At 53.0% G+C, this 61,832-nt stretch overlaps 2 protein-coding genes across 6 annotated transcripts; one reads left to right on the top strand and one right to left on the bottom strand.

The window, feature by feature from the left end:
- Positions 1-1,840: 1,840 nt before the first annotated feature.
- Positions 1,841-4,127, bottom strand: LOC130148228 (homeobox protein not2-like; the record flags this gene model as incomplete). Its single annotated transcript, XM_056336630.1, has 3 exons — positions 1,841-2,077; positions 2,561-2,745; positions 3,929-4,127. Coding segments are annotated over 3 exons (621 nt in total), but the record flags the coding sequence as incomplete, so codon positions are not given.
- A 10,218-nt stretch (positions 4,128-14,345) lies between these two features.
- RAB11FIP5 (RAB11 family interacting protein 5) lies at positions 14,346-57,439 on the top strand. 5 transcript variants are annotated; one of them, XM_056344691.1, is made up of 6 exons: positions 14,346-14,893; positions 30,717-31,156; positions 32,528-33,266; positions 43,190-45,784; positions 51,503-51,692; positions 52,979-57,439. In XM_056344691.1, the coding sequence occupies exons 1-6, from the start codon at positions 14,508-14,510 to the stop codon at positions 53,186-53,188; spliced, it is 4,560 nt and encodes a 1,519-aa protein (XP_056200666.1). In that variant the 5' UTR covers positions 14,346-14,507; the 3' UTR covers positions 53,189-57,439. The 5 variants fall into 5 exon arrangements, with proteins under 5 accessions (XP_056200666.1, XP_056200682.1, XP_056200695.1 ...); XM_056344707.1 differs by having other exon boundaries at positions 14,347-14,893; positions 43,190-45,040; XM_056344702.1 differs by lacking the exon at positions 14,346-14,893 and adding an exon at positions 26,591-26,819.
- The last annotated feature ends 4,393 nt before the right edge of the window (positions 57,440-61,832 follow it).

Raw genomic sequence — 61,832 nt, forward strand, 5'->3', positions numbered from 1 at the left:
CAAACAGGTTAATCACTGGATGAGAGGAAGACAGGGGGTGGCCTTCCCCAGCACCCGGTTCTCCCATGGCAGGTAGGAGAGGGAACACAGGTGCCCTGAGCTCTGTGCACCCCAGGGGACCAGCCACCCCCTCAAGAATTACCACCCACCATAAGAAAAGCCTCCTGGGCAAAGCCCAAGGTGCCAGAGCAATGGACATGGTTTAATTAATCTCATATAAAAATCACTTTTGAAAAACCTCGGTCAAACACAGCAGTTTTAATTAAAGTCACGTCCCTGGTGGGACACTGCCTGGAGAGGGGTGTGAGCTGGGCAGACCCTGCAGGAGCATTCTTTGGAGCAGGGACAGGTCCCCTGCTCCTGCCCTGGAGGAGCCTGGCACCTCGAAAGGTCCAATCCTGCCTGAGGCTGAGTGCTGCCAGCTCCCAGGGGATTAAAGGTGTCCTGAGAACAACTTAACTCTCACAATCAGCTCGGCCCCCAGCTGGGTGATATTAAAACATCTCCCGTAAACCCTGTTGTCTCGGGGATGATGGCGATAAAACCCACCGGCATGCGAGATTAGCAGGTTAAACCCACTGGCACAGCCTGGGCTCTCAGCAGACATGTGAAGACATTAGCACAGTTTGGGCTCTTTGAGACCCGCCAGCTAATCCTGGCTCTGAAAACGGCTGGAACAAAGGGCAGCTTCTGTCACATCGTCCCCTTCTCCTGGCACCATCCCCTTGCACTGTCCCCTTCTTGCATTGTCCCTTTTTCCTTGCATTGTCCCCCTCTCCTGGCATCACCCCCTTCTTATATTTTTCCTTTCTTGCACCGTCCCCCTCTCCCGGCATCATCCCCTTCTCCATGCACGATCGTCTTCTCCCAGCAATGCCCCCTCTCCTTGCCATCATTTCATTCTCCTTGCACTGTCTCCTTTCCTTGCATCATCCCCTTCTCTTTGCCTCATTCCCTCTCCTTGCATCAGGTTTCACAGCTGCTCAAATAAACCCTCCACCTGGGTCCCTTCTTCCCACAACCCCAAGCCCCGAGCAGACATGGAGACAATCTGGTTAGCAGGAGCTAGTGCTGCCCAGGCAAGCGCCCCAATGTCCCCATTGCAGCTCTTTTCCAGGAGGTCCAGGGCTGCTGGTACTCATGTGCTTTGCATCCTTGCAGGGAGCTCCCCACGGAGCTGCCCTTGGCTCATCCCCAGGCAGTGTCCAGCCCAAACCTGCTGGATTTGAAACCTCAACATCTGCCTAAGCCACGCCAAGCAATTAAAATAAAAGCCTTGCTAATCTTTGCCCAGCTGAGATGGCACCCCAGGTGCCCATCTCACAAAGTTACCATCAGCTCCGTTCTCCAGGTGAGTTTTCTCTGCTTTCCCAGCTCCAAAAGCTCCTGAGAGCAGGATGCCATTGCTGGGTCGGGACGCGAGAGCCGTGGGCAGAGCAGGGTGTTGTTATGGTGAAGGTGCTGCTGGCAGGAAGGGAGATGGATGAACTGGGAGATGGAGGTCTTCTACAAGGACCTGGGCTCTGTGAAGGTCCTGAGCTATTTTAGAGCACGAGGAGGCATCTGAGCACCCAGTGCCGCTGGGATGAGCCTGGCTATGGGGCCAATTGTGGGTGGGCTGTGCAGGTGGCCCCCACTCCCCCAGTTCTCCAGGGCTTGCTCCCATGAGCAAACATGTTGTTGTTCCTCCTCCTGCTGCAAAGATTAGCCCAAGAGTTGCATAAATAATTTATTTTCGCACTGCAAAAATAATTGGTGCCCTGTATATATTAGATACACTCATTGCCAGCTATGATACACTCATATAATACACACAGAAAAGCGGCCCAAAAGGGGCAATTCAGCAGCGCTTTGACACAGTCTGTGCAGGTGCTGTCCCTGAGCCTGGGGACAAGGACATGTCCTCCTGGCCATCCTCCGGCTCTGCTGGGAAGTCCTTGTCTTCCTCAGTGTGGTGGCTCTGTGAGTCAGGGCTCCGCTGCGGTGTGGCCAAACCCATTTTGGCCAGTTTGGCTTGTTGCTGTTCCAGGCTTTGTTTCCTCCACTTGATCCTCCGGTTTTGGAACCAGACTTTCACCTTAGGAAGAAGTAAAGCTTGGCTCTCAAACCTGCTTTCTTAAAGGACCAGAGGGTCACGGATCTGCTAAACCTCTGTGCAACGCCCAGATGCTCCACAAACCCTTGGGTGCCCATGGCCTCAGACATCCCCTGGCTGGCCAGGACAGAGGTCCCCTGCCATGCTCTGTCCCTAGCAAGACGGAAAACTGTCCCCTGCAACCCAGCTGAGCCTGCACTGGTGAGCTGGGACCTGCCAGTGGTGGAGAAGGTCCAGCCTGAAGACAGACACAAGTTCAACCTCTCCACGTGGCCCTAGGACAGCCAATTTGTGACTCAGTTTCCCCATTCGTGATCCTCCACCCTTTTAATGTAAGCTATTTGCAACTGCTACCCCACATGGCTCCTTGCCCCAGGCTGAGGGACGTGGCCCAGGGCCCACCCTTTGGGACCCTCCCTGGACTGGCTGCTGGGGCAGATGGAGATGGAGCACGGTGGGGCTTACCTGTTCTTCAGTGAGGTGCAGGGAGGAGGCAAGCAGGCACCTCTCCATGCCCACTAGGTACTGCTGCCGTGCAAACTCCTTCTCCAGCCGGGCCAGCTGGTCGTTGGTGAAGATGGTCCGGACCCGCTTGGCTTTGCCAGTCTTGGCTTTGAAGATGGGGAAGCAGCACTTGGAGATCAGGAAGCCTGGAGGTGAGGGAGAGAGGGGTGGTTAGGGTGAAGAGCCTTTGGAGGGGTCCCCTTTAGAGTGGGGTCCCCCTTGGAAGGTCCTTTCCTGGAGAGGCAGAAGGGATCTTCCCAAGAGGTAAAAGGGGTCTCTTTGAAGGGCGTCCCCCATTTGCAGACGGTCTTCTTGAAGAGGTGGATCCAAGTGCCTCTTGGAGACAATCCCTTTGGAGAGAGTCCCCATGAAGAGGTGGAAGGAGCTTCCCGACCCCCCCCCCCCCCGCCCCGAGGCCTGAGGGTCTCATTTGGAGGGGCAGAAGGTCCTTGTTGGAGAGATCCCCTTGGGAGGAGGCAGAGCAGGTCCTCCCATATGGAGACATCTAAATGTTCGAGAGGTGCCCCCCTCCAGAAAAAGGCCCCTGCGGGAGACAGGTCCCTCATTTGGAGAGGCGGCCAATGGTCTCCCCTTGCAGAGATGGAAAGAGGTCCCCCATTTCGGGGTATCCTGAGAGAGGTGGGCATGAGTCCCACTGGAAGAGATGCCCTTTGGAGGGGTCCCCCCTTGGAGAAGTGAAAGGAGATCCCAATTTGGAGGTGGGGAGAGGTGGATCCAGGTCCTCCTTGGAGGCATCCCCTTTGAAGGGGGTCCCCTTGAGGAGGTGGAAGGAGATCACCCTTTAGAAATGTCCCCATGGAAGAGATGGATTCAGGTCCCCATTTGGAAACGTCCCCATGGGACAAGTAGAGAGGGCCCTCCGTGGAAGAGGTCCCCTTGAGAGGGGTCCCCCGGGAGAAGTATCCAAGGCCCCCCCTCAAAGAGATGGAAAGAGGTCCCCATTTGGAGGTGCCCCCCTGGGAGAGGCGGCCAAAGGTCCTTCTCGGAGGCATGGCAGGAGGGCCCCGTTTGGTTACGTCTCCATGGAAGAGGTGGCGGTGGGTCCCCCTGGGAGAGGTAGCCAAGGGTCCTCCTCAGAGCTGGGAAGAGGTCCCCGTTTGGAGGTGCCCCCTGGGAGAGGTGGCCGAGGGTCCCTCCCCCTGGGAGAGAGATGCCAGGAGCCCCCGTTTGGAGGTGTCTCCACAGGGGAGATGGATGTGGGTCCCCCTGGCAGAGACGGGAAGAGGTCCCCACCTGGAGCTGTCCCCACAGGAGAGGTGCCCGAGGGTCCCCCCATGCGGGGGTGCCCCCGGGGGGGCGCGGCGGTACCTGTGGCCCCGAGGCGGGCGGCCCAGGCGGGGGGCGGCCCCCCGCAGCAGGCGGCGCAGAGCGGCGAGCGGCGGGCGGCGGGCGGGGGCGATCCCCAGAGCGGCGGCGGGGGCGGCGGGGGCGGCGGGGGGCCCGGCGAGGCGCGCCCCAGCAGCGCGGCGATGGTGAAGGCCTGGCCGGGCCGGGCGGCGGGCGGCGGGGCCGGGGCCGGGGCCGGCATGGCGGGCTGTGGCGGGGCCGCGCCGCCCGCCTTTATCCGGCCGCACCGAGGGGACGGGGCGGGATGGGGCGGGCGGGGCCCGCGGGCATCGCCCTCTGCCCTGCCGGGGGGTCCCGCCGCGGCCCCCTGCCCTCCCTGCGCGGGTGTCCCCGCCGTGTCCCCCTGCCGTCGATGGGGAGGCATGTCCCGTCGTGTCCCCCTGCCCTCCATAGGGATGACGCCCCCTGTGTCCCCCTGCCTTCGATGAGGAGGTGTGTCCCCCCGTGTCCCCCCGCCCTCCTTGGGGATGTGTGTCCCCACCATGTCCTCCTGCCCTCAGCTGGGGTGGCCCCCTGCCATCAATGGCGATGTGCCCCACCACCACCACCCCCCCCGTGTCCCTCTGTCCCCTCGACGGGGATGTGTCCCTACCATGTCCCCCTGCCCTTGATAGAGATGTCCCCTCCCGTGTCCCCCTGCCCACCATGGGGATGTGTGCCCCCCCTATGTCCCCCTGCTCTCGGTGGGGATGTCTCCTCTGCCATGTTCCCCTGCCCCTGACAGGGATGTGTCCCCCTACCCTTGCCTGGGGTGGTCCCACCATGTCCCCCTGTCGTTGATGGGGATGTGTCCCCACACCCTGTGTCCCCCTACCCCTGGGGTGGAGACAGCCATGTGTCCTACCCCAGGGTGGACGCCCCCATGTCCCCCTCCCAGGGTAGCTTTGGCCCTGAAATACTTAGGCTGGAGGATCCAGGGGACACCACGGGACAAGCCAGTGTCACACCAAAGCTACCAAAGCCTCTGGGGGAGCTCAGTGTCCCCCTTAGCACTCTGACTTCATCGCACCAGCATGCACCCCGCTGCTCAGCTGCTTTTTGGAGGGGGCGTGATATACTCCAGGCCAGCAAGGCAAAGGGACAGGACCAGGGATGCTCTGCGAGGCAGTGGCAGAGGCGGGGGGCTGTCCTTGAATCCCTCCAGCTCGCCCCTCTCGACTGATGGGATTCAGATGGTCATTAGGGTCTGAGATTCTTAAAATCGTGCAGCTTTTCCTAATGAGCTGGGAAAAGTCACACCTCGAGCCCAGCGCAGCAGGGGAGCGAGCCCCGGTCAAAGGACTCCACCAGGGCTCAGAGGTTTATTGGGGAGGAAATGGGGCGTGGGGGAGTCGGGGGGCTGGGCCCCCACATCTGCACCACAGCAGCCCCCCTCACTCGGGTTTCACCAGGTCCCTAGGACCCGGCAAATGTGTGTGCAGCCCCCCAAGCTGGGGAAAAAAGTACAACCAAGGACTGCTCCGGTGCTGAGAAAGTCATTATGGGGCTCTGCCCTGGTGGGGAGCATCCTCTGCTCTGCAGCTGGGTGGCCACCTCGGGGACGGCGATAGGGGACGGGGATAGGGGACAGGGATGGGGACCCCCCCTCCCAGCTCCACACTACTGGGGCACAACCAAGCCCAATAGCAGCAAGTGAAAGCTCCCTGGGGGTGTCTCTACAGAAAAAAAAAGCCATAAAAACCTCGTGGTGGGTACTGTGCTAGTGGTGATGCCACGTTTCCCAGCTCATCACAGGGCTGTCACCCCACTGCCACGGTGGTGGGGGCAAATAAAGGCCCTGGTGGGGGCAGAGATGAAAGGGTGGCAGATTTGGTGTTATTAGGTTTTAATTACAGTCTTGAAAAAGCCAAGATAAAAAGGCAGGAGGCCCCTTCCCCGGGCTCTGTGGGCTCAGAGTGTTTGCTTAGGAGGTGCTTTCCCTTTTTTTATTCCCTTTTTCCTCTCCCTCTGTTTGATGGAGCTCAGCAAACACACACCCTACAACCCTCCACAGCGGGGTGACCCCAGGACCGGGGGTGCTCAGCACTCCTGTGCTGGATGGGATGCTAATGGCATCCATGGGGTTGGGAGCCAGGTGATATGGGGCCAAAATGGGGATACTGGTACCCAGTGGTTCCTTGGGACAGCCAGGTGGGAAAATTCTGTCCTGGAGAAATGGGGGGATGAGTGTTAGTAGTTGCGGGGGTAATGTCATGCAAGCAAGGAGCACAGGAGGGTTGGAATTGGGGTTTGCTGCCCACAAACCACGCATTTCTTTTCACCGGGTCTGGATCCAGAAGGGGAATGTGAACCCAGGGATGGCTCCTGCCTAACTTTGAGGCAAAATTGCACCAAGGCTCCTGAGCTAATTAATAACAATGCTGCTCATTAGCCCACGGCCAGGCTATCTGGGCAGGGTGTGGATTGTCGGTCTGCAAGAGGAGTGAGGCCTTCAGGGTCACCCCCATGTCCCCAGAAAGCCTCAAGGGTGACCTCCAGAACCCCAGGGGCCCCCCTTGGTCTTGTTCCTGTAGCACCCTTCTGTCTGGCCATTGTCTGTCCATCCATCCTGGCCCTCAGAGCTTTGCCCACAACACTCCTTTGCATCCGACAGCTAATAACACCGTGCTGGTCCTGTACTGGGGCTGGGGGGCTATAGATACCCATAATTTGCAGGGCAAAGAGGTGTTTTCTAGCAATACAGCTGAAATTCTTGGAAAAAAAGTGTTTGGATACCGGCTGCCATCAAGTGGCTGAGGAGGATCCAAGCCTGACCACAGATCATTTGAATCCCAGATCTTGCCCCTCCCTAATTAAATACACTCTTCTTTTCTTGTTATTAAAGGTCTCACCACCTGGATTTGGGACCCAGAGCCAAGCCCTCCCTTAAGCATCGTAAGATATGCAGCTCTGCTGCCTGCTGCCTCTCTCGATAGACTTGACCCAGCTCTAGGGAGGTTTTCTCCAGCAGGACTCATACATGCACAGGTCACCGCCACCGCTGGGGGGCTGTTTGTGGATGCAAAGACAGAAAAAAAAAAAAAAAGCCTTTTTTTTTTTTAAAAAAACCCTGCATGTGGTTGAACTGGGGAACCCCTTGCCCAGGAGCTCCTGGAAGTAGAGAGCTTCACTAGAGGAGTTTCTGCAAATATCAATATCTGAGGCTGTATGATACAGGCTAAAATACACCGTGGCCCAAACTGGGGGAGTCCCATGGCACAGCTGAGTGGCTTGGTGCTGGGATGGGTCTCCCCGGGGCTGGGACAAGCCCCCCCCAGCAGACAATTGGAATACAGAAATGCCTTCAAGATTAAAGCAGGAGGGATATGTCTTCCTTAAATGTTATGCACTGTTCCATGCACCTGAAGGAAAACTGGTGGAGTTTCCCACCCCCACCCCCAGTCTTTCTGTTTCATGGCTTTTTAGAGCTTTGGCTCATGGGGTTCGTGGCTAAGGACAGATCCTGCCCTGCCCTGTTCACACTGCTTTGGTCCCGATCCGTACCACAGCTCTTTTGGAGGCTGGTAGTGGCAAAGTAGCCACTTCCAGCAAAAGATCTGCTGCTCAGAGTATCTGAAACCAATTCCCAAAGGCACCCGCAGTGCCGAGCATCTCTGACCCACACAGACACAAAAGCACCCCAGTTAGCAAGCATCCCAGTTAGCTGACACCCCATTTACTGGGCTTTCCAGTTACCAAGTATCCCAATTAGCAGGATCTACAATTAGTGAGCATCCCCACCTTCAGGCATCCCAGCTAGTGAGCATCGCAGGTAGCGGGGCTCCCAGTTATCAAGCATGCTAGTTAGTGGGGCTCCCAGTTTAGCAGGGATCCCAGCTAACAGGCACCCCAGTCAGCCCAGTTCGAGTCAGCTGGCTGCCTGTTAAATAGGGTCCCTGTTACCAAACGTCCCAATTAGTGTAGTTAATTAGTGGGGATGCCGGTTAGTGTAGATCCTACTGATCGTATCGCTACTCATCTCTACTTGCTCACAGATTCCAGTAGTAAGCAAGCATCTCAGTTACCGGGCTCCCGGCTGGGGGGTACCCAGCGCGCAGGGTCCCTCCGGGGCCGTTCCCCCTCTGACCGCCAGAGGGCGCTGCCCGACCGCGCTGCGTCCCGGACACCCAGCCGGGGGGGGGCGGGACACTGCGGGGGGGACAGGGCTGAGGGGCGGGGGGGCCGGGCTGTGGGGGGACACACATTGGGCTGGGACACTGGGCTGGGGGGGACAGGGCTGGGGGGGGGGGGACACCGGGCTGGGGGGGGGACGTGGACGGGACAGGGCTGGGACAGCGGGCTGGAGGGCACAGGGCGGGATGGGGGGAGCGGCTTGGGACAGCAGGCCGGGGGCAGCCGAGCTGGGGGACACTGGGCTGGGACCATGGGAGAGGACAGCGGGGTGCGGGGTGGGGGACACTGGGCTGAGGGACACCGGGCAGGGACCGCAGGGTAGGGGACACCGAGGTGGGCCAGTGGGCTGGGATCCCTACAGCTGGGACAGCAGGGTGCAGGGCACTGGGCTGGGACACACCAAGGTGGGACATACCAGGGTGTGACAGTGGGATGAGGGACACCAGGCTGGGATAGGACAGTGGTACGGGACACACTGGGATAGGACACACCGGGGTGGGAGACACTGGGAAGTGACACTGGGGTAGGGGCACTGGGGTGGGACATTAGTATGGGACACACCAGGATAGCACAGTGGGCTTGGGACAGACCAGGGCTGGGACATATTGGGATGGGACACACCAGGGTGGGACACACCAGGATAGCACAGTGGGCTTGGGACAGACCAGGGCTGGGACATATTGGGATGGGACACACCAGGGTGGGAGACACTGGGAAGGGACACTGGGGTTGGGACACACCAGGGTGGGACATCAGGATGTGACACACAAGGGTGGTAGACACCAGAAAAGGACACAGGGATTGGGACACACTGGGGGGGCACATCAGCATGGGACACACCGGGCTGAGGCATCAGGCTGGGACACACCAGAGTGGGAGACACCAGGAAGGGACACTCCGGTTGGGACACACTGGAATGGGACACGTGGGTGGGACAAAGCAGGCTGGGACACACTAGGGCCGTCACATCCCAGGGCCAGGAGGTTTCTCCCAAGACACTGTGTGGATAAAGGGTGTCCCGGTTGAGGGTGACAACCTGTCTTCTCTCCACACACGGGTGCCACCAGTGGCCACGCAGCTCTGGCTGAGCTTTTGGGTGGTGACAAGGACCATCTCTGAGCCAAGCACAGTCCTGCCACGCGTGCAAGTGAGCCAAGGGCAGACCAAGGACAGCATCACTGCCCTGCTGTGCCCCACAGCACCGGTGTTCCTGGGGGCTCGGATCCACCCTGGAGCTCGATCCAAGCCACGTGACCTCAGCCAGGTGATGGTAACTCTGTGGGGGTGGCTCCATCCGCTGCATCCCCCTTGTTGGCCGATCCCGAGGCAAACCGGCCAAAATTCAGCCCACTGCTAACCAGAACACGTGGGCTGCAACTGGCCCCAAGACCCTATAAATCAACCCTAAAGGGGCACATCCCTGGGGCACCATGAGGCTGTGCCTGTCCCCACCATCCCAAGGGACGGCATCGAGTGGCAGCGACAGGGACGTCGAAGTTTGTCCTTCTCCACACGCTGGATTTGGGGCGGTGGGGCCAAGCATCTCTTCTCCAGGATGGAACCTGGCGCAGGGGGGGTTGCAGCATCCCCAGTGTCACCAGCACCTCTGCAGATCCCCCCCTTTTTACACCACCATCTGCCCCCAAAATCTGGGAGTGAGCCATGACCCCCCCGCATCCATCTGCCCAGCCGGGAAAGTCAAAAGCAGTGTCATTGCCAAATCCAGAGGCACCCGCGGAATTGATGGCGACGGATTTCCACCTTTATTTGTCAACAAGGCGCGCTGGCCTCCCCCCCAGCCCTGCAAAGCCCTGCTAATCTCCCATACAATTGCAGTTTGCTGTGCAAACAGCTTGGGGGGGGGCAGCCGGGGGTCTGCATGAGAAATGTGTCATTTGGGGGCGGCTGGCAGCCTTGTGGGTAAGCCAGCGAGTGAATCGCGGCATCGCTAACGCCGGATTGAAACGATTTTGAAGCAATTGCCCTTCAATAACCCTAATCCTTGGCCGTGAATGGGGGGGTTTAACTCCTGGCCTTTATTCCCACCTTATTATCTATTGATTGACTTTTCAAAAGGGTAATAACATAAAGAGATTGATGCTCTGAATCCTGCCTGGAGATCAAATGGAGCCGGCAGTTGATTTTCTGTGCCGGATCTGATGGATAAAGCCCCGAGCTTTGATTTTTGCCCCCCGAAGCGGAGATGGGGGCAAAGGGGGCAAGGAGAAGGGGAAAGGGGAGGAGGGGACCCGTGGGGAGCAGCAGCCTCCATCCCTCCGTGCTCCACCAAACAATCAGAATAAAAGCAAATTATTTCTCCTATTTTCCTTCCTGAGATGAATGATAAACTGTCCATCGCCGAAAAGAAACTGATAACGCCTCTAATTTTACTGGAAGGCCTAAAAATGCCATTTCTACGCAAAACAGGGCGCCGCTCTGCTCCCCGGCCAGCTTTTGATAAATGTGGGGAGCTTTTTTTCTTCTTTTTTGCCTGTTTTTTTTTTTTTTTTTTTTCCGATTTCCCTTTCAGTTTGCAAGGGGAAATGCCCCCGGAGCTACAAACAACGCACAATAAAGCAAAATAATATTTAGTCAAAATAGGCAGACGGCGCTTGCAGCCAACTTTCAAATTAGCATTTTGAGGGCAAATATGCAGACAATTTGAGATAATGAGGCCTGATTATTCAATCCAATGAATGTTAAATAGGCAGCAAGGGCGCCCGCGTCTTATCTCCCCCGCTTTCGATTTATTTTAGTTTAGTTTAGTTTTAATCGTTTCCCATTTGAACTCTTTATTTGTCTTGGCTCCAGCCCCCCCCCCCCGCCTCCCCGCCCCCCCCCCCCCCCCCCCCCCCCCCCCCCCCCGCCTCTCCCTCCCTCCATTCCCGGGCATCCCTGCGCTGCCAGCCAGGATTTTGCAGTGGGAAATTGCCGGCCTGGACCCGACATCCCTTTTGCAATCTGTTTTCAGGGAGCATTTTGCAGCTTGTCCCCCCAAAAAATCAGAGTGTGCAGACTTTTGGGGGCTGCTGTCAGACCTGGTTCCCCAAAGCGGGGGATGTTTGGGTGACATTTTGAGGGTGGCATGAATAATTATTTGCAGGGTTGTGCATCACTGGCACAGAGATGTGGGGTGATGCACCCCCACCTCTGGCTCATCCTTCATCCCTTTAATCCCACGGCTGTTTGTGCAGGTGGTGGTGCAGTTACTCCCGACCTTGGGTCTCAGCACCCATAGTAAAATGAGCACAAACAGCAAACGAGCCCCAGGGGAGAAGAGCACAGCACCCACTGCCACCCTGGCTCACCATCCCCACCAGGCATGCATCCCATTGTGCAGCCCCTGTGACCTTCCAGCAGCATTTGGCTTCACTCTTGCAGAAATGCAATTTTTTTGCAAACCCGAGGAGCATTTCCTATCCCCAAGGAGGAAAGGATCAGCTCCAATGGGAAGCTCCTGGGAGTGAACAGCACCGGGTGCTGCTGGAACACCACAATAGGGAGTGGCATTTTGCACCAAAAATGGGGGGGGGGGAAAGCAAAAATACGCAATTAGCATCATTTTCCAGCTCCTCACTGGCAAGGCAGCTGGGTTAGGTGAGAGCCCTGTTCCAGGATGCCATTGCAACGGTATTTAGGGGAGCATGGGGGTGAGCTGGGGCAGATGCATGGCTGCCATGGAGGAGGAAAAAGCAAAAATCAAAGTTAAGCAAGAATTAAAGTTAAAGAAAAAAATAAAGGAGATATTAAAGTTGAAGCAAAAATTCAATCGGAAGCAAAAACTAAAATTGAACCAAAAATGAAATTCGAAGCAAAGATTAAAGTTGAAGCAAAAATTAAATTCAAAGCAAAAATTAAAGCAAAGCTTAAAGTTGAAGCAAAAGTTAAAGCAAAATTGGACCCAGCCCAGGCTCAGCAAGGACGGTGTGAAGGGTGCCCAGAAGGCAGCCACACAGCCCCGCGCCACCACTAACCCGTTTTCTCCACGATTCAAGAGGAGAATAATAGTAATAATAAAAATATCATTGATTTCAGGGGTAATTAAAAAAGCTCTTTATGCCTCAAATGCAAAGGTGGTGGTAAAATCAGAGAGATGTGTAAGTAAGACCTGGGAAGCGGAGCAGGGCAGGGAGGTGAAGTGAGACAGAAAAAAGACCCCCCAGTTATGGAGGCAAGGATGGAAAGTGGTGGAGAGGAGGAGATGCAGTGCAGGAGAGATAATCAGAAAGCAAAAAAAAAAAAAAAAAGGTGAAAAACAATCAAAAGAAGGCAAAATATAAAGCAGATGCTGAGGAGGGATAAGAGGCGGCCGGCAGAGTGGGGCCATGTGCTGGACTGGATGGATAATTGGATTTTGGTTCGTCTTGGGGGCGATAAGATATTCCCTGTGTAGTTTTTTATTCCTATATGAAGTATATTTTAATACAAGATTTGAATATGGCTGGGGTAGTGCATCCCACTGGAAAAAATATGGAAAAAAACATTTCCCCCCAGTTTATGCATTTGCTTGGAGGTTTTTTGGGGCAGAACGCGGCTCTTCCTGCTCTCAGCGGCTTTGGTCTTGTTCGCAGCTGTTTGGGGTGAGCAGGAGCAGTGCAAAGCCCTGAGAGCAAAGAGAGGGGCTGCTGCAAATCCCGAGGGGACCATCACAGCCATGCAATGCGGTGGGGGCACCCCGTGTCCCTGCGGCCGAGCGGAACGGGCAGGCACCGGCCCCTGGCGAGGGGACGCGAAGCAGAAGGAGGCCAAACTCAAACCCACATGGCTTGTTTGATGCCGGAGATGGGAGCGATAGAGCAGGGCAGGCAGACCTGGTCTCTTAACCCAGGTGGCCCCGGACGGCCCTTATCGCGACGGCATCAAAGCCCCAGGGCCCAGGTCGCCCTGGCACAGCCCAGCCGTGAGCACCCAAAATGCTGGCACCGAGCACAGTGAGCCCTGGCACGGCTTCTTGGTGTGACCTTGCTTGAGGGGCCAGGGAATACGGGCTCTGGCCGTGCAAGTCATTAGGGTCAGCGGAGAGAGTTTTAATTGCTTATTAGGGTTGGGGCCCTGTTGGGGCCGCTGCTGTACCCCCATCGGGCTGCTGTGTGGGAAATGCTGCTGAATATTTATTTATTCATTTATTTATTTGTTTATTTCCACAAAGCTGGGGCAGGGGGAAGGTTGTATGCGGCTTGTTGCCAACCATCATCCCCCAATAATCCCGTGGGAACGCTGGCAATCTGCTCCCATGTGCACACACTCCAGGGCGAAGCATCCTGCAAACTGTGGGTGATGGGGGTGCTCTGCAAAGCCCCTGGCAGGGGGCATGCTCACGTTCACACATGCATACACGCACTTGCACGTGCACGCATGCACAGGCTTGCCCACACATGGCCAGGCATGCATACACTTGCACATGCACAGCCCCACGCTCCTGCTTGCACATGCATGCAAGTGCATGCACATGCATGGACGCACATGCATGTGCATACAAGTGCATGCACATGCATGGACGCACATGCATGGACACGCATGCACACACTTGTACGTATATGGACGCATGCTCACACTTGCGCTTGCATGCACATATGCTTGCACACGCATGCACGTGCAGGTGCACACGCATATCTTGGGGCAGGGTAACCGGGGAGGGCACGAGAAACGCCACTTGCAGGAGCACCCGGTGGGGGCTGGGGTGGGTGCAGCCGGATGTCGGGGCACACACACGTGGCCCCCCTAGTCGCGACACTCTGGGTGCCCTATCGTGGCTTTGCGGTGGCCCCAGCCTCCTGCGTGTGCCGCACGGTACACAGCCCGCGCACTCTGCGGTGCACGCCCCTACGCTGCACGCCCGGTGCACGCCCGGCGCACACACCCTGCTCGTTGCACGTCCCGCCCCGGTGCACGCTCGCTGCAAAGCACGCCCCTCCCCCCGGCACATTCCCTCCCAGTGCACGCCCGGTGCACGCCCCTCCCGTTGCACGTCCCCCCCAGTTGCACCACTCCGTTGCCCCTCCCTCCTGCTGCACGCCCCCTGCAAAGCACGACCCCCGGCCCGTGACCTTTCCCCCTCGGTGCACGCCCCCCCGGTAGCCCGCCCTCTGCACGCGCCTCCGCCCCTCCCTCCGGTGCGGCGGGGAGGAGGCGTGGGTTAGAGCGGGGGCGTGGCTTGGGCGGTACAGAGGCGGGCTTGGATGGGGGCGTGGCTGACATCAGAGGCGTGGTTTGGCGTTACGGAGGCGGAGTCTGGGCGGTAGTATGGGCGTGGCTTAGAACGAGGGCGTGGCTTAGGACGGGGCGGGGCGGCCGGTGGCGCTCGCGCTGCGGCCCGGCTGCGGCAGCGGAGCGAGGCCTGGCCCGGCCCGGCCCGGTCCGGTTCCGCCAGGTTCTATCCGGTTCCGCCCAGTTCTGTCCGGCCTGGTGTCTCCTCAGTGTTCCCGCTATGGCGCTGCTGCGGGCGGCCGCGCTTCCCGCTGAGCAGTCTCCGGCCTGGCAGCCCACCCATGTCCAGGTGACGGTGGTGCGGGCCCGCGGGCTGCGGTGCAAGGGCGGCGGCAAGCCGGGCACCAGCGACGCCTACACCATCATCCAGCTGGGCCGCGAGAAGTACAGCACCTCGGTGGCCGAGAAGAGCACCGGCAACCCCGAATGGCGGGAGGAGTGCGCCTTCGAGCTGCCCCCCGAGCTGGGTGCCCCGGCGGGCCTGGCCCGCGGTGGCCTGGTACTCACCGTCATGCACCGGGCCCTGGTGGGCATGGACCGCTTCCTGGGCCAGGCCCTGGTGCCCCTGGAGCCTGCCCTGCAGCAGGGCCGCGCGCCCGAGGAGCGGTGAGTGGGTCCTGCTGGGCATTGCCTGGCACCCATGGGAGCAGGGCAGGGGAGGCCTCCGGGGTGGGCGTCACAGGGGCCCTGTGTGCCCCAGGGTTGGGCATCACACATCCATGTGAGCCCCAGGAAAGGCATCGCAGTGGATGGGGCATCATGGGGTCCCTGCGTGCCCCAGGGTTGGGCTTCACAGAGTCCCTGTGTGCCCTGGGATGGGCATCATGGCTCCATGTGAGCCCCAGGAAGGGCATCACAGTGCATGGGGTGTCATGCAGCCTCTCTGTGCCCCAAGGTGGGTGTCACGGAGTCCCTGCATGCCATAGGAAGGGCATTGCAGGAGACAGGGTGTGGTGAGGTCTGTGCATGTCCCAGGAAAGGGCTTTGTGGGATGTAGGGTGTCACGGGGTCCCTGCATGCCCCAAGAACGGTGTTGCTGGGGACAGGGAATTGTGGCAACTACTCGTGCCCCAGGAAGGGCACTGCAGGAGGTAGGGTCCATGCATACCTGGGAAGGGCGTTGTGGGAGGTAAGGCATCACAGGATCCATGGACACCTTAGGGAGGATGTTGCAGGGAGCAGGGTGTCGCGAGGTCCAGGTGTGCTCCAGGGAGGGCTTTGCAGGAGGTTGTGCACTATCACGGGGGCTGTGTGTGCACTCAGAAAGGTGTCACGGGAGACAGGGAATCATGGGATCTGTGAGTGCCCTGGGAAAGGTGTCACAGAGGATGGGGTGCAGGTATGACCCAGGAAGGGTATTGCACGATACAGGATATCACAGGAAGGACATCGTGGAGGGCAGGATGTCACAGGTGTTCCAGGAAGGGTGTTGTGGATGATGAGCTGTCTTAGGGTCCCACTTTCCCCCCCTGGAAGGGAGTCATGCAGGGCAAGGCATCACAGGATCCTTCCTCCCCCTGGGCAGGGGGTCCCCGGGGACAGAATGTTGCGAGGTTCCTCTGCATCCCGGGAGAGTCCCCCTGGGATCTGTCACTCCTGGGAGGCAGTGGCACAGATGTAAGTGGTCATTTGTCCTTCTGATGGCTGCGGTGGCCCCACCAGCTCGGTGGGACTGTCTGTGTGACCTGGTTTGTTGTGGTGCTGCTGCAGGAGGGTCCCCCAGTTTGGGGGACCGAACACCAGCCCTGTGTTGTCTCCAGCATAGATCCCTGCCCATGTGGGAATTGCTGTTCTTCCTTCTTTCTCCAGAAGGATTTAAAACAATAATAATGTTTTCTAGCCTTTGCCAAACAGAGAAACATAGGAATGCAGATGAAATTCCTTTAGGGAAGAAATTTTTTGAGTTTTGCTCCATGCTGACCTGGCCAGGCTGCTGCATGCCTCTGGGAGCATCCCCATTGCTCACTGGCTCCCAGGACCCCAGGAATTCGGCTGGCTTGCTGCCTGAAGCTGCAGACTTGGAGAGAAGCCTCCCTCACCCTCCTACCCAGGGCATGGCTGGGGAGGCGGTGGAGGGAGCACCAGGGCTTGGCAGATGGCGCAGCCTTGCTCCTGGGGAGCAGGATTAGCGTGAAAAGGGGCTGGAAAAACTTTTCCTGTGGAGAAATGCGGTTCATTTGCATCTGCAGCCCGTTGAGACTGCAGCTTGCCCTAAAATGGGAGCATGGGCACAGAGGAAGAGTGACTAACCCCAGAGTTGGTGTCTGAGTGTTTCCCCCCCAGCGTTTATTTTGCTTTTATTAGTGCTGCCTGGAGAATGGGCGGTGTTGGAGTAGCTGGATCTGAATTCTTCAGGCCTAATTCAAACCAGCATCGTGCACAGACTTCAGAGCGAGCATGCCGATCCATGGCCTTTCGGGTGCTCTGAGAGAGATGTGTTGTTTTGGCACAGGAGCATGTGAAATAACTTTCCATCCTCTTCGTGGTTTGGGTAGTGAGCCCTGCGCTGGGAGCCAGGGCAAGCCATGCTCCTGTTAGCAGAAGTTTACAAAGATGTGCAAAGCAGGGGGTCCTGTGACAGTCCAGCAAAGGTTTCAGGAGGCTGAACTCACGGTCTTGTCTCAAAGGTCTCAGTCTCAGGGGCTGTTAATCCCATGGGTGCAATGTCCAGCGTGGCTGGACTCCGTGCTGCCTGTCATGGCCACCAGTCACCCCCGCGGAACTGTTACTGCAGCCCTAGGAGGGGATCTGGGCTGCAAGGCAGGAGATCCCCATGCTTCTTGCTGTCTGCCTCCCTCCCTTCCTGTAGCTTTGCTTGCATAGAGAAAATTAACTTCCCCTTGCACTGCTGAGGATTGCAAGAGCTTTTAAGGCTCTTTATCTTCGCCCATGGCCCCTGATGATGGAAGTGAGCACAGAAAACATGACAGAGAGCTCGCACCCTGAGCATCTCCATTTGCTCGAACCCCTGAGCTGGAAGGTGTCTCGAGGGTGGGTGGCAGGTCAGCAGTGTGGAAAGGGCTGCGCTTTTTTTTTTTTTTTGAGGGAAGTCCCAAGTGCTGGAGCTTGTCCAGCCAGGTAGGAGAAGAGTTGGGGGAAGCCCTGGGCGTCTGACTGTGGGCCATGTAAGCTTCCAACCAGCTTCTAATGTCTGGTTCAGTCCCACTGTAAGCAACCTTGTTTAGGAGGAAATTTTAGTCTCAGATTAAAAAATAGCAGAACAAACACACAGAGGCTCCCCCCGCTCTAGGGTTGCACTGCAGAGCACACCCATGCCTGTGCAGTGGAGATAACCCATGAGCGAGGGACGTATGACTTGAGTCTCCACCATACGCTGATTTTAGGACCCCATCTACAGTACTTGTTTCTGGGCATGAAACTGCTGCCAGTTGGAATGGGACCTGGCTTAAAAAAAGGCTTTAATTGTCAGCGTGTTGACCTTGCTCTCATTTTCCTGCTGATTTTTGTTGGACGGAAACTTTACCAGTGATGATTTTTATACTTGTTTTCAGCTCAATGGAAAATGTTCCGTCAAACTTGGACTCTTCTTCAGGAATGAGCCATGAGCCGGTGTCTGGGGGTGTTTATGAGCTGCCTTGTTGAGCTGAATGTCTCAGTCATTTCAGTGTTTTGCCTGGGAGAAAATCAACTCTTGGAGTTACACAAGAGCAGCCTGAGAGCTCTCGTGGCCTTTTCAGGCATCCCAAGGCTTGTCCCACGCGTAGCTAGCTCCAAGGCTTGGGATTGGCAAGCAAAGCAACAGTGCTAGCCATCATTTCTCCCTTTCTACTTGAGCTGTGTAGTGCTTTTATTTTTCACCTATGCCTTTTGCTGCCCTGCTGAGCCTGATGTGCATCTCTGGATGCAGTACCTTTCTGTATCAGAAAAACCCTGTGCTGCGGCCCTGCCCGGGCAGGATGCTCCTGGTCCTCACCTTTCCCTCCCATGACCTGGTCCCCGCAACTGTCTGTCCTGCCTTGTTTTTTGGGACCCCAAGGCCCAGCGCTGTCTGCAGGATGAGACCATGCAGTAAAGTGCTTGCATACTGGCATGGTGACCATCACTATGGCTGACTAGCAGTCTGGTGGTGGGTCCTTGAGCGCTGTCAGCTCAGCACAGGCACTCAGGGAGATACGGTTGTTTGGTGGGGTAGTCGGTGCCTCTGAAACAAGGGCTCAGCCTAGCAGAAGAGGGTTTTTTTTCCTGTACTTACAAGGCAGCTATCGCTTCTGCTTCCTGACATCCAGGAAATGCTGTTGCAGTCCCCTGTGGGGACTCATCCTGCCCTCCCTGTGGACCAGGGAGCATTACCTCCGCATCCGCCCCCATCAACAGAGCATCTGGGAAGGGTGGAAATGCCTCCAGCTGCAGCCAGACAAGAGCTTCAATCCAACACCCATCAGGCTGTGTTTTCCCCTTGGCCAATGTTGTAGCATCCCTTATGTGGGTGGCGTGGTGGGAGCTCAGCATTGCAGGGGACAGAAGGTGCACAGTAACGCCTGCATGATTGGACCTTGGACCCAAAAGGGCCTTGAGTTTGCTCCGTGGGCTGTGAGGCTGGTGGTGTGGAGGGACAGTGGGCATCCAAGGTTTCCTGGGCTGGGTAGAGAAAAACCCTAACTGTCATTACTCCCTTTCCTCCCCCTTTGAAATACCGTATTTGTTTGGCTTCTTTCTCTAGGACCTCACAGGCCCTTGCAAATAGGAAAGGTTAAAGCCGTGAGCTTCCCAGGGTGAAGCTCTGCTGACTTGTGTAAATGCTGGGCTGCCAGAGCTCTGGAGAGCAAAATTCAGGGCTTTGCATGACTGGGATCCTGTGGGTAAGAGGGCAGTAAGTGTAGCAAAGGAGTTGTAATTCCTGGCTCTGGTGTTCTCCTGCAGTGACTTGCAGTTGCTTGCTGGCTGCTGCCTTGGACAGGGAGCAATGGCAGCGAGTGGCCTTTGGTGTCTGCAACAGGGAACTTGTCTTGTGGAGTTGTTACCTGTGCAAAATTAGCTCAGCTCCAAATTCCCCAGAGTCCTCCCTGCTGCAGTCCCCTTTCCTCATTCCTGTCCCTCCTCAGCTGTGGAGCAGCTGGTTGCTTGGAGGGGTTTGGGCAGCGGCAATAAGATGCTGTCCTTGCTGTCCATCAGCAAAGAAGCTACTTGGGGTACAAAACCTTTCCTCTGGGTGCTGAACTTTTCTAGCTGAAAAAACTTTTCTTGAGGCCACTGGGGGCTTCTCTTCTCCATGTCTTGATGGAGCTCAGTTCTGGGGCAAGGCTTGGTGGAAAAGGGATGGGGATTTCCTTGGGCTTGGGGGGAAGATGTCACGGAGGAGGAGCTCATCAGCCCCTCACTGCCTGTGGCTTCGTGACTTGGCATGAGGAGGGAGAAGCAGCATGGCTGGGGGAAGGAACGGGCTGAGATGTAGGCGGCTCAAGAGGATGTTGCTCTGAATTTGCTTTGGCCCCAGGGTGATTGAGAAGCCCTCCGGAAGGTCACATCATTGTGCAATGATGCATGCTGCCCATTTGTTCAGCAGCAAAGGGGTGCTGGGACCTTGGAGGGGTGAGAAGCACCCTCAGGGCCAAGGGACAGTCCTCCAATCCCTGCCAGGGCTCCCTCACTGTCTGTTGGTCCTTCCTGAGCGAAGCCCCGTGCCAGGCACTTTTCCCTTCCCCTTTCTGGTTGTACCCATCATGTCCCCTCCTTGCTGTGGCGAGAGCAGGTGGGTCACATGCTTTCTGCAGCATTGTCATTGTGTTTCCCCTGGGTGCAGACCTGCTTTCATCTCCTCCGCCAGCCCCTCTGAACCGCTGTCAGCACGTGGCATGCTTGTGGCCATTGCCCTCCCTTGTTAAATTAAAATCAGTGGAGATCATTAGCAGCAGAACACGTGCTGTGGCCTGTGGGCTCTTGGCTGTGGCATCTCGGATGCGGCGGTTTGTGCTCATTGCCATTCCCACCACGGCCTTGGCTCCTGGCTGCATCTCCTAGGGGAGATACTCACACCCAGGGTCAGAGCTCACTTTCTGCTCCCTGTCAGGCAAGAGCCGAGGTCATGTCGCTGCAGCGTGTCCTCTGCACTTCTGTCCTTAAGCCTAGGAGAGGAAGAGACCTTGCAGCAGGGTGGACAGGAAATAGCTGCTCTGTGACAGTTTGGGGATGGAAAAATTTAATACAAGGGCAAACAGAGCCCTCATCTCCAGGGGCTGTGATCAGAGGTGCCCAGCGAGGCTGGTGAAGGTCTTCAGGGTGGCCTAGACAGTAGTGAGCTCCTTGGACGCCCTGGGCTATGATGAAATCCTTGTTTGGGGGCTGGAAAGGCAGCTCTGAGCGGTTGTTGTGTTGTTGTGTCTTGGCCAAGCCAGGAAACGCCCTGCTGTGTTGAAACACTACCAAGCTTGGAGGGGAGAGGGTTAGTCCTGCCAAAAATCAGGTCAAAATGCTCTCTGCGCTGCTGGAGGCAAGGCTGGACTGGAGGCAGCCAGGTCTTGGGATAGGCTCCTTGGTGGCCAGCTTGCCCCAGGCAAATGTTTGCCCCTAGCTGGGAGCCCAGGGGAGAGTGCCAAGGCACTGCAGTGCAATGCTGCTGTTTACGAAATGGTAGCAGGGCTTAATTCTGCTCCTACCTGCCCAGTTACCTCCATTTCCACCTAGTTGCCAATGCTGATTTAAGGGGTTTAAGGCCTTTGCTTTGTTCTGCTCCAGGTAGGCTTGGCTTTTGTTGCTTTTTAAAAGATATTGGAGCAGTTGATCCCAGCTTTGCAAGTTTGGCATGTTGGGTTTGGGCTGTCAGTGGCTGAGAGTGCTGGCCCATCACCTTCCATCATCTTAAAAAGCTGCAGATTCAGGCTTCATATTCTGCTTCACGCTAATCTTCAGAGCCCTAACTGCCTCCAGCTGCCTTTTTTCTCTTAGCAGCTGCAGAAAAACCCGCAGCCAGCTCAGAAAATGCCTCAAACCTGTTGGTACAAAGATCTAGATGTGGGTGGAGCTGGTGCTATTGCATGTGCCAAGTTCAGCTAGTGCTCACACTGTGCTTCAGGAGCCTCACCACCTTGGTTCATCTTTTCAAGGTTATTCCTTCCCTTCCCTACAGAATCTGGCCTAATATTTCTTGCCAGTCCTTCCTCTTTGGTGACCAGGAAGGCTGAGTGGGCTCTGCTCCTCAGCCTCCAACGGGCTGTGTCATCATACTGGGCTCAGCTGGGTGGCTCAAAGGCAACATCTGCAGCAAGAGAGGAGTTTTTTTGGGATGGTCTTCATAGTTCTTGGGAGGGATCTGCTTAGTTGTAGCATTGCCCCAGAGGAGAGCGTCTGTGGGTGCTGTAAGCTGCTTGCCAGCAGCATGGTCCCTTGGAGCGATGTGTCACAACTCAGGGGTCTGCTGGAGACACCTCTTCTTTGTCACTGTCACTAGAGGGAGAGCATCTATTGGGGTCGAGAGCATGTCCGCACTGTGGCTGCTGCCAGGGCAGAGTCTCAGCTGGGTTATTCTTGCAGGTCCACTGTAGCTGGCTCATGAATGCACTTATGTAGGTGTCTGCATGAAGGGAAAAGATGGGAAAATGGGCTCCTTGACCCCAGTAACCCTGTGGGCTCCAGGTGCTCTGGCATCGTCCCGCCTGTTGAAATCTTGCTTGGGTCTGCTCTGTTGCAGGCATGCTGGTGTGGGTGGCTGCCTCAGCACGGCTGCTGAGCAGGGCTTTCTTGATGAGAGGAGTCCAGGAAAGACCTTGCATCCTTTCCACACATGGTCTGTCAGGTGAAAATGGCTTTTAAACCATTGCTGCCACCTCTCTCTCTGACCCAGGGCCTGTCGGAGCCTGTGCTTGTCAAAGGTGTGCAAATAACTGCCATGGGAATTCACTTGCTTTATCAGAAGCTTGGTCTGGGACACAGGGTTTGGCTTTCCAGCAGGACGGCCTTTCCAGCCCAGGCTGGGGGTTTGGGAGCCCCATCCCCGGAACAGCATCCTGTGGCCTCCCCAGCTCTGCATTTCCAGCACGTGGGTCTCCTCACTGGCAAGTCCACTGAGGATAAAGGTGTGAGATTCATCCCTTTTTCTCTCCCCCGTGCCGCCCCCCCCCCTTTTTTTTGTGTGTGTGTGTGTGACTCATGCCCGAGAGCAGGTTGCAGCATCTGTTAATGTGGTGAATGAACGATCAATGTGTGAGCTGTTGCCAAAATGGGTGTAGCTGGTATTTTAAGCTGCGTGGAGCCCTTGGGGTTGATTTCCCCTTTGGAGGACAAGCCTGCTTTCCCAAGCCTTGCATTGCCTCTAGGTATTAGGTTCTCCGTGCAAGCCCTGCCGAAGATGCTCTTTCCCAGCTGGAAGTGGAAGAGGATTTACAGCAAAAACATGTTTCTCCTGCCCATCCTATGCACGTTAAGTTGTGCATTAAGTAGCTCCCTGGAAGCAAGTGCACCAGGGGAACCTGCGGAGCAGCTCCTTGGTGTCTGTTGTGCTTTGCAATCCTGCAAAGTCAGCTTGGGGCTTGGTTTTTTTTTAACTTTTCTTGGTTTCTTGTGCATTGGGTCAGCAGATCACTAGCACTGCCTCCTCTCCCATCCTTGCACGGAGGCCTCATCCCCTAGTCTTGCTGTGCCTGGGCATTGCTGGCCTTTGCAGTTCAGGTCATTCAGTGACCACAAATGTGGTTTATTGGCTTGTTCACAACTCATAGGATGCAAAGCTTGGACGCTCTGGAGTGTAAGCAGATAAATATAGCTGAAGAGATCACTTTCCATCTCCTGCTATTGCTATCCCCATTCATAAATGTTTCATGCTCCATTTTACAGCTCTTTAAATCTTCCCTCCTTTCCTCTTCCTACCCGACCATCCTGTGCTAGAATTGGGAAGACCTCTGATCTTCTTAGCCTAAATTGATTTGCAATGAAGTTATTTGCTCTTGTTGTCATGCCAGCGCTGTCCTGGTGGCTGATAGCTCTTTTCCATCCCTGTTGTCTACCCTGCTCCTAAAACTGTCCTCCTCCATGCCATCACACCCCCCTGCTTGCATCTGCCAGCTGGCACAGAGGCCATTGGGGCAGATTTGGGGGCAGTGGGGTGGCTGGGCAGCCATCCTCTGTCTCCTCTGGGTACAGGGTCAAGAAAAGTGCCTGTCGGGGGGGCTCCCCAGGTCTGGGCCACCCCAGTCCCCTCCATAGCCAAGGGGAGGTGCCAGGTGCCAGGGTCTTGTGGGGTACAGGTCCATCTGGGATGCAGGAGTGAGGATGCTTGGGACCCTGTTGGGATGGACCTTGTGCATGGAGGTGCTGCCGGATACATGCCTGGAGCAGCAGCTCCCTAGCACAGCCTGGGTGTTGCAGCAGGCTTGCCAGTGAATTCTGGACACGAGCAGGGCTGTTTTTTTCCCCAGTTTTCATCATGCTTTGCAGGTTTGCAGACAGTTCCCTGCCGTCGAGTCCCACTGGAGTGACAACATCTCTGTTCCTGGCCGGCGAGTTGTAGGACGAGCCCTTCAGCAGGGCAAGGATACGGTAGAGCATGGACGGCTTCTCTGTCCTGGGGCAAGTGTGAGTCAGTGGTGGGATTTTCTCATGTGGGTTCCCGGTTGTTCTGTGCTCCATTGGCTGTGGTAATCCATCACTTGGAGCACCAGCACCATGCCCGTAGCTACATTCTCTTGTGCCCCTCACCGCACACAGCTCCTGCTCTTAGTTTCTGACATCCCATTTAGCCAGCATCCTCTTGAGCAGCTGAGTGGTCATGTCAAAGCTGGAACCCATTAGAGGAGCAGGGTTGAGTTGCTTTGTTAGCAGTGAGCTGAATTATCTAACGAGCTGTGGGGGGTTGGTTTGTTCGAGTTTGGTTTTGAGCACTTTGCAGAGGAACGTTTGGAGAGATGAACTTCTTCCCACCTCAGCCGCTTGAGCCCTTTCTTCCCCATCACAGGGAAATCAGCATGGGTTTATTTTCCATCTGTGCTTTTAGCAGCTAACAGGGATCACCTTACAAAATAGGCCATCCAAAACCAACACAGAAATGAACCTACGCTGCAGAAAAGCTTCCCAGTGCTGGCGGGGGAAGCTGAGTCAAAAACACGAAGCCAGACAAAAAGCACAAAATTCCCCAGGGTTGGGTTGTTTTCCACCCTATGCTTCCTTTCTTGGGTAGGTGAGCTTCCTCCTGGCCCGATGCGACGCGCGTGTTTCTGCAGGGCTGCTTCAGCTCTTGTCTCACTGCGATGCCTCTTTGCTGTCGGTGCTGTGCCCATCAAGAAGGGGTCGTGCCAGGAGGAGCGGTGCCCCTTCTGCCAATACTTGTGCTTCCCTTGGATTGCCTTTTCTTTGCTCTGTCCCTCTCTGTCACTGTAAGGGCCCAAACAGTCTTTAATTAAAGATTTGGGGCTCTTGTAATCCAGGCTGACCTTGTTGCAGGGATGAATCAGCAGTAAATAACAGGCTGGTGCAGTCGGGGAAGAGGCTTTGGCTCTGCATTGGGCTGTCTCTTCCTCCATACTGCAGCTCAGGTGGCTGAGTTGTGCAGGGCAGGAGGAGCATTTCTGCTCAATTTGAGGTGAACCTCGACCACCCTGACAACACTGAGTGGTTTTGGGAAGCTTTTGGGAAACACCTGATGGCTGAAGCACTCTAGGAATGCTCTTAGAAACGCTCCAGCTGTGCACCCTTCCCCATATGCATCCGTGAACGCTGCAAGTTGCTGAGGGACTTGGCTACCCAAGAAAACTCTCTTGAACTCACTGCTAGTAAAGTGCTGGGACCAGTCTGAGAATGAAACTGGAGAGCCATTGCTGAAGGTACGCAGGGTGCATTGGACAGGTCTATTGAGGCAAGGTAGGTCCAGCTGAGCTGGAGGGTGGATGGGGATCTCTTGGACATGCCAGTCGGACCCACAGGAGAGCAAAGGTGGTCCTCCTTGGAAGGACCCACATCTTCCCTGAAAGTAGGGCAGGATGGTGCCCTGATGGTGCGTGTGGCATCTGTAAGAGCTGTGTTGTCTGCGCTGCCCTGCTCACCTGATCTCGTCTCATCCTGGTGTCACTGGGCTTCCTCCCCTGTGTGATGTTGCATGCGACTGTAGTAATCCTGAACCAGTGAAATGAGCTTGGGTCACCCCAGGGCTTTCAGATGCCAACCTGCCAAGCTGCTGATGGGTTGGGGGCTTCAGGTTTGGGCTTGGTTTTATGCTGAAGGAGTTGCTTGATGAGGAGGGAGATGTGGGAGGGACAAGGTGACAGAAAGCCTCAGATCATGGTCAGCTTTGCCTTTCTGTTAAGGGTTGGCTCTGTGTCCTCCTGGTCATCCCAGATGTCTTTCCATCTTGGGACGTGCTTGGGCAGCCCACGCAGAGCAGGTGCCTCTTAAGCCCAAATGAGTTTTCTCATTGATGAGAGGGAAATACTGCCCAAGCATTTTCCCCCTGTAGCTTGGATACCCAACACAAGGTTTCTAGAAATGGGGGCTCCCTGTGCCCCCCACAAACAGTCATGTGCAGCCCAATGGAGGACAAAGAGCAGAGGAAGGGGGATGGTGTGAACCAGGTGCTGACCCCGAGCAAATCCATCCTGTTAGCACCCTCTGTGGGGTCATTTTGCCTCCTTAACAAGCAGCTCCTATGCTCTTGTTTCCATGCCAGAGTGTTTTTTCCCTTTGCTCAGCACTAGCTGGCTTTCTGGTATGGGATGCTGTTGGAGGATGAGGGAAAGCATGTGTTTTTATGGGGCCTGGAGATACAGCAGCGCCTTGTGTTCTGCTCTCCGTGCCTCCCTTGCTGCTCCAATTGATCCCAGCAACAGCAAATGTAAAAATAAATGCCGTGCGCTTTCTGCCTTTCCTCCCAAACCTGCCTTTTGGCAGCCGAGCTGCGTGGCTTGCCGTTCTTGACTCTCAGTGGAGGCGAGTGGGAGGAGAGAGGAGCCTTGGCACAGGGAAGGGTTTTGCTGAAACTGTCTGGAAGCAGTTTGGATGTGCTGATTCAACACGGTGACCTAAATGAGTGTGCACAGCCATGTAAGGGGGGCTGGGGAGCCCTCTGTCATATATCAGTGCTTGTGAGCAGTGTTACAGCAGTGGGATGTGAGCTTGCAAACCCCCAGAGCATGTCTCACTTCCCAGGAGCTGCCCAAGAGCTCACAGAGGACTCCAGCTGCTTCCCCTTTCTGGGGTGTCTGTGGGGAGTTTTCTGTTTGAGGTTTCCTCTTCTGTCCCTGTGTGCAGGGGTGGCTTGCTGCTTCCTTCCCCCTGCAGAGATCCCCAGGGCGCCTGCCTGCCCCTTCCCTGCTGCAGCGTATTCTAGGGTGATGCTGGGAGAAGCCCTCTGCCTTTGGGGGGACATGTGCCCAGCATGGTGCAGACAGACGTGCTGGACCCATGGGGCGTCCGAGGGAAGAATATAGTTTTTTTTAGAAAAAGCTAATTGCCTGAGCTTGCAGCACGTGTCTTCAAGCTGGCTCAGGCTGCATTCCCTGGACATGTCACGTTGGAGATGTCTCTGAGGAAGCTTGGCTCTCCATGTGGCCAGGGCTGAGGTGTCTCAGCAGAAGCATCACCTTCAGGGAAGGTGAGTGGGTAGCTGCCAGGTGGAAAGCAGCGGTTCTCCATGGGGCAGAAGGGCATTGATATGGGATCAGCAGGCTGGGAAGCAGCAGGTTTCATCCTCTGCTCCGTGTTCAGGGGGAGACCTGTTTCCAGTTGTAGGGAATGAGGAAAGGAGCGCAGACTCGGGCACCAATCATGTCTCTTGAGCTGGGAGCAATCCTGCTCCCGATCACCACCAGCTCTGGCAGCCTGTTTAATTTAAGTTTTTTTTAACTAGCAAAGCCTGTGTCAGACTGTGACCCCTCCAAACCTTGCTAAGAACAGCACCCGAGGAGCAGGTTGCCAGAGGTGGGTGGCTTGTCCTGGATGTCCTGTGTAGCGAGGAGCTGGACCCAAGCTGGTGGCACCTTGCTCAAGAGAGGCCTCCAAAACGCCTCAAAAAGGTGGGTCCTTGCAGTCCTGGATCCCCAGTGCTGGACATGCTTGGCTGGCTTCCTCAATCTCACAATGGTCCTCAGTGCCAGCACCTCTTCCACAGTCTGATTAAAATAACCCAGTTAAATTCAGAGCAATTGTTCTGAGCCTGAGCTGTGAAGCTCACTGCTGCTATTTCAGGCCTGGAAAAGGGTTTGTATGGGCAGAAGCTGGTTTGTTTCTCCAGGTGTATCTTGAAGTCCCATAAAAGCATCTCCCTCTGAGACCTGGGCTCAGGTGGCCCCAATCCAGAACCCCCCTACCCAGGGCTTACCCCTGAGGGCAGCTTGTGGACAAAAAACCATGGGAAACTGAGGGGTGTGGGGTGGGGTTAATAGTGAGAAGATGCCATGGGAGTTTGTGTTTAGCTGGGCTAGGACTTGAAACCCACCCCAATCCTGCTCTCCTGCTGCATCCCAGTTGAGGCAGTGTTTGCATCTCCTGTTTCCGCTGGAACTGATTCATAAAAAAAAAATAAATTACCCAACACGGAACAACTTAATCCTTCGAAACACTCCTCTTGTGCCATAAATCTAGAGCTCAGCCTAAAATAGCTCAGTTCCCTGTTTGAGGTGTAGTCCCCGCTGTTTGCCGACTGCTGATTAGGTCTTGGGAACTAAAATAGCTACTTAATCCAGCACCAGCATAAGCAGAGATTTTTCCTTGAACAGGCGCTTTTTGAAGCAGATCAGGTTTTAAGGATTGTTCTTTCTGAGGTGGTGCTGCCGAGCACCCAAATTAATTTTAATGACCGCAACATTATAAGTAATGGGACAGGAGATGCTGAGAGCATATCTGTGTGAGCTGAGCTAGTGCAGAGTTCTTACAGGCTGTTACATCTTATCATCCTCAGAAGCTCATGCCTTTCCTTATGTTAATCCACCCAGATGTTCTCTCTCTATTTTTTCCATGGGATGATGTAAGATATAAAAAACTACTTGCAAGATTCCCCTGCCCCCTAAATGATTCAGCCCCCAAATCTTTCCTCTCCCAGCTGGCAGGCTGCTGCAGCCCTTCCCTTTTGAACTTCTTCCAGGTCTTGCATCAAACTGAATAACATAGTATTTGATGTGCTGTGGCCACAGCCTGTTCCAAGCAGCCTTTTCCCCAGCGCTCCTACGGGAAGTGTCTGCCTGACTCACCTGCTCCTGCTGCCCTAATTGCTCCCTGGCAGCAGATCAGACTGTTTGGGTGTCTGTCACTGCTGGCTTGCTGTAAGGAGTTAATGCTGCTTTTTTTCACGTTGTTTTTTTTTCTGCATGCCTAGATATTTTCAAGCCTGAAGTCAGAGTACTGAAAATTTTGCAGTGGGCATCGTATGGGGGTGGGATAAGCAAATGGTAGAACTAGGAGTGGGTTCACTGGGGATTTAACACTGTGTTTGTGCCCAGCAAAGTCCCAGGTGCTGTCCCTCCTGCATTTCGGTAGCATCTGAATTGCATGGTGAAAGACCTGGGTGCTTTCAGATATGCACTCGTGTTACTTATCCAGGCACCCCAGCAGGGGATTAGGGGTTTTGTGCCCCCTTCCCAAGGTGTGGTGTAGGCTCTTCAGGCTTTCCAGCTCCTCCCTTCGTTCAAGATGCAGTAACTTCCCCAGCAGTGATGCAGAAACTTCTGGAGTACATGGTTGAAATTTTATCCTCACCCTGGTGATATCAGTATGGTCACACCCATCTCTATCCCTTCACATTTTCCTTCCCCTTTTTTTTTTTTTAATCTTTTCAGTGACTTGACTTTACAAGTGGATGTAAAACACTGCTGAGGTTTTTATTTTCTGAGAATTCATTGGGAAATTGTTAATCCAGGTTTAGAAATTTTTTCTACCTTCCATTGCTGTGTGTTCCACCTATGAAGCATGTCATGGAGAAACAGGGTCTGTCCTGAACCTTCAGGTTTCCTTGTGCCTTGTTAAGGGAAATTTTAATACTTCAGTCTGGGAGGGATCAGAGCTGCTGGAGCAGTGGCTGTGCTAGAGATCCGCTTGTCCTGCTGCAGCCGCTCTGGGAAGTGGCACTTGAAACCGAGGCAGAAAGATGGAGCATCTCCCAGGAGGAGAAGGGAGCAAAGGACCACTGGGTTGACAGCAGTTTGGGGGAAGAAATGGTTCCTTTGTGGCCTGTGTTTTGTGCTGCCCTGTCTGAAGCTGGTACCACAGCGAAATGAAGAATTAGAAGGTGCCTCTGGACATCTCTTGCTTTAGTGTCCTCTCACCCACCATACGTTCCAGCTGGCAGGAGGCAAGACCCCTCTCCCATCGCATTCCAGGGGTTGTTCTCTACCCTGCCAGTGCTCAGGCTGTTCCCTGCGGAAGGATTGGGCCTTAAATGAAGGTTGTGAGGTTTTTCTGCTTGTGCAGTCAATGTTTTGGAGACTTTTTCCATGCTTCTCCATCTCCATGTGCAAAGCTACGGAGCAGAGTCTGCGTAACGGGGTTCATAGCGGTGAGCATCCCCCAGTAATGTGCTGCAGAGTCAGTTGAAGCTTTTGTGCTGGTGGATATGGCCAGTATCTCCTTTGGGATCTTCTACCAGCCCCACAGGTGTGGTGCTGGGCTTTGGCAATTGATGTGAGGAGCGTTAAAGTAAATGGCTTTCCCCCCCTTGGCTCAGGCTCTGTCTGCCTCAAATTTTACAGGCATTTCAGCAGAATTGAAGGATTTGGAGGAGGGGAAGGCGATGAACGTAAAGGTGTGCTGCATCCTCTGCCATCGCATCGGGTCGTTGCGGATCCCAAAGCTGTACTGCAGGCTAGAGACTGCCATTGGCCGGCTGTGGGAATGCAGATAGCTCCCAAAAATCCAGCAGGGTTGGGTTGGTGGGTAGTGTAAGTGCTGTATGGCACCTCCTCCTGCCCATGAAGAGCTACCAGGATGCAGCATCCTCTAAATACTTGATGCAAAGATTTCTAGGCAAACTTCAGCAACTTTATTTAGGGTGAGGCACGGAAGGTCTGGAATAAAGTTATTTTAATGAATGTTGTTGAGTGCCTTTGCCATTACGGTACTGTCTCTGACTTGAAAGGATTTGTTCTGAGTCACAGGCTCTTGAATATTTAAAATGCAAGCAAGCACTGTCTTTTTTTAAACATGGGCTTGCAGCAATGTATCAACTGACCATACAAAAATTTGGCCACCGGTAGCTTTCCCTGAAATGTACAGCAGTATCTGACACCAGGGTGAGCGAGATGGCGTTTGACAGGTTATTTAGTGGAAGGACAGTATTTAGTATTAGGACAGGGATGGAGATAGAGGTCTTACAAAGCTGCTGCAGTTCAGGGAGGGATCTAGTCCTGTGCAACACCTCTGTCTCTGACTCAGGTCTTAGTTGACTTCTGAGGTGCTCATGCTAGCTGCCACCCAGCAGCACCCTCCCTGAGGTCTTCCTGGCTTGTGGCTCTTGGAAATGACGGAGGGGCCTTTCCTTTTCTTTCCTCTCTGGATCCAGGTGGCACAAGCTACACTCCAAGGCTGGGAAGAAGGAGAAGGAGCGTGGTGAGATCCTGGTGAGCATCCAGTTTACGCGCAACAACCTCACAGCCAGCATGTTCGACCTGTCCATGAAGGACAAGCCGCGGTCACCCTTTGGCAAGCTGAAGGACAAGGTAAAAGGCAAGAAGAAATATGACTTGGAGTCAGCCTCTGCCATCATCCCCAGCAGCATGGGTGCCCTGGACATGGAGGATGACTACGACATTGGGGGCAAGAAGTCCAGAGTCAAGGGCTTCTTCTTCAAGAACAAGCTGCGCAAGTCATCCCTAACGCAATCCAACACCTCCCTGGGATCTGACAGCACCATCTCTTCTGCCAGCCTGGGCTTGGCTGCAAATGTTCCTGAGGTAACCAAATCCCCGAGCAGACACAGCAGTCTGTCCACAGAGCGCTCTGGTAAGAGGATAACAGTTTTAATTCCTTCCCCCCCGACTTCTTTTCCTTGTTTTCTTTGTAAGGGACTGGTGAGGCTTTCTTGCAAATCTGTTAACTAATTGCTTACCTAAGAAGCAGCATCCTGCACAAACCCTTGGAGACCCTGTGTGTGCTAGCAGTAACGTGCTTGCCAGAATGGGGGGAGATGTTCAACATTTTGCATCTCTTGCTGAGCCTGTACAGAAACAATCTGACTTAGTGTTGATGCTGCATGTGCTCCCTGCAGCACATCACGAGCTTGCGGGCTACAAGGGTTCCTTAACCCCCTAAAAGCAGGTCGCTCACACTGACTCGTAGGAATAAGCCCTTGGGAGAGGGCTGGGTGAAGCAGAGCCCATTGCTGCTGTGCTGCACTGCTGCCCGGCTGTCTAATGAGATGCCTCCGGCTTGGAGGCAAAACTGAAACAGTGACCGGTTCCTGGTGATTAAAGCAATCTGAGCTCTTGGCGCTTGCAGAGCGGCGATTTCCAAACAAAAAAGGCCCTTGTAGTGAATTAATTCTTGCCATCTCTTGAAAACAAAATATATAATTAAATAGTTTAATTGGCTGGAGACAGCAAATTCCCACATTGGGTGGGAGTCCCTGGCTACGTGCTGCTTCTCACCGTGTTGGTGAAGCCGCCCACGTGATGCTTCTCAGTTTCTGCTGGGTGACGTTCCCATGTGCAGCCAGAGAGCGAGTGGAGGCACCGGTCTGGCCCCATCATCCCCATGTTGTGGTGAAGGAGACAGCATTTCTGGCTAGGAGGGGAGAGCAGTTGCGTACCACCTGAAGTCCAAGCAGTCTTTCTCACTGAGCTCTCCGTGTAACCCCAAAAGTCTGCTGAGTGTTAGCAATACCCACAGGGTCAGGCAGTGGGAGGGAGAAGCAGACACTGGACCCTCCTGGCTTACATCACGCAAAGCAGCAGTTGGGCCTGTCTGAGCAGAGCTCAGGGGCTCCTGGTCTTTTATTCAGTGCAAACTCTTAAATCACACAGAAGTGTAAGCCATTTAAGTAGCTTCTGGATAGTTTCTTGCATTTATTATCGATCTCAGATCCTCTCAGACAAGGGGTTTGTCGTCTTACAGAGATTTCTCTCCAGATCCTGCAGTGGGAGGTGATGTGCTTGGGGAGAGTATCGTGTGGCCTGTATAGCCACATACTTGTGACCTGTGCTTTGCATTTCTAGTAATTTAATTATAATCTGGTAGAGCCTGGGAGGGAGAAAGCCAGTATGTTTTCACAGATCTTTTTAGTGTTTGCAAGTAGAAGATGATAATGATGCTTGTCGTTCCTGTGCCTGTTACTCAGATGGCCTCACCTCTGTTTTGTGTTTTATTTCCCGCCAGTGAAAGACTACTTGCCCTCTCCAAAACTGACCCACAAGAGAGCATTCAGTGATGATGTCTCCCAAGTCAGCCCAGTCCTGGAGCCCAAAGCAATCCAAAGCCTGAAGCCAAAGAATGATCCTGTGTCCCGGTCTTCCCTCTGTATCAATGGGAACCACGTTTACAGTGACGAGCCTGTACCAAAGAGCCCCATGTCTGTCCCGCAGAGCTCTGCACCACTGTCCGTGCCCAGCATCCCCAAACGGCAGGAAGAGGGTTTTGGCTTCACTCCCCTCCATTCTGACTCCCACGAGGTGCCTTGGGGGGTCAGCAACTTTGAGAGGACACCGCAGAGAGACGAGCCCAGGTTTATCCCGTCTCCTCCCAGCTTAGCCTTGCAAGAAGAGCTCAAGGTCTCCACAAAAGCCGTCACTCTCAGTAACCATCTGGGCAGAGCCAAGATGGAAGAAAGCAGTCGCTTAGAGAACAAGCCAACTCAAGCTGCAATGCCCATAGTCTTCTCCACGGAGACAACAAAGGACAAACAACCCGAGGAAATGAGGAAGGAAGACAAGAAAGCAAAGGGCGGCCTCTTCCACCATGGGGGCAACAAGAGCGATGCAGGGAGCAAAGGCCAGGGGGAGAAAGTGGGACCCTCCCATGGCTCATCTGTCCACGTGATGGCAGGAGGAGATGAGAGGAATAAGAGCGGTGGCTGGTTTGGTTCAAAGGAGCCCAAAGAGTCCCCTCAGAAACCCAGGTCAGTGAAACGGGTGTGTTGAAGTCTAGGCTGTTAACTAGCTGCCCCAGCCTCCCGTCTTCAACAGCTGTGCTATTCAGTGCTCTCCAGCATCAGCAGAGACCCGGTCCCTGTTGCTCTGACAAGATGATAGCAGGGGAAGTACTTCCTTGGTCTTAAATGTCTCAAAGGGAGTGTGATGACTCCTGGATCCTCCCCTGGCTTCTCCAACAAACCAACTCCATTTGCCTTCCTAGGCCCTGTTTCCCACTTGGGAAAGGGAGGGATCCCCTTCATGGAGAGGGAGATGTTTCCCTCTGCAGAGGCTCAGTGTGGTCATGGCAAGTGTTTCTGTGGCCTTGAAGTAAAGGATCGTTATCCTTTAATTAGCTAAAAAAGCGTCCCTGGCACTCAGTGTAGAATGTGGGACATGGTGACATGTAATCACAATTTTTTTTATTAACTTCCCACCCCTCTACGTCGCTGGTCTGGCCTGGGGGTGCAGTACTTTGGTAACTGGGGATATTATTAACATTTCTGAACTAACTGATCCCAGCCCTGCTCTTTCCTCTTCCCATCCCACCCCAGCTTTCCCTTCTCTTGATTATGAATCTCTAATTGTTCTCACTTTGTGTGATGATTTCATCCCTCCAAATCCTCAGCACTGTATTTGTGGCACACAAAACATGGTGTTCGTGCTGTTTCTGTGTGGGCTTTATCGTGACGGTGCGTCACTTGCATCCATCCTTGTAGCCTCCAGCAGCTGAGCTGGGGGTCCAGAAGTTGACTGAGAGCCCGGTGTGGTATCGTTGCTCAGTGGAAGGGAGGAAACAGGGTTAAAATCCTCCAGAGAAAATAACTAGCCGTTGAGTGCTGGTTGAATCTACAGGGTTGATTTATTATAGGGAATTTCTAATCTGGGCTGACTTTAACCTAATTTATTAAGCAGAAGGATTTTAATTCAGTCTAAGCCTCCTTTAATGAGGAGGGCACTCATGGTTTGTTCAACCTAACCGGATTTCCACACGGGTTAAACTGCTTTTGAAGTGCTACTCAGATGTAAGTGAGGGGGTGAGCACTCCGCTCAGTGTGGCTTCAGAACAGAGGCAGCCCCAAAAGTCCTCATTTTCTCACCCCACAGATGATGTCATGCTTGTAGTGGTTTTTAAGGCCAAGGGGAGGCAAGAACATGCTGCCACCCCCCTTCCCAAGGACCAGAGTCCTTGTGCTGTGTAGCCTGTGCTCCCTCGAAAGGAGCATGTGCTGTTGGTGCGAGGATGGAAGAGGAGCCACAAGGGCTGGTAAGGCTTGGTCCTGCCCACAGCCAGCGTTCCCAGCTACACAGGCAGAGCTGTGTGTTTTTCCAGGAGGCTTGAAGCGCCGGTAGTTATTTGGTGTCACATCCCAGTACAAGGTTTGTTTCTGGATGAGACTAAAGGACTCTGGTCTCTGAATGCTGTGATTGAGGAAGGACAGAATATTACCGTTCAAGATTGGTCTTTTAGTTTTGGTTTTTGTTTTTTTTTTCATTTTGTGATAATAAATCCGCTGTTTGATTTAAGTCCTAGAATAGAAAAGATACCATATGAAAAATAAACCCATAAAAAATCCTACTGTATTAGGCAGCGACTCCACAAGCTGCCTGAGTCAGCGCAGTACTGTGAGCCTACTGTGTACACATGTGATGGGATGGGAGATGCCCTCTGCATCTCCCTCTAGAGCTTTTTCCTCGATAAATGGGTGAGAAACCTGCAGGTTTCCTGCTGCTTTGCAGTTCTAGGAAAGAGGCAGACATGGGCCATGCATCACAACTCAACGTGTGAGCCATACTTGCCCCACTTCTTGATGGATGCTGCTGTCTTCAAGGCAGGGAAGTCTGATCTGGCTGTAAATTGGCTCCTGAGTGCCTGTAGCATCCAACTCAGCAGATAATCATCATGAGTACAGAGGTGCCCTTAAACACTGCTGGTTTCTAACAACCCTCTGCCTTTTTTTAAATCACAGCTGCTGGACCCATTCCCAGCCTTATTCCTTTCCCAGAGGGTTTTCACTCTGGGTTTTTTTTTTTTCTTTTAAATCTACTTCAGTACTCACAGTTTTAATTTCAAGCTGAAGCTAAGCTTTGCTTAGATTTGGTTTGCTGTGGCATGCTGAGGACATTGCCTGCAGACGGCTGTCTTGTAAGGAAAAACTTGGATGAGCTGTACAATAGCAGCTCCTCTGGCTGGGTTTTTCTCTCCCAAAAATAGGAATTGCTTTGAAACAGCATGGGCTGGAGGGAACAAATTCACAGGGGGGCCCCTTTTAGGGTGTTTATAAACATCTGAATGAGCTTTAATTGCAGCTTGCAATTTGAAAATGAGAAGTAATGAGCTTAAACTGTAGCAAGGGAGATTTAAGGTAGACATTAGGAGGAGTCTCTAATGGAGGATGGTAAAGTGCTAGAGGTGCCTGGCTGGGAAGGAGAAGCCCAGCATCTGGGGCTTTGGCGACTGTGGTAGATGAGCACCTTTGGGGAATGTTACAAGAAGCATTTGTCCTTGCATACGGCCCAGGTTGGGTGGTGGGAGATGGTGACCAAGTCTCATTTGATGCAAAAATGGCCTTTCCATTATCACAGGGAGACGGGCTGTCTCTAGTCTGCCTTTCCTGGTTCTTCATTTTTTCCCTATTAATTACAACATCATTACTTACTCTAATTAGACAGAACTCTTTAACTTTTCTCATTTTATTCTCCTTTCTTGCACTGAACAACCTTGTGGACCATGTCACTGACTCAAGTCAAAGCTGTTGAGCTGATTAGGTCTTGATGGTGTCAGGCTGAACATAGGGTCTGGTGCCATCTGATAATCAAATGCACATGGTCTCTCAAGTGTGTGATTGAATTAGCTGTGCTCATCCTTTGGGTGTTCTACAGATGTCTCTGCATCTGGATGAGCTATTCAGTTACCAGTGTAAATTCTAGAGCTGAAGATGGATTAACTTTTGCATTGTAGAGAGAACCAGCCTCTGAATCTAGCAGTTTTAAGTCTTTGAGTTATCTGCAGAAAGGATTTTTTGCCTCCTGCTCTCCTGATTCTGGAAACTTTTGTGGCTCCAATGAGCTAAGCAAGCAGCACCTTCTTGCCCACCATGGGTAGGTCCACTTTCACCCAGAGCTGAACATGGGGAGAAAGCATCAAAAGCAGTCACCTTTGCAAAACCAAAACACTCAACCTGTAATTAGTTAAAAGGTCTGTAATTAGAAAGATGTTTTGCTGTTAAGGTTTAAATTAGCCTACAGCTAAGGCAAGTTTGGCACAGCTTGTCTTTAACCACTTGCTTTTGCAAAACCACACCCTTTCTAAAATAAGGAAGCTGCTGACTTTCAGCTGGTTTTAACTTCCAACAGGTTTTCTATTCTGTTAGGAGCGGTTTTTGGTGCGCAATGGGCAAGCACCAACGAGCTGGTGCTGCCCTATGAGCTGCAAACTTGCCCACATGCTTACCGGGGAGAAGGCTGGACATTTCTGCCTTCAGCCCTTATTTACACATCTTTGCTGACTCGTGACAGCCAAGCAGGTCCCAAAGGCTGTGCTTTTCAGCCCTGCCTTTGCTAATCTGTGGCAGCTGGGGGCTTTGATACTGGTTTGAATGGAAGCAGTAGGAAGATGGTGTTTTGTCTTTGGAAACCTGAATAAAAAGACTGGAGTTTGTTGTTTTTAAGGTTGTGTGGTCAAGAGTTGTATGTAAGGAAGAAGCTCAGCAGGTTTATTTGAGGCAAGGCCTGGGGCTAAAACAATTGGTTTAACTATTTTCAGGGTTTTGTACAATGTTATCAGAGCTGCACAGGTCCCGCTTCCTGCAGCATGAACTGGGATGATAAAATGAGGCTGCATCTCATGCTTGGCAATAGGAAAAAAGAGAAATGGAGCGCTCTCTTGTAAAAATAATGGCATTAGTGCTGTTTGCAGATCAAAGACCCTTCCCTCTGTTGCTGCTTTCATGGGGGGGAAATGTAAAATCACTCCCCACCTTGGTTTGTCACTCCTCTTTCCACAGTCCATACCCTCATATCCAGCAGCGAGGTCAAATTTTGACTCATCTTGTACTCCTAAAACATACATTTCCTAAATGCTGGAAATAGGAAGAAGGTTTTGAGCGACTGGAGCATGGCCTTGGACAGGCTGGCAGTGGGGAGTGGTGCCAGTGGACGAGGTGAGCTTGTCAGTGGGATTGAACACAGACATATGTGGCAGCCCCCTACAAAACACCATTAACGGGGACTTCCAGAGCAGAACCTTGGGAGGCTGCAGAGTCTGATGAAGAGGAACACTGTGCTGTGAGAACCAAGGTGTCACGGATGACGGTGGATCTGTGGATAAGTCCATCATGGAAACCATCAGGGTCACGTCTCTGGCACAGGTCTTGTATCCACGTGAGCTGCAAAACTGTGTGCCTGCATTGGATCAGTCACAGGGTAGAACTGATGAGGGATGGAGCTGGACATTTCCCCTCTGGCACGAGAGGTGCAGGGAGCCTGCAAGAGTGAAAAATGTCTGTTAAAATGCCTCTGCCTTCCTTTTGCCTGCTGATCCTGCATTTCCCAGGGATTGACATGAAACAGGAGGGTGAGTTGGATCTGAAGCTGGCACCAGCTCAGTGCTGATGAGACAAATCTGCTTTGTAGCTGTCCAGGTAGAGCAGAGCCCCACTCCCACCCCTAAAAGTGGGTATTGGGATTAGCAGTTTGCATCTACCTGCACTCCTACTGCCCAGATCCTATCTCTACTATTTTATTTATTTTTTTTAATTCCTGTGGTTTTGAGGCAAATCTATAAAGCAGGATTTTTCTGTTTTAATTGGGATGATGGGCTGCGAGGACCAAGAGCAAGGCAAACCAGTTATGGCACAGATAACTAAACCCACTGCTCTTACCTCTGGAATTCCTATTTAAAAGCAGCATTTGCATATATTCTCGCTTCCCATTTGGGTTCTCACCTTAAAGAAAAATGTCCTGGGCTGCCGTACCCATCTCTTTTTTAACTCCTTTCTGCACAAATTCTGCTTGCCAGCCTTCCCCATGCTGGTGGGAGAAGATTCCTGATTCCTGCCAGGCTTTGAAGCTGCTACTGGGACCTCCAGCACCCTGGTCCAGCTGGTTTTCCACCTCCCCAGCTTGCTTCTTCTAGGGCCCCAGTGGCGTGCTTGTCTATGGGGAAATGGTGGAAAAAGCAGCTTGTGAGTGGTAGGGTCACAGCACTCCCCTGGATCCAGCCCTTCTAGGAGCTCCAGTGCAGCTTTTAACCTCAGCACATTATGGCTGGATTTGAGCCCTGCCCTCCCCAAATCCCTGCTTTTTTAGCACATGTACTGTTTTCTTATATTCACAGTGCAGCGTTACCCACTGTCTTGCAGAGGGACATTGCTCTGTGACTGCGCAGCTGGCGCAGCTGTCTTCAGCCTGAAATTTAGGCTGTGATCTGTAGGGAAAAATCTCCCTGCATTGAACAAGCTGTTTCAAATAGACTTTCCATCAGGGGGTTGCTCAGCAATATTTTATTTCCCCCCGCCCCTTCCTGAGAGGCTAAAATGCTTCTGTGAAGTGCTGCCAAACAAATAAATGAGGGCAGAAAGGTACCCACTATTTATTTTGGCTGGTGGAGCTGCGTGCTGGGGTACTTGGAGGAGGAGGGTGAGTCAGCATTTCAATGCAGCAAAGATCTTTGGTCAGGCTGCTGCAAGCGGAGGTTTCCCTCTAGAGGAATACACTGTCCTTGGCTCCTTGTTTCGCTGAGCATCCTTCTTCGGAGGGGACAAACAGGGCTTTTTGTGGGCTGGGTTATTCGTGGGAAGAGCAGGTCTGTTGCCAGCACTGGGCTGGTAACCAAAACTGGATGCTTATCCTGAGGAAAGGGGTTGAATGATGGTGGTGCAATAGGTGCTTTGAAAAGCCAGGGGAAAGACGTGGGTGCTGCTGCCTAGAGTTTATGGCTGAGAGTGGTTTGTGCAGCCCCTGAGCAAGCCTTGGTGAGTCCCAGCAGGAATGGGGACAGAAAGGAAACTTCAGTTAGGGGTTTTGGAGGAGGAAAACCAGAATCCAACAAAAAAAGGAGATGGATTTAAGTTCTGTCTTTATATCTTTAGCCTGGCCTGGGCTGCACATGCTGGGGGAGGATCATACTGGACCGCTGCCTGGCAGGGGAGAGATTTGGGTCCTCCTGTGCTGGAGCCACATTGCTTCTTGTTTCCTTCCCTCCCAAGAAAAGATTCATGTTCACCCACCTTGTTTCCCAGGCAGAGTACAACCTTCATTTTGCTGCATCCTGACACTGATGTGTAGATCATGACTGGCATGGGGCAGTCAGGGGCTTGCTGAAAGCACCATCTCAATCCCTGGTGGCCCAGACTGCATAGGCAGCAGCTTGGGGCTAGGACCAGATCACTGGTGTGGCTGAGAGCTGCTCTTTCTCAGCAGGTCCAGCACCCTGTGAGCCCTGTCATGACTTGGGGAAGGAAGACAGGGTCGTCTTGGGTGGGTTTAAAGAGACCTTGAAGCTGTTCCTCCACCTGTGCATGTGGGGATCACTGCAATTCAGGGCACTGTCCATTGCGTCTGCCTGGGTGAGGGGCTGCTCTGGCATCAGCCATCCCTGGGGGAAGGAACTTCAACCACTCATTCTTCTGGCAGCTGTGAAGGTCGTTAGTAGCAGGCACTCATTAGAAGCCTGAAGCTGATAAATGCTCTGTAGCCATTTAATAATGCCAGAGCCCAGCGGAGATGGCTGGATCGGGCCTTGGTTGCTCTTACTCAGCACTTAACGCTGTATAAGCAGAGTGTCAAATGAGGTATCTTAATCTGGACCGAAAACATTAAAGCGATTGCTAGCAAGAAGGAGGAATCGCAGAAGCAAGCAGAGGTGGGGCGGTGGCGTGTGCCATTTGCAGCTGCCCTGAGATTGTGGTGTTTTAGCTTGGACTGTGCCACCTTCCCTTTCCATCTGGAAAGGAAAATTTGCCGTGTTTTACCCTGTTCCACCACAGATAAAACCCATTTGTGGATCTTGTGAACTCACCTGGCTGGACCCTGGGTCACAGGCAGCTGTGCTTCTCTTCTTGAGAGCTTAAATTTGAGGGTGGTTAGAGAAAAAGGTCAATTTGCAGCAGGTGGCAGCGGACAGGAGCCTGTGCCTCCAGCGTGTGTGTTCAGCAGAGGAGCATAGAGCTGCCCCGCAGCTGCAGGCATTTGTCTGCACCTTCTGTATTCAGAAAACCAGAAGAATTGAGGGAATCTGTCAGTACGAGCCATAGGCTTGAGATCTTCGGCACAGGTAACACCAAACAGCGGTGACAGAGAGCTGGGCAGTGATGGGCTGCCCTGTTGCCTTGTCCAGATGCTGTTGTGCTGCACCGCTGCTGCCTCCTGGATGGTCTTCTACAGAACAGCGATGATGCCCAGTGGATTGTCTGGAGTGGGTCTTGTGCTGGAGGAAGTGTTCAGATGCAGAGCACCCCAACCGCACGCCTGTCTGCAGGTCACAGCATGCCCGGAGAGGCTGACTTCCAAGCAGAGAGCAGCTGCCGGTCTCTCTGGGATGGTTTGTGCCTAAAGGTACATCACCTTCTCCATCAGCTTCTCCCATCACTTCTGGAGATTTTCTGTGCTTCCTGAGAGCTCAGAACACCTGGGAAGAGTTATCTCCTGTGGAGGTGTGTGCCCAGCTGCCTGCAGCGGGTTTTCCCACCCTGCTACATGCCAGCGATCCGAACTGGGAGATGATGCAGAGACACTGTGGAGCAGTGTGGGGATGGGGACAGGCACCTGTGCCACGGTCACCACTGCTGCTTAGTGACAGCAGGAGAGGGCACCCACGAGCTGTCTCTGCCCGCAGCACCAAGTGAGCTGCAGGTTTGAGTTGAAATAAAGGTTTCATGGCTTTTTTTTTCTTTTTTTCTAGTTCTGCTAAGTCGTATCTCCTGTAGTGTCTGATGGGTGCTGGAGTTGAGCCTGTTGTGCTCAGCCACTTGCTGTGTGTGTTACCTACCTAAAAACTGGGATGGGGGGACTTTGGTGGCATTGATTGCATAAATAGGCACCTTTCCAAGATAGCCACTCAGAAGATGATGTGTGAGGCGGGCTTTGAAGGTGCCAGAAGTGGGGAGAAGTGGGTCCTGCTGTGCTGCTGCAATGTGCATGGGTTCCTGCCCATCTGTGCATCACTCGTGGTCCAAAGTGTGCCACTGGCACGTAACTCTGCCTGCTTTAAAAGCAACTGATGCTGACTGCACCTTTACACATCATTAACTTTTGCCTCAAGATGGCATTTTTGCGCTTTAAAATGTGTCGCAGGCTTTTTGTACATTCGTAATAACAGATGAAAATAGTTGTCTGAGCAACTTTGCCGTTTGACAGCATGTTGACCATGATCTTCTAGTGCTGCCTGTGATCCCTACCAGCCACATGGGTGAGGTAGGGAAATAATTGTGATGTAGCCCTAGGGCTGGACATACCCTGTGTATATTGGCAAAGCAATTACTTTATTCGTTCCTTGTTAAACTTTGATATGCCCAGTGCTGGCTGATCAATGTCCATGTTTCTCCCAAACCAAGACTGGGCTCTCTTTGAAGCTCAGCTGTCATGGCCAATGCAGAAGGAAGTAATCCTGCCAGCTCAGTTACGGGGCAGTGCAGCCACACGTGCCAGTGCTGGGTGCCTCCATCCTGGGGTTGGGATTGCTCTTGGCATGGGTGAGTCAGGGGCACAGGGGTTCAGGAGGGAGCACAACAATCAGAGCACCAGCTGAGGTGTGGGGTCTTCACACTGCACCCTTCGTGATGTGAAAAACCCCAAGACAGCCAGTCCTGGCTTTATGAAGCTTCCCTGGGGGTAGCGATGCACATTGCTGAGGGAGTTCTCAAAGGAAGATTGATGAAATCCCAAAGAAAGGTCAGTGTAGTCCCTCTTGAAAAGGCAGCAAAGAACTGTCTGCCTGACTTGGGGCAAGGTGCAGGAGAGTGACAGTCTGAATTTGAGATGTGCTGAGTCCCTTCCTCCTTCTTGTGGTCCCCCATGGGGTTTCAGGCATCTCTGAATCTCTGGCCAGAAGTGATGTGATGAAGGGTGTGCAGGGAGGCTGGACCACATCGTGGCCCCATGCTTCCTCCTGCTTAACTCTTGTTCCTTGGCTGCCTGCAGCCGTGCTACCCTCTGTCCTGTGTAGGGGGGAGCTCCGCATCTGCTGTTGCTGTGATATGTTGCCAAACAAGTAATGAGGCACTGGTGTAAACTGGGAAAGACTTATTCCTGCATGCTCTTACTGGCTCAAGTAACCCTGACCCAAGATCCCAGCTGGGCAGCCTGCCCTTGGTACGCACCAGTGTTGGGACAAAAAAAAATGAGCTGAGTCCTTGGGCTGCAGGAGGTGGGAAAAATCTTGTGGGCCTCTGAGTCTTAGGGCTTGCTAAGGCAGAGAGGGGAAATTCGCAGGGCTGTTGTAGAAGAAGGACTGCCCTTTCCTTTTTATTGTGCATGCCCTTTCCATGCCTTGACTCCATAATCATTGCTCTGCCTAACGAGAGGAGAGTATGTATTTGATCATTGCATTGCTTTGAACCGAAGCGTTTGTAGTGTGTGTGGTGTATGCTTACAGCGCTGTCACAGCATTAACCAGGAGGACTGTTTTGTCTTCCCTCCACAGCCTGGAAGTGTCTCCTCAGGTAGAAACCAGCTCAGATGCTCCTTCTCATTTTCCTCCCTGCTCCCCTGCCCAGTTTCCTCCTGCTGCTGTAGCCCATCTCGCTAGCATGCCCAGCGCTAACCTCTCTCCCGCTATTGGAGACAGTCAGTCTGGATGCTTGTCCCCTACCAACCCATTCCTCAACTCCCTGCAGAGCAATCCGTTCTTTGAGGACCTCCTCGCTGACCAGGTACTAAATTCTCCTTCACCTACTCACTTTTTCTCTAGTTTCCCGTCTGAGCCGCATGCTTCAACAGAGGTCGCTGGGAGCTTTTATTCTTCTGAGGATTGCAGTCCCTCTGCCTCCCTAAGACATAAAGATCCAGAGAGGGAGTCTCCAGCCAAAAGCGTTTGTGTCCCTGTTCCAGAAACTACTCCCCTATCACAAGGAGACCTTCCTTCTCCAGACAAGAAACCTGTGGTCCCTCCTCCACTCTCAGAGTGGGACGATACCTTCGATGCCTTTGCGACCAGCAGGCTTAAGCCAGAATTGAAGAAGGAAAACTTCTTTGCTTCGGTGGCAGCAGAGGGCATGGCTTTCATCGACGATCCTGGTGCAGCCAGCCCCACAGAAAGATTAGCCGAGCCAACTCATGAGAAGGGGACAAAGGTATTTGAAAAGGCTGATCCACAAATCAGCAGAGAAATGCCTTCAACTCTACGGTCTTGGACAAATTTCTCCAGTTTAGATGTGGGGGCAAACTTGGTGAGCACAACCCAGGAAGCGACTGTGATAGAGGATGTGCTGAGCCCTGTGTCTGCAGGGTCAATGGGAGGGAGGAGGAAAAGCAGCACGCCTACAGTTTGGACAGCTGCATTTGCATCGGGAAGCCCAGGGGACAAAGAGGCTTCAGCATCACTGATTGCTGAAAATAGTGCTAGGGAGGAAGGGGACAGTAATGAGGAGGAACACTCTAGTGCAGGAACAAATGGATGGATGACCATAGCCACTGAAACTGCTCCTGACCTGTCAGAGAGCACCCAAAGTGTGGCTGAGCAGGAGCCTGTGGGTCAGGATAGCGCATTTGGCCCACGACCAGCCTTCCTCGGTGAAGGCACCTTTGAAGCGAAAAGTGGACCTTGTGCTGCCGCTTGTGTGTTGCCCAGAAGCACCTTCACCTCCGAAACCCTGCCAGGCAGCAACGTGGTGGCTGTGCCCCCACGGGTGCTTGCAGATGTGGCACCACGACAGTTCCCTCTGGTCCCCAAGCCAGGGATGGAGCCCCAGGGTGCTGGCAGCGAGGAGGAAACATTCGACATACGGACTTCAATCTACCGGCTCCAGGCTACCATGCGGCTTGAGGCCAGTGAAAACCGTGTAAAACTCAGCTCCGACATTTGCGAGAGGCATGTTGTCCTCTCTCAGTGGACAGATACCAGAGAGAGAGAGGAGATGGCAGCAGGCTCAGCCATGCCACCCCCCAAACCTCCGAGGTGGTTTGCAGCTGCAGGAGGCAGAGGGGATGATGATGATGATGAGGATGCTTGTGACCCACAACTGAGGCAGCAAGGCAGCGAGGAACGACGGGAAGACACAGAAGGCCCCAAGGCAGACACGGAGGTGCCGAGGAGCCATCTGAGCAGTGAGCCCTCTGTCCCAGTGTCTCCCAACCCACCTGCACTGGGAGTAGACATAGCTGAAACCAGGAGCGAGTTCCCAGTCTCTAAGGATGCTGAATCTGCTGCTACGGACTCAGCAGCTAATTTGGAGGTGGCAGCTGACAAGGTGGCAAAAGGGGACACTTCTCTGGGGGAAGACCAGTCAGAGATGAATGAGATGGATGTGGCTGAGCAGTTTGAGACTTGCCCATCGAAGTTCTTCCTAGACGGATTAGGCCAGTCAGGTGCTAAGGAGAGCTGGAGCCAGCCAGGTTTATCCCCTCTGATGGGGGCCACAGACAGTGCTGACTGGGACATGGCCTCCAAGCAGGAGCTGTTCCCTGAGGAGCTCAGGATGTCAGGACTAAACCAACCTTCCAAGCTAGACTTGGGTCAGTCGGAAATCTTCTGGACGGCTCTGGAAGAGCAGGAGGCAGCCGGTCACCCTGTGGGTGTTGGCTCGGCGGTGCGACCCCAAAGGTTAGCGCATGGGGAGAGTCCACCCCAGCTGGAGCCGGCATGGGATGATGGTGAGAGGCGGCACGAGCCAGTGGCTGGTCCCACCAGGCAAGCAGGAGGCCAGCCTGAGCCTTTTGCCTCCATGGCAGTGGTCAGCCCTCCCCAGGAGGCAGAGCAGGGCAGACCCCCAGCCAGTGAGCCCGAGGGGCCATTGCACCAGTTCTCAGCAGACAGCAGGATAGACTTCAAGAAGGCTGATTTCTGGAAGCCAGATAGGGTGGAGGAGAGGCACAAGCAGGACGCTTCAGCCTCCAGAAATCCCTTTGCTCCAGCACTCAGCCCAAATACCCCAAGCAATCCCTTTGTGGAGAAGGCACCAGACCCTCTCCCTGTTGAAGCTGTGCTGCCCAAAAAGCTTGATCAGGGCGGCTTCAGCTTCACCAACCTCCACGAGGAAGCCCTTGGGCAAGGCTTCCAGTCCACTAACCTTCCCGGGGACCCGCTAAGCAAGCCTCCTTTCCTGCATGTGAACCAGCCCTTGGCCTTCTCCACCCCTTTCCTTGTGGCTGCAACTAACCCTAAACAGTTTGATTTCCCTTCCCCTGTTGCGTGCCCCGCGAGCAGTGGGGTCCCTGCCGCGACCAGCCGCGCAGCTGCCCAGCCCTGCCCTTTGCCGCAGTCCGGTGACACACAAGCTTCAGCGCTCGTGGTTTTGCCCAGGGAGACACAGCCAGCTGAGAAGCCCTTTTTCCAGCAGACAACCAGGTGAGCACTCCGGGGAAGGCGAAGGGTGTGTATTTGGTAGAGGTGAACCCTGTCTCCCTTCTGCTTTTATTAGGACGCCAATGAGTGGACCCTGGCTTAGTGTCAGCAGCTCACGGTTGTGCTGACTCCAAGGAGGCCACTCCACAGGTTGCTGCAGGTCCTCTTCCCTCACCTTCCCGTGGTCCCAGAGAGTCTAGCCTGAACAGCTTGAAGCCTTGGCTTTCTTGGATCACGGTGGGGAATGGCCATTGGTGTCCTGTGTTTGTCCTAAAGTAGGGCAAACAGTTTGACACATCCAGGTCCTGCCCCAGCTGAAAATTCAGCCACAGCAGAACTGCATCCACATTTCACTCGATGCTAATTTTTGCTCCCATCTTCCTGTGCTTGCAAAATAGGTGCCTTTTCCATGTCTGCCAGGAGAGCTTCCAGCCATTAATGGTCTCACAGGTTCCTTCATGGCATGTGCATAGCTACTGCCCCTTCCCTTTTCATTAATTCAGCTTTGGTTTCTTTCCTTTTTAAATGACCGTCAGGTACTAAAAACCTTCTTCTCTCCATAGCGGGGGGGGGGGGGGGGGGGCGGGGGGGGGGGCAGTAGTTTCACCAGGGTGGTGGCAAAATGCTGTTCTCCCTTCCCACCTGCCGAGATGCCCGTTGGTTATGAAGCAAGTGGGACTTAGCTTGGAGGATAATGGGAATAGGAAGGGGGGTTACCGTGGTGGTGCATCAGGGGAAAGAAGGGGCTGTTCCTTCTCCCAGGTCAGTCTTGAGCTTGTAGAAATGCTGTGAAGTGGAGAAAGATGCTGAGTTTAGGGCATGGGGTCTTGCTCTGTGTCCTTCAGGTCATCTAGTTTTCCTGGTACATCTTCCCCTGGTCTGCCTGGGCAGGAGGAGATTGTCGTGGGCTCAGTTTGCCCAGAGTATCAAGGATTGAGCTCTTAGAGTTTACATGGGGACCCAGGTCTTCTAGCAGTGATTTCTTTGATCAGCCTCACTCCTGCAACAGAAGGCAAATGGAGCTTCATGGGGGCACTGAAAAATGATAAAATCCTGTCTGGCTCAAGAATAATATTGGTCATGGCCCTGGGGAGAGAGAGGGCAGGAGGATGGGGACAGCAGAAGTTAGCTGAGCTCCAGCCCTTCTTGCCCATGGGGATCCTTCCTTGGCTTGAGTTTGGGTTTGACGTTTAAAATGACCTCGGGAGCAAAGACCAGCAAGAGATGGGTCTGATAGCTGAGGGTTTTTTCTTTATTGAGGCCAGGTCTTCAAACTGTTCTTAATTGGATTATTCATCCTCCAGCAGATAACCTTGTTCAAAATCTGCAGATAGAGAGTATACAGAAACCTCCTGAATTTGTGGATGTTTGTTACATTTCATGGAAGGAGAAGTGTCCTGCAATCCCAAAGGGTGAAATTAGGCAATGAGAGAAGTATGGTCCCAGGACCCTCTATGTCAATGGTACATGCTCACAGTCACCTTCAGGCTTGACTGTGCATCCATCCAAGGCCTGACGGGCTCTTGGGAGGAAAGTGGGCTTGGACCCAAGAGCTGGTTGTCATGTCAGTGCTGGCTTCTGTCATGATACATGTCTGAGAAGTCCTTGAACATCTCTGCTCTGGTTTCTCTACCTGTAAAACATGGATGGTTTGGATACGTGCTGCTGGGATTGGTGAACCTTTGAAAGAGTTACCTTTGAAGACTTCCTGAGGTCTCTGTGGAAGGCTCTGAGGTTCTGCACTACTTTATAAGACTGGGGAGATGTGACTAATTGTCATGTGGGGAGAGAGGAAGACTGGAAGGGTCCTTTTCCAGGTCCCCATGGTGATGCTTCCCTGTCCTGGAATCATCTCCTGTTAGGACGGCACACAGACAAAGAAAAGATACGGTAGGAAAAAGGACAGAGTTCGAACTTAGAACAGGCATTAAGGCTTAGCTAGGACAAAAGTGTCTTTCTCCGGTGAAGGAGGAGCTGGTATCTGGCGTGGATTATTGAGAGTCTGGTGTGCTGGGGTTATGTGCCCTCCTTGGGAGGGATGGAAGCTGGGTGTGGGGTCCCATGTCTTCATGGTGAGTGAGATGTCCCATGTCACTGGTGAGTGGCCAGAGGGCTCTCTGCTGGTCATCTTGTTCAAGATGGCAAGTCAAGTGGTAGACCTGTGTATCTGAGTGACACCTCCTGCCTAGTCTGGCTGAGGCACTGCCTGGTCACAATGACCACCTGTTGGGATTAGATTTGCAGGTCTTTCCTCTCTCTCCTGCGGTGAGAGATGGCTCTTGCCACAAAACTAGTGTTTCTGGGGTAAGGTGTGTTCTCAGAGCATCAGTTGCATCACTCAAGTGTATGGAGGCTCCCTTTCTGCTCTCTGGGGAAGAGTGGGATGCTGCCTTCACCACTGGGAAGGTATCTCAGGTCACATCCCCCAGTACAGGTGGGACCTAAAGGACAGACCATGACAGTGCCTTGGGGACTCTGCTGTCTCGGAGGAGCCCAGCAGTTGTGCAGCTCCTTTCCCATCAGTTGGGAACTCAGATGTGTGACTGTTGCAGGATGTCATGGTACTTGTGACATCCCCAATCCTGTTACCAACAAGTGCTGAGGTGGTATTGATGCACATTGCTTTGTGCCTTCCTGATGTCAGGAGTGCAGCAGAATTGTTCTGTCCTGAAAACAAGGTTCCAGATTAAATCATATGCCAGTCTGTGTGATCTAAATGTAATCCTTGTGGAGCCCTTGCAGCTCAGTGAGTGGCTGCCACATCTACATACAGACCTGGGGGAAGAGCTGCTGATCCTGCGTTCGGTCATTCACTTTCTGCACGGAGGTCTGGCCCTCAGGTGCTGTGTGCTGCTGCAGGCACAGCGGCTTGCCCACGAGAGACTGGTTTTCTTGGATTTGTCCTTTGTTGTGTTGTTGCTCTGTGAGAAGCATTTTAATGGGATGGTGAAGACTTTAATTTCTGAGTTGCTGCAGGGGGATCCCCCCCCAGTTTTTTGCTGTGCTCAGCAGTGACCTCAGGAGTGTCAGTGAAAGCTGTGCTGTGACACAGCAAGGCTTGCCCAGAGAGGGGCTGGGCTATGCCACTCAGCAACCCTGAGATGTTTCATCTTGAATGTAATAAGCTTCATCGTAGACTCTCACCGTGAGCAACTAATTCTGCTCTCAAGTTCATATTCATTGACCGGCAGATGGAGGCAGGTCCAACTTCTTGGCAGATCCATCAGGACTTCAGACATGGCTATAAGGCATGAAGCAACCTCTGCTCCCCTGGAAGTAACTGGTGCCAGCCATCCTGGGGCGGGACACAGGTGGAGGAATGCCTCCTGCTTTTGGATCCTCTTGGATCTCGGACAAGTCGAGGGGGCAGAGCCCCTGTTTTGCTCAGCAGAAGCTCTGTGCACCCTACCCTCTCAGCAGGAAAGAATGGGATAACATTTTTTTAAATATAAATACCTTTTCCTGCTCTGCAGGAATTAATGTATTCCCACTGGCAATGGGGCTGAAAGCTGCCTGTGCCCAGACTTGCAGTGGGAAGTGTCCCCTGCTTTCAGAATGCATCCAAGCTATCCCACTAGCATCCCAAGGCTGTTGCTGGTCTTCATTCTGTAGAGTGGCCTTGGTAAGTTTGGTTCAGAAGAGCTCCCCTTCAGAGGTTTAAAATAGTTTGAGTGTTCATGATGGCCAGTCAGTGCCCTACAGACCTCTTGTTTAGGGGTCTCAGTCTCCTGTTTCAGCAGCCATACTTTTCTGGTCTTAGTCTTTACGCTTGCTGTGGGGATGCATGAGGCGACTGTGGCATTTGGGGCTGCTTATCTTCAGACCTGGCTGTGAGGAGCAGTCCTGGAGGCTCCCCTGGAGCTCTACTTCCCAGACACTGTTTTGAGGAATGGTGGAAGTCCTGCTGTGGTACTAGAGCTGTCTTCCCCAGATTCTGCAGTGAGCCCCACTCATTTTGGGCTAGGAAGGGAGCTAGCAGTGGTTCAAGCAAGCAAACTCATTACTTCTGGTTTTTCAAAGGATTTGAGAATGACAGTTTTTCAGGATCTGTGTATGGCCTCTGGTCCAGTTCACCCTCACCCCATTTTACATCGTAACAGACAGACAACTGCACAACTGTTTGTAACATGGTACCATGGTGTTTCTAGTTCTGCTGGTGAAGGTTTGGTCCACGGTGGAGAGCTCTTGAGGCTGATGTGCAGAACAGCAACTTCTCCAGCCCGTGACACTGGGACTCCTATTTAGGTTCATGGGATTCCTCTCCATCCTTTCAAGCTGCCCAGGAACTGTGGGCTCTGTTCACATGCTTGGACAGCTTTGACAAAGGATGTTGATCCTTTGGCTTGTTGGAGCTGGTTTGTGGCTACCATTGCTGTTCTCTCCTAGCAAGTGGTGACAGGAGGCATCATCGTGGTTGAAGAGGACTTCTAGACATGCCCTGTGAGCACGATGGGGAGACCGCTTGGTACGTCCTGATCCCATCACCATTGACAAGGCATGAGGACACCAGCCTTGAGGACTTGAGCCACCCACCTGATACCTTGTATGATGTTGCCTTTGTCCCAGCCTCACCCATCATCTCTGTCCTGGAGCAGGGTTGGAAGCCACCTGCTCTGCTTTCAAAATGGAAATAAAATCAAGCACTTACAGCACAAGCTGGACTTGGGAGGCATCTCTCCCAGCCTGGCTAATGGCTCACACAGTGACTGTGGGTGCTGTTCCTCCTCCCACAACCTGTCCTACCAACACCCTGAGGTCCCCATTTGTAAAGAGCTCCTGCGAGCAAGATGTCCCCCTTCCCCTGCAGCACTATTTGGATGCACAGCAGTTGGGATTATCACCCTTTGCAGGGTGGCTGCTTCATCTGATGAGCACAGAGGCTTTGCAGAGCTCCTGAGTAGATTTTACGATCTTTTCATTCTGAGTATGGTGTGCAGGTCTGCTTGTTGTGTGCAGGAAGGAAGCATCAGGTCACTTCTCTTTCCATCATGCTGAAAAGCAAACATACTTTAAGCCCAGAAACAATCTTCTGGGTGAAGAGTGAGGCAAAACTGAATGAAAATGTAATTCCCCCTACAATGACAGAGAAGGTGCATTTGGACACAATCTCCTCACCCTCCCTTTTGGCTGCTGGAGGGGGACAAATTCTGTGGTGTCTTCCAGGCAGGTGGAGTCCAGATTTTGGGCTGAGGCAGTGCAGGAACTGATGCACAGTGGTGCAGGAGCATCCCTGAAGCAGCAGTTGTGACCACAGACAGTAATCTGGGGGGTCCTGGGTAGCAAAATGCCCCTCTGTGCAGTGGATGTAGCAGCCTCCTGTTACATTGGACCTGGCTTAGATTTCCCCAGCTGTACTAATGCCAGGCAGCTGGGAGTTTTGACCCACAGCACTCCCAGTGTGGACTGAGCAACACAGGCGTGGGCATGGGGATCTGTTCTGTATCTCAGCCGAACACATGTCCTGGGGCTCCTTATCTCATCTCTGGGCAGATATGGTGGCTGGAGAGCGCTGTGGGCTGCCTGCGCTGTAGGATGCTCACTCTCCTTTCTGTCTACAGAGCAGGCAAGCTTTGAGCAACACAGACACAGAGAATTTAGCTGTGTGGAGCTGATTAAATTTGATAAGTGGGTCCCATCCCCATAAAAACTATAGGGAGAGCTAGCAGCATCACTCCTCAGCTTGGGAGGGTGTTAACTGTCCAGCCTTCTTGTTCTCCTTAGTCCTCACCCAGTGAAACCCATCACTGCTGCGGTGCAAGAGGTCTCCAGTGAGAAGAAGCAGCAGCACAGGTCCAGCCTGATGACTGCTCTGAGCAATGGCCTGGAGAAGCTGAAGACTGTCACCACAAGCAGTGTCCAGCCTGTGGCCCTGTCCTCTCAGCCGGAGAAAACAGACTCAAAGAAGTTAAAGGTAGGAACCTACCACTGAGGTGAGAGCTGCGTTCCCACCTGCTTGAGATGGTCTGTAGTTGGTGACAAAAGTGCAGAAAACTGCCGTTGGAGGATGTGGAACGGGTTCCTGCCACAGTGTGAGCAGAACCATGTGTATTAACGCTGACATCCTGAATCCTGGTTGCCCAGCCTCCTGCTGGCCTCCCTTCCTCCATGACCTGATCTTTGGACCTTCTCACCCCATCATTCTTCTCCTATTGCTTGCCTTGATTTGGGGTTTTTATTGTACAGTGTGTGAGTGAATGTCTGGTTATCCACAAGACGTGAAAGGTGGAGGATGTGATAGCTCCCTGATTGAAGGCCTAAAGTGTTTTTTTTCTCCTGGCAGAGGCAGAGGGAAAGTGCTTCCTGGAGCCTTGCTCAAATGCTGCTTGCCTGGCTGTATTTCAAATGCTGGCGTGTTGAGGCATGCCAAATACCTGTGTGGTATGTCTGAGGGCACGGTCTCATGAGATGCCTTCTCCTTCCCTTTGTCTACTGCCACTCTGTTTGCCTGACTTGACATGTAAAATGCTGCTGCTGGGGTTCATCTGAGTGGAAGGACAAGCATGAGCTTGGTGCCCCCAGAAAGCCCTTTGTGGTGCCGCAGGTAGTTCAGGTTGTGGGTTACAAGCATTTAAACTTTCCTGGGACAAGGTCTGTCTGGGGCCTGCTCCCCTGTGCTGCTCCAGCCTGTCTGGCAGCCCCAGCTCTGCTGGGAGACCTGACTCCCCCAGGGCTCTCGTCCTCTGGGAGCTCCTGGAGGGTTTTTTGGTTCTCAATTCTCCTCTTCTGCCATCATCCAGGCCTGCGGCTGGAGGACTGGGGAAGGGGAAAGCCCCAGAAAAGGGGGAGTAGCTAATGGCAGGCCTCATTATGCCAGGCTAAAGGGCTCTGTTGTGCCCATGCCCTTAGCTTTTAACTGTTGGGGGAGAGAGGTTTGACACAGTCTTTGTGGAAGCTTTTGTAAGTGGTTCACTTAGCTGGTAGAAGTGCTCCGTGGTCACCTCTAGCCATAAGGAGGAGGCTGGATGTCTGGGCAGCTGCTTTGTCTCCAGTATTTTTGGGTGACTGCATGGCATGTGGGAAAGCTGCTTTGTAAAGACAGGACTTGAGAGCTGCACAATGTCTCAGGCTCATCAGGTCAGATCTGAAAAGAAGACAAACACAGAAAATGTGATTGCTTTGGTTGTTGCTGCATCTTGCAGATGCTAAAGGGAGCAGCAGTTTTGACTCACTGAATGTTCCTCTTGGTTTCTACCACAGGATCCCACCATACTGGACCAGTCAGCCAAGTATTATCACTTGACCCATGATGAACTCATCCAGCTCCTGCTGCAGAGAGAGAAGGAGCTGAGCAAGAAGGAGGAGCACATCCATGAACTAGAGAACTACATTGACCAGCTGCTGGTACGCATCATGGAACAGTCTCCCACGCTCCTCCAGATCCCGCTGGGGGAAAGCAAGACCAAGTAACCTCTCCCCAGAGACCAGCCTCACTTGCCTAGAGCACTTCTCCAATAAACACGCTGCAAACGTCCCTGCACCCCCGGCTCCTCTTACAAGAGGGCTCCAGTGGCTTCTGTTCACCGAGTTTAGCAGGAAAGGTTATCTGCTCCTTCCCAGCCCAAGCTTATCCCAGCTCTGGCTCCAGGGAGCTATAGGGTGATAGGCTGTCATCCACCCTATGGGGAGGAGCAGAGCCCTCCACCTGAGGCCAATGCCTCCTTAGGTTCCTGTCATTGTGACCAAGTGGCATCTTTTCAGGCACTCGTCCTGCCAATGCTTTAAGTGGTCCACAGACATTTGAGAACTGGAAACCAACCACCTTGCCCACGTCTTCATCCTGCTACTGCTGCTCTTCTGCCCATACGCTTCCATATCTCTTTTCTCTGAAGTGGTGTACCCTGGCTGAGGGATGGTGTTAAATTGGTTGATGACATCAGGGATGCTTAAACTGAGCAAGGCTCTACCAGCATGTTACTGTTCGCTGAGCAGGCTCAGCAGGGCAGTGAGGGGAAGGGACTACTATTGGATGCCTCTTTCCCTTCTTTCCCCCTGTGTTGTACCCCCAAATGAAGGGTCCCCATCTGAAGAGCTATCTCCAATTTGTGCCGGGACCTGACCATGTGGGAGATGCTACACAAAGTGACAGTGCTGGAGTTGGAGGCTGTAAAGGACTCAAGGCGACATCACTGCCTGACCGTGAGCGGTGTTGGTTCCTTTGCTGCCTGCACACAGAGTCATGATGCTGCCTCAGTTACCCAGCTCAAAACTGAACTTGCAGTATGGAAGAAGGGCCAGTGCTGGTTTGTGCACCAGTAACACTGCAGGAGATCTTCTGGCACACCACCCAACCTGTCACCGGGCTGTCTGGCACCAGTGTGCCCTGGGGGGACTCCTGTATGCATAAACCACAGCTGAATTTTCTACTCAGTATTATGCTTCCCCCTTTCCCGCATCCACAGGAGTTCCTTTCCACTGGCTGCCCACCACCACTGACTTTGTGTTGTCTTTCTCAATGCAACAGGAAGATGCCATCGGGACCGAAGCTCGTGTGCAGAGAAGGATGTCTGACTGCCTGGCCACCTCTATGCATGACATCCTGCTAGGTCAGGTGTAGAGAGCTTCACAAGCATCGTGGCCTCTACCACTTGCAATAAAGCTCACTACCGTCAGGCATCCATCAAACACCCTCTGTCAAAGCTAGCTATTCAGTAATCGCTGCAGACCCCCTTCAAGCCAGCATTAGTACCAAACACCGCTTGAATTGTATTGCATCTACATGCCAGCGTCAGATTTCTGGCAGCTTGGGCACGCCCTTAGGCATTGTAGGCCAGCTCTCTCAGGAGTTGAATGCTTCTTGCTGATGTTCAGTGACCGTCTAAAAGCCTCCAAGTTATGCAGTTTAAAAACCATAGATGGTGTTAGCCTGAGGTTGGTGAGTGATGCTCCTGGCCACTCTGCAGTACAGTGCAGCTTTTGATTTGGAGATGCTATGGAAGGGTATAGGAAGGAGGTTGCTCCCTCTCTTGTTCTGCCAGGATTTGGGCTAGAGAAGGTGCCTCTGCAGGTGGAGGGTCAGTTGGTGTGGAATTTGAGCGTCTTGACATGTAAGGCATGTTCTCTCTCCTGCACATCTCCTTGCCAAAGTTACTGGATTCTTTTAAAACCTTCATATTCTTTTCTGCTTACTTGCTTCAATGTATATATGAGTTTGAAAAATCGTGCCTTTTGCAATAGGACAGTAGCAGTTTCCTACCAAAAAAGGCTCTGAAATCCAGTTCTTAGTTCAACGCAACCCATCTTGGGCAGCTTTCTTTTCTCTTTGCCTGCTAATTTGAACTAGGTGAATTTCTTTTTAAACACAGGCAGCACAGCCTTTCCACCCTGTGCACAGGTTGCTTTTGGTTTTTAGCAGTTCTGTCAGCTCACGTCACATGGGAAGTAGAGGTATTAAGAGATGACACTTTGGGGAGAGCAGGCCAAAATGTTCCAAAATACAGCTGGATAAAGACATGCTCCAAGTCTGAGACTGGAGAAGCAGGCTGTTGGGGTAGGAGCTATGGGGAGAAAAGGAGATCTGGTGTCGCCGTCATTGACAGTGGTCCTATCTAGCCTGTAGACCATCATATAAGGAGGAGGTTTTGTTACCTGGGAAGATACTGGCCACGAGCCTTTTGTTCCCACCTGCCTTTGCCCCTAGTAGGAAATAATCTGGGGTTTTGCCCTTCTCTACCTGCATCTTTACGTTCCTCTTCCCTGTGTAAGTCTCAGGTGTGGGGACTTTGTTTCTGGTGTAAGAAAGACATGAAGGTCTGAGAGGAAGGTGTTTCTCCCATTTTAGAAAGTACCAGAAACCTTTCTCTGCCTATATAATCAAAAGATCCCATGGCCTGAGAACTAGATTCCCTTTCTGGGTGCCTGTCTCTCATGGAGAAGCTCTCCCTGTTACCTGAAGGTGGGCAGGGAGGCGTTGCAGACAGCTAGAAAGCAGTCCGGTGTCACAAGAGTGGTGTGGCGTGGCATGAGAAGGAGGGCTGGGCAAAGGGGCAGCCGCACCGATGGGCAGGGGCACTGAGCGTTGAAGGCTTACGTCTCACAGGTGCTAATAAGGGGGAGAGCCAAAATCTCACATGAGAGCCAGGGGCCTAGGCTGGCTTTCCACTTCCTGAAAAATTTCTGCTTCCTGGGACTTGGGCCCCAGTAGCGATTGGCGTTGTAGGTGCTCCCCACACACAAGTGCCAATGTTTATAAGGATCTTGCTGTACCTCCTCCCTCTTCCATCGAGTTTCACCACCTCCCTAATTCCCTCTCTGCCTTAGTCAGCTCTGCCTTTTTTTTTTTCTCCAAAGCTTGAATGTTATGCACTTGAATATGTAAAGTTAATCTCAGAGCTATGGCAGGCTGTATCTGGTGTACGGCCTTTTCAGCAATACGTGCTTCCTCCCATCACCTGCCTCCGTTGCGGTGGAGCAGCACAGTCCTCGAACTGCCTTCTGCCATGGGAGCCTGTGCCATCTCGGGGGAGGCTGGAGCAAGCGGAGCTAAAACACTCTTCTTGCCGTGACTTTATGATAGCGGAGTGTCTCCAAAGGCTGAAGCAGGGGTATGGCACGCATACCTTGGCATCACATGTGAGACAGAGGCTACGGCAAAAAAAAAAAAATGGTGGTGACAGCAGAGGCTGCCCTGATCTTTTGTGCCTGTCCTTGAGCGTTTAGAAGTCCAGAGGTGTCTACAAATGACAACGTGTGCTTAGGAAAAGGCAACTTAAAGATGCTTCTGTCTTCGTTCTCTGTTTCTCTGCCCCACTGCCCTGCAAATGTGTGGGTTTTTTCCCCACGCACAATTTTTATTCCCTGCATAAGAGAAGCAAGCTTTGTCACACCACACAGCAGCACTAAGCTGGAGTCTGTATAATTTTTTTGTTAAAACCTCTTAAGTTACCAGGGGAAAATGGTTTTGAGGACCTAGATATTTTCTCATTGGGGAGGGGTGAGAGGAAGAAGCTGGGGAAACGTTCTCAAGTTTTTCATGTACCAAATATCCATATTTAGTGATTTATTTGCAAAAACAGGGAGGTGAGCGGCACTTTGGTCTGTGTGCAGCGTAACACTCCGAGGTCTGTTGCTCTTTGCTGAACCGGGCAAAAAAAAAAAAAGAGTTTTGATGGGCCAGCAGCAGCTTTTCACTGGTTCTGTTTTAAACATGGCCCTAACAAGGCCTCCATGTTCTTGCCTCCTGGTCTGTCTGTCTCTCCTTGCTCAAGCTGTTTCACAAGGTCTTCCGCAGGGTGCTGTTGCTCACAGCTGTGCTCTGCCTTTGTTGTCAGCCCACAGCTGGGTTTCTTGCTTTTAAAGAACTCTGGCCAAGTGATTTATTTTTGCCTTGACTGGCTCTTCTGGCCCAGAGTCACGGGCCAGGAGAACCACAGAGGTGTGTCCTTAAACTGGAACAAACCTGAAGGGATGTCATGTAGACTCAGCCTTACGACTTGTCTGTGAAGAAACCGCTGTGTGTTTTGTGTTATAAACGCGGGGTGGAAAAACATCCCAAAATGGGAGAGGTAAGCACTGGGGTTTTTGGAGTTGTTGATTTCCCCGTGCAGGAAGGGGTTCTGCGTGTTTCATGTTTTAATAGTTGCAACTAATGTTTATAAAGAGCTTGTTATTTACGTTTTAAGCACTTTAAAAAAATAATAAAAGTTGTTCAAGCTGTTCCTAGATACTTCTGCTTTATTGACAACAGCGTCTGTGCTGATAGCATTTGGACAGTGAGTGACATTTATCTGTTTATTTTCTGAAGTAGGATGACGGTGGCCAACTTCTCCAGCAGCTTTTCCAGCATTGTTAACAGTCCCCACGCTCCCACCGGCATGCGGTGGCTGCTGGGGGTGGAAGTGTTGCATCTTTGCCTTGAGTTCCTCCCTGAATATTGCTCCTGCCTCAGCTGATTTGTGCACCCAAAGGGTTTAAGCTCCTCTGAGCTTTCTTACTTGTGCTTTACTGTCGTGTTGTGTGCTGAGCAGCCGCAGGAGCCTGGCTCCGGTGGCCTGGCTGCCCTGGGGGATCAGATATGCTGGCAGCTCCCTTACTGCTCACCGTTGTTGACTTTGCCCCTGTGTAGCATTCCTGAGGATTTGTGGGAAATCAGCAGCTGAGTGGAGGAGAGCTGCAGCATGCTGGAAGAAGAAGAAAGGAGAGCCTCGTGTCACAGCTTAGACAGTGGAGAGTTCAGCCTCAGGGTGCCCAGTGAGGACACGCGGCTCCATCAGTGCCACTGCTCACAGGACAGGCAGCTCTCACCTGCTGCTGGTGGGCACAGCACTTCGTGCCTGCCCCTCCGTGCAGACCTTGCCCAGCACAGCCCTGATCCCCAGCCCAGACCTTTGCCTCCAGCTCATCTGCCCTAATCCCAGCCACCTGTTCCACCGCTCTGCTGTTTTCCTTCTCAAGGCCTGCTGCTTTCTTCATTCATGCCTTGTCCCTCAAAAAAAAATTAACTCCCCTTAAGCTTCGATAAATGACTTTGCTGCTCCAACAGAAGAGTTTCGTTAGCTCTAATCCCGGTTTATTTTTCATCCAGCTGGATGGCAGGCCGTTACTGAGCTCAGCACCTGTCAGGGGGGATCACGTTAGCCCTGAGAGCCTGGATGGGCTGGGGGGAGAATGTTTGGCATGCTGCTTCGCAGGACCGGGGTGCTGAACTGTGACCTTCTGAAAGACTATCCTAAGAAAAGCTGGCCTGAGGCAACTGGGCGAGCATGGGCTTCCCCGGGCTGCAGAGGTGCAGGGGTGTAAGCAGAGCAGCAGCCTTGGGGAGGCTGGGGGCACTGGAGGCTGTCAGCTCAGAAAAAAGGGAGATTTTAAGACCCTAGTCCTGCTATAACAGCCATGCATGATCAGATCTCTCTGCCTGCTTGAAGGCTTAAGCGCAGGCTTGGGAGTGATGCAAATAATTCCCATTGCTGCAAGAACTGGGTTTGCTGTTCAGAGCCTGAGTTTTCTGCCTGCCACAAGTTTTTCTTAAAATCTGGTTTTACAGATGGAAGCTAATGAGAAGTGTTCCTGTGACTTTCTCCCCAAGCCAGCAGGCAGCCCAGCCCCACATCCAGCTGTCATGTGTGGGGTGGCTGTCTGAGACCCCCAAATCTCCTTCGGCGTGGGGTGTTTTACCTTGGCTGGGCACTGGGTGCCCCCCCAGCCGCTCTGGCTCTGTGACTGCCCTCAGCTGGGCCCAGGGAGATGTAACGGTCAGAGTAGGGTAATGAGAAAGAAACCCAAAACTTAAAAACATCTTCCCCCTGACCCCTCCTGGGCCCAACTCCACTCCGGAATTCTCTCCCTTCTCGCACCAGTGGTGCAGGGGGACAGGGAGTGGGGTCTGCAATCAGTCCCTCACCACTTCAGGCATGGCCCCCCAGCAGCATGGGTCCCCGGGGGACCACAGGCCCTGCCAGGAGCGGCTCCAGTGCGGGCTGCCTGTGGGTCACAGCCCACTTCGGGCACACCCTGCCCCAGCGTGGGGTCCTACCTGGGCTGTGTGTGGGGGGGTGAGCCGCTCCCCCGGGGCTCCCCTGGCCGGGCTGGGGGGCACAGCCTGCCTGGGCGAGGGCTGCCCTGCAGGCTGGGGGGCACCTCTGCTCTGGTGCCTGGAGCTGCTCTGGCTTCCTGGGTCCCTGCCCTGGGGGCTTGCGGGGCTGCTGCTCTCCCCCTGGCTCGCTCCTCTCTCCGGCTGCAGTTCCACACTTTTCCCCCCCCATCTTAAATCCGTGCCCCCGAGCAATGCCAGCGTGGCTGTCTGGGAGCCGACTGGCATTGGCTCCCTGCGTAGGGCATCGGGGAACCTTCTGGCAGCTTCTTACAGAAACCGCCCTGCAGCCCCCCTGCTATGAAAACCCGGCCATGCAAAGCAAACCCAACATACTCGGTTTCTAGACAAGCTCACTCAACAGCTGGGGTGCTTGTTCCTCCCCCCAAACAAAATGGAAAGAAATGTCATTGTTGACTTAACAGTTGTTGATCTGGAGAAGCAACCCCCCCCTCCTTCTTCCTAAAACCGGGGAAATGCGAGTTGTCAGTCTAAATGGATCTGGTTAGACTGGTATCAGCCAAAGAATTGATATTCTTTCTGGTATTTAACCAAAAAAGTGATAGTCTTATGTCACTCCAAATGTGGTTTTAGATAAACAGATTCTCTCCCCTCTGTTGTTACAAAACATTTCGTGTGTCAACATTAGGGATTGTATCAATTATCTGGCTCTAGCTGTGATGGGAGGGAGGGGGATTTCCCTTGTGTAGAAACAGAGGGATTTGGGTTATCATCCATATTTATTGGAAAGATTTTGCTGCGTTGTGAAGTACAGGATGAAACCTTTAGAAAAGGAAGAGTTGCCTTGTAAAGCATTAGTCACAGCAAAATGATTTTATTTTGCCTCTCATGTAGGGCTCCCAAGTGGTGTTAGACCCTGCCTAGGAGAAACCAAACCCTGCCCTGGTGGCACAGCTGGGCTAGCTGGCAGCAAGCAGTCCCTAGCCTGCACTGCAGCCACTTTAAAGCAAAGCAAAGCAAACCATTACCAGTACATGGACCAGTGGGTATTCTCTGGCACGCAGGATTTGTTGTTGGACCAGATCTTTGCTCATCATCTATGTGTTCCTGAGGAGAGTTGCGTTTTCATGCTTGCACACAAGAAGGCAGGGAGAAGGCAAACAGCAGAGGCAATGCTGGGTGCCAGCAGCCTGTAACCCTGAGGGAGCAGGCTGGTGCAGCACAGGAAGGAACTTGATTTTTAAGGAACAAGAAATGAGAAAATGACACTTCTTTGTTCTGGTGGAAGCTCCTGCCTCGTAGCAGGGCAAGGGGTAGGTATGTGCACCTTGGTGTGCAGTCTCAGGGTGTGTGTTACAGTGTCTGCCCCCACGGTGGATTAAAGCCCTGGTAAAACATGGTTCACCTCTTCCCACGTAACCCAAGTGACACCACAGGACTCCCGGCCTCAAGAAAACATGGCCAAGGGGCAGGGGCTGTGAGGCAGCGGGCGGCCTGAGACCAGGCAGCAAGGCAGCACCAGGCTCGGGGCATGGCACAAGCTCCCTGCCCTGGCAGCAGCTGGTGGAGCTTCTCACTCACCGAGCAGCCAGCTGTGATGGGGTAAGTGCTTTGGTCACAACCAGAGTTATTGTACTTGTGGCAGGCTCTGCACCGGGCCCCTCTGCTGCCCCTTTTCTACCTGAAGGTGCAGAAGATTGAGATTCGGTGAAGGGGATCAGTGGTGAATTAGCCTAAAAACGGAAACTGGTTTTGCAGATGGAAAGAGAGCGGGGGAAAAAAATCAGCACCATATCCATAAAGCATCCCCACAGCAAAATGTTATGATGTTTTCCCCCTATAGCAAAAAATAAGGGTTTTTTTTATTCAGTTATATTGTTTAATTCCTTCTTAGACAGAAAATCTGTTTCTGACCTGCTCTATAATGTTGGCTTTACTTCTGCTGCGCCAAGCCTTCCTTTTATACCCTGACAGCCCTTCCTGCTTCATCTGCATCTCTAGTCTATTTGCTGGCCCTTTGCTCTTCCTTGGAGAATTGATCCTAATCCTCCAAACAATTTCACCAGCATTTGAAAGGCCAGACACTTCTTACTCCACTGATCTAGAGAACAGGATTCTGGAGATCGCTTTGTATGCACCCCTTCTGCCCCCAGCCCCACACAACCTTGCCTTGATCTCCACAAATTGTAACACTGAGGAAGCAGACAAGTAAGTCTGCATCAAAGAAAACTTATTGCCAGGTTTCCTATTCTTTATTTTTAATCATGTATTTTAAAGGTCAATAGCAATTGTTAGGCTCCCATCATTGTAAGAATATGTATTTCTGCAAGGAAATTATGAAATTTGAGGTTTTTTTCAGAAGCTTTGGGGCTTTTACCTTTCTACGTGTTATTATTTGCTGAAACAATTTCAGAATTAAGGCAAACATCTGCTTTCCATGTCATGTTCCCGCACATCCTCTGTCACCACATGTATTCTGTCGTGCAGGTTTCATTTGCATACAAAAAAGGAAGAACATTTTGGAGGGAGTTCCTTGTAGTCAGAAACGTGTGCCCCGAGGTGTAT

The sequence above is a fragment of the Falco biarmicus genome, chromosome 1 (assembly GCF_023638135.1).
Source record: "Falco biarmicus isolate bFalBia1 chromosome 1, bFalBia1.pri, whole genome shotgun sequence".
Taxonomy (NCBI): Eukaryota; Metazoa; Chordata; class Aves; order Falconiformes; family Falconidae; genus Falco; species Falco biarmicus.

Excerpts from the sequence above, each read along its gene's own strand:
- RAB11FIP5 (XM_056344691.1), top strand. The coding sequence starts at position 14,508 with ATGGCGCTGCTGCGGGCGGCCGCGCTTCCCGCTGAGCAGTCTCCGGCC. Across the intron at positions 14,894-30,716 it reads GGCCGCGCGCCCGAGGAGCG|GTGGCACAAGCTACACTCCA; the intron begins GTGAGTGGGTCC and ends CTCTGGATCCAG. Across the intron at positions 33,267-43,189 it reads GAGTCCCCTCAGAAACCCAG|TTTCCCGTCTGAGCCGCATG; the intron begins GTCAGTGAAACG and ends CTTTTTCTCTAG.